Source organism: Amblyomma americanum, chromosome 3, assembly GCF_052857255.1.
Source record: "Amblyomma americanum isolate KBUSLIRL-KWMA chromosome 3, ASM5285725v1, whole genome shotgun sequence".
NCBI classification, from domain to species: Eukaryota; Metazoa; Arthropoda; class Arachnida; order Ixodida; family Ixodidae; genus Amblyomma; species Amblyomma americanum.
Genome location: NC_135499.1, coordinates 171,182,772 through 171,233,632, shown reverse-complemented (window position 1 = coordinate 171,233,632; position 50,861 = coordinate 171,182,772). Strand labels below are relative to the sequence as shown.

At 46.2% G+C, this 50,861-nt stretch overlaps 2 protein-coding genes across 2 annotated transcripts; both read right to left on the bottom strand.

Moving 5' to 3' along the window:
• Window positions 1–9,713: 9,713 nt before the first annotated feature.
• On the bottom strand, window positions 9,714–11,639 carry LOC144124258 (uncharacterized). Its single transcript, XM_077656899.1, has one exon. The coding sequence runs from the start codon at window positions 11,637–11,639 to the stop codon at window positions 9,714–9,716; it is 1,926 nt and encodes a 641-aa protein (XP_077513025.1).
• A 4,632-nt stretch (window positions 11,640–16,271) lies between these two features.
• On the bottom strand, window positions 16,272–45,763 carry LOC144123471 (ornithine decarboxylase-like). Its single transcript, XM_077656292.1, has 11 exons — window positions 45,713–45,763; window positions 35,354–35,516; window positions 33,139–33,228; window positions 29,452–29,548; window positions 28,529–28,605; window positions 26,938–27,104; window positions 25,806–25,940; window positions 24,279–24,444; window positions 19,490–19,643; window positions 18,049–18,152; window positions 16,272–17,326 (listed from the first exon to the last, which is right to left on the bottom strand). Exons 2-11 carry the CDS (start codon window positions 35,483–35,485, stop codon window positions 16,976–16,978), a joined length of 1,473 nt encoding a protein of 490 aa, XP_077512418.1. The 5' UTR covers window positions 35,486–35,516; window positions 45,713–45,763; the 3' UTR covers window positions 16,272–16,975.
• Between the last annotated feature and the right edge of the window lie 5,098 nt (window positions 45,764–50,861).

Below are 50,861 nucleotides of genomic sequence, written 5' to 3'. Positions count from 1 at the left end.
CACTGGTGGTGCTCGTCTAACCATAAACACGCCAATCGCTGCCACGCCGCTGTGCTAACGAAAGCCGTGTTGTGTTTTAATTGAGTTCAAATAGGAAGTGGGTACGTTTACAGGGTGTTCCACCAAAGATTTTACGCAATTTTTAAAAATAGGTTCTTTGAGTTAGAAGAGCACTTTTTTCGACATAGCTTCGTCAGCGGTGTAATACATCAGAATACAAATAAGAGGTGCTAACTACCAGGCTGGTTCACTAATATTCAATAGTTAACTTGAAAACTATTATTGTTAGGCTCCTTAATTATTGAGAGGCGTATAGCACAACGTAAGTGGTATCGATATCCGTTCTTAAAATTTCTAAAATGCGGTTACCATCGGCGCTGTCGCCCAACAAATTTTTTCTGCATCACGCCAAAATAGATGCGCTCTCGAGAAACTTGCAGGCAAAGCAACCTCTCCAGTGCACGTAACTCGTCGATAAAGCCAAAATTTGTTGGGCCGTTGCGCCGAGGGCGACAGCGTGTTTGAAATTCTAAGAACGGATGTGAATATTACTTGCGGCAGGCTACACGCCTCTCGATAATTAAGGAGCCTAACAGTAATAGTTAAAAAGTTAACTGTTCAATGTTAGTAAACCAGGCTGCTAGTTAGCACCTCTTAGCTGTATTCTGATGCACTTACGACCGGTTCTTCACAGCCCCTAGGCACCATATCCAGCATACACATTTCTGGTATACGGCGCTGTGAAAGTATGACTCTAAATTGACTGGGCTCCGTAAGCAAGAGCTTGAAGGGACAATAAGAATGTAGTTTTTGGACCAAGATAAGGATGAGCTTTCTGTAAAAAGACTAAAAATAATTGCCTGCAGACTGCACGCATATCTTCATCGATAAGGACGTTCAAAATATACCGTTCCTGAGCTTTTCTTTTTGCTCACAACGTGAAGTGTCGGAAGCCTAAGACTCTGTGCGGGCGCAAATTCTTTGCAGAGAGGCTACCCTGCGAAAATAGGCGGACAGGTCTATTTTTAGTTTAGAGTCACCAGAGGAGATCCGTGCTTTGACTGGGGGTAGTGTTCGGAAAAATACGTGCTTATGGTTTAGTACACATACACTGGCATCGATGCGCAGAGGGGAAGGATTATTCAGACAGCTATTTTTTTTTTCCGATGGGAACATGCTACGCATCACGCTCTTTAAGGATTGAGTTTAGCCGCTGCAGTTTGTGATTGCCGGCGTAAATGAGCTGAGGAATTCCCGGCGACAACGAACAAAATTCACGCGGGCTTCATCTGAAACAACGTTTTCGCGCTCATTGTACTGAGCATTCCACGGTATTTATTTTTTATTTTTTGAGAAAGGTACCGAGTACACAACGTTCTGCAATTTCGTCTAGAGCGTGCTGAATTAAAGATTTGCATGCTACATTCTTTCTGTTTCGTATCTGACGCTGCTGGTGTGTCGTAAACATGCCGTGCCCTCTGACACTTAAGCAAAGCGGCACTTTTGAGGCAGGTGTGCACAAGTGCGCACTGCTCTCGACCAGTCTTCAGTGAGCGAGAGACAGGTGCGCACTGAAGCCATCTGAAGTCCAGAGCTGAATTTCAAAACGTCAGCGAGCTGAAGTGGATATCCGGCCAGCAGAGAATAGCCAAATTTCCAAGCGGGCGGCTGCTTTTTTACAGACGTTTTTTTTTCAGGTGCTGAGATGCTTGTAAAAGAAGCGTTCTAGGAGTTGCTTTATTCCAACTCTAGAGTGTTCACATTTTCAGTTATTTGAAAGGTAGCGCAGTGGACACCTCTTAACACGGTGGACACCTGGTAACGTTTTTTGTGCACATAGTTTCGAAAGCATATGACCAGAATAAAACATTGCTTCCTCATTGAACGATTAGAGTTCCCGCCTGGAAAGTGTTCCGTTGACATAGACACAATTCGCCATCGCATGCATTTAGCTGGACAAGAGTCCAACTCACATCTGCTCCAAGCAACAACCGTGACTCACCTCATTTCTAGGAATTCCGTACGACTGCAAGTTTAAGGAAGATACAGCATTCTTCATTATCTGTGATCCGCATTTTAGCCTGCTGGTATTGAGGGATTGGAGAAAAACTCGACTTAAAAGCATCTTGTGATCTTTAGTGTAGGCGCTGAAGGCAGTGATACTAGAAAGAGACGTAAAGAAAGCTGTTCACATGGAGTCAAACAGGAGGTGATGCCAAGAACCGCTGTGCACTCTGCTTTTCTTAACGCTCCCTGCTTGCATGCTGCCGTCTTGCTACGCAGGCACAATTACAAGCGCACATCGATGATTGCGAGTGCAACTGAAGGGCTATAGTGAGTGTTGCGGCGCTTCGTACAGTGATAGGGACCTTATGAATGCAGCGAGAGACATTGAACGAGTTGCATAGGACGCAAAGAGAAGCCGCTGAATACAGGGGCACTTGTGGCAACTTAAGGCGTGACCAGCGCCATTTACGGGCGAAGAGTAGGTGGCGCCAGCATGTGCTACACCGAACCTTGGGCCTTCGCCTCGGCTCGATGCCGCCGCTGCCACTCCACGAAGCGCCACTTTGACACAGCCGAATGTCGAAAGCACGGTCGTTCGCTGCGAAAGGCCAATAAAAGAGAAGTGGCTGATGGCGGCGGCTCCAAGGCTCGATGCATTTTCTGAAATGCGTTTCATGCTTACATCTCGGTGACTAGATGGACTGTAAATTTTTACTTCGGAATTGTCACGTGATTCTACGATTAAAAGGTGCGCGGGGGATTATTTGCCACTTTAAAAACATGCTAAGGGCCTGTTTTGAATTCTGCAGGTTTTTACCTATTTTCTTGAAAGCTATTTATTTCTTCGCCTCGAACAAGAAAAAGTCATCGCGCTTGGCTACAACGGCTTCAGGTAGCCGCAAATTTTCCTTCATTCCTACTTAATTCTTTTTGTAATGGAATGTGGCTGCCACTGTCTACAGCACGTTCGCAGATTGATTTAAAGCGCGGCACAGCGGTCCGCATTCAATGTGTGCGCTTTTTATACGCAAGTGGCGGACGTCGACCTTCGTGCACTGTGCCTTTAAAATGACCCGCCCCCCCCCCCCCCCCCCCACGCATTAAAAAAAATGACAGCCGTCTGTGTGACATTATCTCGTTCTTTTGCAGTTTGCAACGCACATAACCGTGCCGCCAGTATACACCACAATTGGCTAAATCAGCTTGATTGCCGTAGGAAAGCTTAACCTGAGTGTCGCGTTTTCTCGCCTTACTAAAGCTTACGCTTAATTTAGTTAACTTAACAAGGAAAAAGATATACTACATTCCGTGCTGTTCTGTTGTTGCTAGTGCGTACAACTGCATTTTTTTGTAAGGTACAGAATTTGCAGTTATCTGCCAGATGTGTCCTGCGCCATGTTTTTTTTCTATTTTATGGTCTTTCTGAATCGTTCCTGTGATTAGATGTAACTTGCACCGGCAGATTAATCGTTTTCGCTTTGTCAAAGTGCCCACAAGATTCATCAGGGTTACAGTCTTCAACTCTGCGAAAAAGATTATTAAGGCGAAAGCCTTTAATGGCTCCTACTCGCGGCCACGAGCCTGTCCGTTCGATCGAGTCCGTCGAATTTTCAGCAACTCGATAAGAAAAAAAAAAGTCTTTGTACACGATGGGATTCGAGCCACCATCGTTCCGTTCCGCAGACGAGCGTGCTAACGACTACGCTACTTCCGGACTTTTCAATCTTTATTGCCCATTTTGACAGTTTAAAACAGATCACAAACATATGTCCTGCGCTGCACTCTCAAACATCAAGAGCAGACATGTGTTTCGCTCGCGTAAGAAACTCAAAACTGTTTCAAGGAACACAACTTTCCCATCAACTCAATAACTTCATCTCCGAAACAGCTCCTTGTACACTTCACGCAGTTTAAATACGTTTTCTTTGAAGTAATCTCGGACAAACCGTGCATATTCAACGCATATGTACTTCTCCTTGTCTAGGACGCTGGAGAGTGTTTGCGGAAAGGCGTCGAATCAGGCGGATGCCTCCCAAACGCCCCTCAGTGTTTCCAGCATTTAAGATTCACAAACAATTGTGTACTTAATCAACATCTTAACCACACATCAGTGACACAAGCAGCAACATCGCGCTAAAGGCTTTCGCCTCACCGCACTTTAGGTCAACAAAGTGCCCCCTGAATTTTTCATTCTTCTGCTGCTATTTTCTACATCGTCATTTTTATAACAATGACGTCGGCATCTTGAGAAAATGACGGAAGCTGTTGGCTGTTTGTAACCCTCATCATAAACTACATTCTCTAGAGTAAGCATTCTAAATTGTAAAGCTTCCATCCAGGTTGCAAAAACCCTATATATATTTCCCAATCTTTGTTTTCGCGTCGTTACGTCTTCGATTAAAACAAAGACTTCGGTCAGCCTCTTCAGCAGTCTCAGAAGAATGGCGATCTTTCATGCATCGAAAAAAATGGCCAGGCTTAGCTTGGTTAAGCCAAGAATGCGTTGCATATCTCGATGGAGTTCCGTGCTGCTCCGTTGACTCGATAGGCTATTGACTCGATCGCCATTGAAACTGCCCGTGTAGCAGCGCTCGATCGCCTTTGAGTCGATAGACTATCGGTTCGAGGGCCCTCGAAATGCCCGCGTGACAGGGGTATAAGACTGTCCCGGCGAAGGAGCGCAGCTCTTTTATACATATGCCGTGACGTCAATCATAGCGCAGCGCCCCTAGCGGGAGGAGCGGGAGTCAGGTGGTGGCTGCCCGGCCGCGCGCGACCGCGCCAGTTGGGGCCCAGCTTTTCCTCCGTGACGTCACGCGCCGGCGCAGCGCCCCTAGCGGGAGGAGCGGGAGTCAGGTGGTGGCTGCGGCCGCGCGCGACCGCGCGAGTTGGGGCCCAGCTTTTCCTCCGTGACGTCACGCGCCGGCGCAGCGCCCCTAGCGGGAGGAGCGGGAGTCAGGTGGTGGCTGCGGCCGCGCGCAACCGCGCGAGTTGGGGCCCAGCTTTTCCTCCGGCTGTCGTGACGTCACGTCACGTGGTTGCGCTAAAGGTCAATGGTGGCTGCCCGGCCGCGCCCAAGGGCTGAACTGAGTGATTGCAATATGCAACGCATAAAAGCGTTCACTCACAAGATTCATAAAGAACCCTTTTGACAGTAGTGGCCAAATTGCCTACAAAATTCACATGAGCCAGAATTCTAGACTATAATGCTCTTCTTTATAATCGATCTTCTCACCTTTGTCTCTCACGTCAGTTTGTCGCTTAGTCAACCCAAGATTTCTGCATGTCCTTTTAACGGTTTCCAAGAAGTCGGTCCCGCGTTGGGACGGTGCCCTCCCGCCAACAAGTGAAGATTTGCAAATAACGCTCTTAGCGAAGTAAACGGATTACGGGACGCTCTGTGAGAAAAGCAGGGCCATCAAAAAGCAATAATCGCTAGTGCAACTCGAAGCATCACACGTTAACAGCCATGTCGGCCTGGCATGCTTGTTTCGCCTGTTCCGAAACAACCAGCAGCGCCAATGAAAGTCCCGATTAGGAAAATTCCTGTCGCTTCAGTGGAGCTTATATAGCTCAATGGCTTTGTGGTAGCAGCAGACAGGAGTATGTGCAGTTGCAATATTGCTGGCATGCTCGCTACCGTCTTCGACACTCAATATGGAGAAATTCCAGCTCAGTCCTCCTAGGCAGCCCGCTCAGGATTTCACGCGACGTTTAGTACTGCTGCGGCGCTGCTAATAGGTCGATCATTTTAATTTTTTTTTAAAGCAGACAACCGTGAATACTCTCCCATTGATATCGTCGGATGACTACTGGTATGACCTGCAGATAAAGGAAAATCTCGACCGCAGCAGCTAACGTGCACATAAGTGTTTGTTTAAACTTGCTAACACCGTTGCTGTCACAGAATGACGGAAACCTAACCTTGAAACTTCTGAAACAGGTGAAGCGGTTCAGTCCGGCTAAAAGCTACTAACTATACAGGAAGTCTGTAGATATGTATATGTAGTAAGTAAACTGAACGGCCCGCCTCAGTACTTTTTCGGTTTCAGCAATGTTGTTTGTTGAATATGGATCTCGCACAATGGTTGCACATTGAGGTCTAGAACATAAAACCAGGTTGTAAGCAGAAGTTTAATGTCGCCTGGAGTCTTGTCATACAAGAATTAAAAAAAAGTACTCAAATAGTATCCGACAAGTGCTCGAGAAGTGTTTAAAACCTCAAGCTATTTGAAATTTCAATGTGAAGATCCGACCGGGTGAGCGAACCCGGTATAATCATGCCGCGTCAACAACCGAGAACTGCAAAATTTCAACCGCCTCTAAACTTGATCAAAGAAAGCTCATTACACATTGGGCTTTTGCATTTCTTCGACAATAAGGACCCCTGTATTCGTGCACGAACACCAACAGGGGGACAAAACAAAAGACGAAATACTGTGACGTGCTCCCTATTGTGACAGACTTCCGAGCACAATGCGGTTTTCTTACGGAACAGTTTCTGTTTCTACTGCTGGCAGCTCAGCGTCAAGGCATGGTTAACGTCGCATCGGGCATCACACCTGCGAAGTTTGAGAGCTCTATCATGAGTTAATCACGAAATCTGAGAAAAAAAGCTGCTCAGGCGTCATCCTTAAGGTGACCTTGAACGACTCTAACCAATGGCGAAAAATATACGGCGGTGCGATTAGTGCTTTTTCCAAACCGAGTCGAATACGAATAGGGCAGCTCAAAAGCCAAATCGAATACGAATCGAACAGTGATAAAACCAAATGCAATACGTGTCGACCATTTGTACTCGAATCCGACTGCGGTGGCCGCTTTTCGATGCAGGCGAAACGCAAGAGGCGCCCGTGTGCTGTACGATGCCAGTGGACGTTAAAGATCCCCAGGTGGTCGAAATTATTCTGGAGACCTCCGCTATGGCACCTCTTTCTTCCTGTCTTCTTTCACTCCCTCCTTTATCCCGTCCCTTACGGCGCGGTTCGGGTGTCCACCGAGGTATGTGAGACAGTTACTGCGCCATTTCCTTTCCTCAAAAACCAACTTTTTTTCACAGCTGTTGTGCTGCGGTACAGTGCTCATGGAGTTAAAGCTGTAGCTGTTAAACAACGCAAGTCTCTTCCCTAAGGGGTCCCAGTACGAAGTCATTATATTAAATCTATGACCATTACGAAAAATTACCTTTTGTTATTGGTGACGAAACGGAATACACTTGAGCCGCCCCTCAGGACATGAGACGGGTGACAGCTACGCATGAGTCATGGTCTCCGAGACCGGGCATCAAGACAAGGTTTGCAGAACTTGCCCGAGACCTGCTGCATCCTCTCGTCTTAGAGGCCATACATGCGCATTATGAACGCCGCTGCACGAATAGACTGCGTGGCGACGCCGAACTTTTCATCCTGCGCATACTGATCGTGGCATGCAGGAGATATTAAGCTGCGTCGATGTGTGTCCGGTTTTTGGAAAGTCGTCAAAGTAAAATACGACGGGTCTTATCGAACCTGGTGCCAGTTGTTCGAAAAATTGAGAACATGTTCGATTCATTTCGAGTAAATTTGAACATACACTATTTGATTCGTTCGAATAATCGAATACAACGATATTCGATTCGCTTTCCAAATTTTCCAATAATCGCACGTCCGTAGAAAAATGCCTTCTTGATTCAGGGTGCGTTACGAGCGATGCGGTCTTGAAATAAGTATTTAAGACAGCATGTAATGCACAGCATTTTGTTTCGTCGATTTCCTCCAATCTTACTCCATCCTCCGCTTTCTTTCCACCATAGACCAGCCCGACGTCATTGCTATTGGCACCGCGGCCCATACGCATATACTGCTTTCTGAGCAGCAGGGCAAGTGGCGCGGATAAATGATGAATGCGGACGCTACCCTCTCCTCCCATCTCCTCTTTTCTCCTTAGCCTCCCAAAGCCGCCTGTAGTATTTGGTCTTGAAGACGCTTTGGAGGAGCCTTAAGAAACGGCTGAACACTTCTGCACACTGTTCCTGGGCGCTGCGCGCCGCATAGAGTAGCGTAACCTCGCTGAAGAGCCCACGCGGGGAAGCTTGGTAGAGCTCAGGCTTACAGAGCTCTTGACGCACACTGACGTTTTATGCAGTGAGGATTTCTCTCTCATCTAAGCTTCATTAGCGTTCCGGAACTTACGTGCAGCACGCGAGCAGTGCTGCACGCGCACCACAGCAATGGCAGCACACACAACACATCTCTGACGCTGAGGCAATGTTGTTGCTGATCTTATAACCCTACAGCTCGTCAGGCGCCGTGTGACCGGCCGTAGATCGGACCTAAGGCAGGTCACTACCTGCCTGAGGGAATGCTGTCGCAATGGCCGGGAATCCGACGTGTGATCTGCTGCTCAGTAGCAGAAAGCCATAGTTAGTGAGCCACCATGGAGGGTACCGTAAATGTAGTTATAGCAAACAAGCGGCATGTAACGAAGTGTTGTACACCACCCCATTGATTAATGCGGGAGTTAACAGCCGAGCGTATGTGCCTGTATGTGCACCTTTCCTTCATATCTTTACAGCTGCTTTATTTCTGACCTGCCAAGGTGTTAGTGAGTTTTGCAAGCAGGGTCAGTGTGCAGAAACGTCTTAGTTTTCTTCTTAAGGGCAAGTGTATTTGCTTGCAATAATGTTAAAAGAAGGAAGTAAAGGCAAGGAAGTTGAAGCTAGTGTGTGATAGGGAGGGCAAGCTGGAGGAAGCAGCAATATACGCCACAATTAATATTTGTCTGGCGCTATCATTAAAGTGTGACGTTGAGTTTCTTACTCCTCCAAGATGGTGGTGGGGTAAACAAACTCTGCAGCCGGCGGTTTTAAAAGTTAGTGGTGTGACGAGTCGCGGTGGTCAAGACGCGAATTCATTTAACTGCAAAGAGGCTGGTCGAAGGAATGATAACGGCGGAAATAAACCAATGCTCAAGCAGGAATTCTCCAAGCTATCTTTCTGTTACGTTGAGTTTAGAATACGTCGATCATTTCGCAAACTTATAGCAGCCATACGACCGCCGGTCTTGGATACATAACCACTCAGGGTCGTTATACGAAAGAAAATCTAAAGGCGGCACTGCTGCTATTCCTCTACGTATTCCTGAGGGGGCAAGCTTATAAATAGCACTTGCCGTGATTATTAGTCTGACCAGAGGTAGCCAAGTAAGACCACTGGTAACCAGGCGGTAATGTTGGATGGTAACCAGGTGTTAACCTGTCGCGGTAACCAACTTGTAACCCGGGATGATAGCCGGTGGTAACTAGGTGGTGACCAGATAGCAACTTCGAGTGGTAAATTGAGAAACACACGATGCTAGCGCGCTGATTCGCATTTGGCCTCACTACGCTGATCGGCGACCATTTTTTCCGTCCACGAAACAATTTCTTGAAGCAAATAAGATGTTGCAAGATATCACGAACACGAAAAATTTCGAGTGGGTTATACCAGTAAAGAGCATAATGAGAGCTACGAAGCCGGTATTGCGAAGAGGTTAAGGGAAAGCTCCTTTCCCAACGATAAGAAAAAAAAATGTGCGCCTCAGGTATATTACAAAGTTTCAATTTTTGTAGACTTCAACAGCATTGATGTCATCTGGGGCATTGGTCATCCTGCGAGAACACTACAACACAGAAATACATGAGTTATATCAAACATTTTCACAAAAAGGAAAAGCCTAATATCGCCCAATCATGACGCCACACGTGGCTTAGACGATATGTCGGACGTGGAAAAGTTGCTTAGCAAGTCCGGCTTGCACATGCACACTTTCTGCCAAGAGCTTTTGGGCAAACACTTGGTTCCATCGCTGTACCAGTCTAACCTTTGGAAGTAGTCCACGTGTTTCTCACCAAAAGACGTATTTTGCAGCGTCCCGTACACTTCGAAGTGAGCCGTCGGCACCGTAGTAATCAGCACACGAATCAAATGTTTCCCCACTACGCTGCCACCGAGAGCGGACGCTTCGTCAACGCTATTCAGCGTCCAGATGACGCATTTGTTTTGGAAGTGGAGCTGCGCAAGAGCGTTGATGTAAGACAGGGCGTAATGGGAGAATGACAGCACCAATTCAAGGTCGTCTAATCTGCGGCTAAAGCCGCCGATGCAAGCGCAGAACTCGGGAGCTATGAAGGCGTCTGAGCACGTCCTTTCCGGTGGTATTCTGGAGAAGATATTCAATCCCTTGTTCGTCGGCCTCAAGTTCAGCGCGGGCAATTCGGACAAACTGAGCAGAGTCGCGTGAAGGTCGTAAGGTGTGACCAGGCGGTGCTGGTTGACCTCCAACTGCGCAGCCGCTTCCGGGTATTGCGATAGAAAGCGCTTAGGCAGCATGAGGAAACAGAACGGCGTCTTGTCCTCGTGTCGGCCTATCTCGGTCAGCCGGAAGGGGCCGATGCGCGTCCCGTGATCGCTGAGGAAGAGTACAGCGGTGTTTTCGAGGATGCCTTCGCTGGAAAGATGCCGAAGAAACGCTTCGATTGGTTCATCCATGATTTTGATTCCTTTCATGTGGTTGTGGGCCAAGTCGGAAAACCAGACGTACGAGAACATCGGCATATCGCGGTTCATTTCCAAAACGTCACGAAGGTATTCGATGAGAACTTTCGTCTTCAAACGAGAGCCCACGCAGAATCTATCACTGCTCCATTCCTGCTCCATAAGCCGCAGCACAGGCACCGGATAGTAGTCGGTTGGCTGATCCTTGAAACCCGTTAGGTTAGGGTACGTGAAGAGACTGTAATACGGCATTTCCTCCAGGAATAATGTCGTGTAGCCTTGGCTCTTGAACACCTTCCACAGCAGAGGAAAAGAGTCGAAGTGGTAGCGCTTGAACAAGCTTTCGGCGTCTGGACCGGAAATTCCAGACAGCAAAGGAATCTGGTTGGGAAACGAGCTGTCACCGACTTTGTTGAATCCGAGGAGCTCGAAAGCGTCGAGTTCCTCGGTAATGTACTTGCGCGTTTTCTTCATGTGGCGGTTGAAGTTGATCCGCGATGTTGAATCTATGCCGAGTACGAGAATGCTCATGCGACCGGCTTGCGACGAGGGTGTGTGCTGCAAGTCGTTAGATTCGGGTTCTACGAACTTCCGCTGAGGGATGAGAAAGTGCTCAGTAAAGAGGAGCGTCCCGTTAGCTTCACACGACATCTGCACGTATTCTGCGTCCAGTGGCTCACCAAAGGGCAGCGCATGCGCAGTACCAAGGGTGGGCTTGACATCCGGTACCTCCGCCTCCTCGTCCCTGAACACCTCGCGGTAGTGGCACTCGATGTCCTCTTCCGTGACGTTATAGCTGAGAAGGAGACGTTTGGAGTCCAATGTGAACACGTCCAGATCCTGTACGATGACCGTGAGGTTTCGCCTGGAACAGAGCTCTTCGTACGGGGCATCAGCGACGTTGGCCTTGCTCCTGACCGACCAGTGGTAAGGGTCGTACAGAGGAAACGAGCAGCCGGGTGTCTCTAGCAGGTGGCCATTTGAAAGCAGCGTCATAGTCCTCAACTTAGGTGCCAGAAATGATATCTCCACTCGAATGAAATTGTACGCAAAGACAACGTACAGGAGCAGTAGTGCTGCCTGAAGTCCCCGGCGCTTTAGCCGTGCTAGCCTAGTCATGTTGGTCACTTCCTCTTCTTTGATTAGTTCATTTATGGCTGGCATCATAGATACTCTGGGTAAAATTTCACATGTCTTTTATTGTGGCTTTGAGATGCAAAGAAGTCAAAGATTACAATAACCTTCAAATAAGTTGCAATTAGCTTTACATCATTTTTGAACATCCTGCGAAATGTGCTTCAGGGTACTGCACAGTCGACAAGTACTTCACATTCCTTGCATTAGAAGAGACAGCTGAAGTTTGCATTTAATCAAAACGCATGATTATTTAGCACAATTCGCTATTTCGGAGAAGAAATTAACTTTAAATTATTAGCGTGCACCCCCTTACATGCTTAACGATCGAGGCTGCGAGAAAGGAAGACGACGAAGTGTTGAAATGGTGGAGAAAATTTCAGGAACGTAGTTTTTCATTTTTTGAGTATATTATCTTAAATAATACTGATTATTACACGCTTAATAATGTGCAGTGCATTGATTTCTATAATATGTACAACTGAATCGAAACGCGACAATTGCCGCAAATCTAACTGCATTTTGTGTGTTCTTGGGGAACTAGAAGCTGGCGCGTGCAAGTTCACCGCGATCGTTTTCCAAGCTAATTAAACAATTTTTCGACCATGTTAGAGAATTGTGTGCAGTTCCTGCAGAAATTCCGCTTTGCCGTATATGTTATATAACCTGTTCAGTTTTTTATCACTATAGGTACGTTGTCTGCGTATTTTTTCAGCACCCAAAAATTTGGAGGCAATCAATGCATCCATGGCTCGCTGTTGCGACTAAAATTTCGATGTAATTACCCGCAATACATGATCGGTGACAGCTGCTGCTGCGTAGTACACTGGAACGAAGGACAGCGTCATTGACATTTTTCCCTGGCCGCTGCATATGTACAGAAATGTAAAGGTTTTTGAACGACAATCATTCATTAAAATATTTGTCCTCTACTTGCTAATTTCATGGCCTTTACATTTTTCACATCAGCGACATGCACTGCTTTGCTGGCTCCGGACCGATATAGTTCTAGACTTTGTGCGATATTTTCTTTACTTAATAAATACGCAAAAACATGGAAGCATTGACGTCAGTTATGTCTGCCACGAGTGAACGATAAGAGGATAGTTGGTATGACATGATTACAAGACATAAAACTGAGCAGGAGACAAGACGCATAAGAGAAGCAAACAGGACGAGCTCGTCCTGTTTCCTTCTCTCCTGTTTCTTGTCCCCTGCTCAGGTATACGTTTTATAAACATGTCTGCCAGGATTTTTAAGACATACGAATACATTATTTTATTTTAAGAAATACATATTTCACTTGTCTAGACATTCGTAGCGTTATCTAATGCACAACGGCATTGTCAATGGCAATAACAATGCAGTGATTGTCGCGTTTGATACTTCTACAAATTCTATGAGGAGGCCGCGCTGCAACATGAGCTCCCCCCCCCCCTTGAACAAAATTTTTGGCTACGACACGGGTAAGCTTCAATGTTTTGAGCTGTATATTTCTGCTAGATATTATACCATTGCTTATATTTCATTTCCGCTCAAGGGAACTTGAAGCACCGTTCGAAAACACCCTTAGTTGCGCACTTGCCCTCCTGTGCTGTTTTTGTTTTTCGCTGTTTGCTGAAGCGCAAGTGACCACTCCCTAATAGCAGTCACTTCAGACACGTCCTTCAGTAACTGCACTGCTTCCGCGAAGAACATGAAAAATCAATGCTCGATTTATTTTGCATACTTAGCAGTCTTCTACGAAATCTTAACTTCTTTGCTGCTGAAAATAAAGCGTTTGCTCGAACATACATTCAGTCCGATAATAGATATTTCCCGCACCAGTGTGTCGCCACGTCACAGCAAACGCGAAATAAAGCACAAGCGAGTTGACTGAGCTGGGAAATCAGATGGTATTACGTACTCATCGCCGTTCGACAATCCACCAAACTATACACCAAGAAATGACAGACTTTGCACACGCTTCTTATGGGGACGAAAAGTTCATGGCAGGTGCATTCACCGATTGGATGTGCTGAGCACAAACAGTTACAAAAATACGGAGAGCATAACATTTTAACAGGCCCATTTTAAACAACCGCCTCCATGGTATGCTTGTTTTCCCTCTCTGGGTTATAGCTTAAAATTAGAGGCGATGATATAGAGTGCTGAATTTTACAACGGGAAATTTGGTTGCACCGTCGACGAAGCAAGACACATATATGAAAAAGGGCTCGAAATCTTCGAATCAGTTATGTTGGTGTGATGTGAGCGAAGCACATTCTGGATCTCGATCACCTTCCCTTGCGGTATTGTCAGTGCTTAAACCGTAAAACGTACGATAAAAAACTGGAGGGGAAACTTGAGCTTGACCTTAAGGGCATGACGCGGTAGAATTAATGGGTTAGGGCCCATATATGCGGAATTACTCATTCTCAAAATTGTATTAATCGATCTCTGGAACTCTTCATACCACTCCTGGCACAGTGGTGCAGCGGTTGATATGCGACGCGCCACTGCCCGGTGATGGGGGGTGCTGCCATCGGGGTGGCTCGTTAAACCCATGTTGCTCATCCCGAGCAACTTCTCGCGACCAGTCATTAATTTAACTGCCACCTACCGACCGGAGCAGATGGCCGTTCAATTCGTGGTGCGAGTTTAGTCTTGGCGCACGCACTGGTTTCATGATCTCTCAGGTTTCAGCCGAACATCGGGATAAGTTCTTGAACTCCTGACGTAAAAAGCCAAGTCAAACAGTGTAGTCACAACTAATACGTGCGCTCGATATGTAGCATTGTTGAAGGCAAAGAAAATCTGAGAAAGTCTGATAGTTTCTGTGAGCTTGCGATCGAATTGAACTTGGTAGGATTTGTTTGAAGCCAGCCCCAAAACAAGTTTGCAGTGGCTCTGCGGGAGTCAGAGTTGGGCTGTTCATAACATTGAGGCCATCAGAATGACACAGAAGGCACTCATGCAGTGTCACAGTACTCTTGCCGTCCTCAATCGTCTATCTACAAAATATGCGGAGCTGATGACTAAAATCTTGTAAAATAGATTATAGGCAGCACGGGTTCCGTAAAGGGCTATCGACTACAACGCAGCTAGTCGAAACTGTTCATGACATCGCAGCAGTTCTAGATAGGCAAGGCCAAGTTGACATGATTTTTTTTAGATTTCGAAAAGGCATTTGACCGCGTGTGTCACCAAAAGTTGCTTCTAAAATTAAAACCGATATTAAAAAATGACTCACTGCTACAATGGATAGAGGCATATCTTTCATCAAGGAAACAAAGCGTGTTCATTGGTGGAATGTGTTCAAGGCCGGCACTTGTTCGTTCCGGCATCCCACAGGGATCTGTTCTCGGCCCGTTATTTTTTCTTATCTTTATTAACGACATAGTAACGAATATACCGGTGAAAATCAGGTTGTTTGCAGACGACTGCATCCTTTATAATGAAATTAACAGCCCAAGAGACCAGGCCGTACTAAATTCTTCACTTACTGCTATCGAAACATGGTGCTTGACATGGCAAATGAAGATAAATACAAAGAAAACAGTAGCAATGACAGTCACCAGAAAACGGCAACCATTACCCTTTAAATACTGCATCAATGGACAGCTTCTCTCTTCTGTACTAAGTTACAAATACTTAGGTGTAATTCTAACATCCGACCTCAGATGGAATGAACACGTAACCTACATCACAAAAAAGTCCATGCAGAAACTGGGATATCTGAGGAGATGTTTGCGACAGTCATCACAAGAAATAAAACTTCTAGCGTATAAAACCTACATTAGACCAATCCTTGAATATTGCTGTATTGTATGGGATCCATGGACCCAGCAAAATATCAATAAGTTGGAGAGCATCCAAAGAAAATCGGTAAGATTTATATTCAGTTCCTATAGCTGGCACACTTCACCAAGCATACTTGTTAAACAGGCTGGCTTAGACCCACTACGAATCAGACGCTATCGGGAAAGGTTGAAGATCATGTATTTACTGTACCATGACAAACTAAGAGTAGAAAAGAATAAGTACATTGAACCAGTCACTAGACGTCCAACGCGATCGCATCACTCAAAAAAATTAAAGGAATATTCTAGTAAAACCGATGGTTTCAAAAATTCATATTTCCCACGAACGGTCCGAGATTGGAACTTGCTGTCTCCAAACACAGTGGAAAGTCGATCGGCCGAGTAATTCTGCAGCGCGCTAAAGAAAAACATAGGTATGTAAATCTTTTATTGGAAACAGATGAAGTATAACCTGTTTTATTTATTTGTTGTGATTTTCCCTACCACAGCGATGGTCTACAATCAGCATTCATGTGCCTACATTCTTTTTACTTTTTTATGCGAAAACTGCGCTAAAAATGTTTTGCAGTGTTTTTTATGCTGCGTTAAGTTTGGTTCTATCTTATTTCCCACTCCTGCCTAAGGCCTCAAATAAGGCTGGCAGTATCTTAGAAATAATAAATAAATAAATAAATAAATAAATAAATAAATAAATAAATAAATAAATAAATATGTTGTTGGCAGAATTCGGCACCTCGAAAAGCGGCAGGAACCGCCTGTAAGATATGGTGCCTCTTACCGAGGGAATACAGTTACGATTCATGTTCAAGTTCGTTTATTATCAATCAAGAATACAAGGCTTTGCAGTATGAAAGAGGTCCCATAGGTGAAAACTGCAGTGGGGCCTCTTATAAGATATGAGTTCAATAGAACACATAAGGATTTCGGAAAGTAATTAGCAACTTATACAGCGAAATAACATTAAAAACACACACACAATTTTATATTTGCAGCGAATCCAACTCTCTGTTTACCGTAGTTAGTGCGTACTTCTGGCAATAGGAAGTTATTTTGCAGAGAAAAAGGCATGTTTGTAGGAATACTGAGGCTAGGTTTTCGTATAATATAATAAAAATTTGTATTAGAGACGAACTGGAACGCCGCAATGACGAAGTTAAATTTGATTATCAAATTAATCAGAAGAAAATACAGTCCACTGAAAAGCGTTGCGACGTGATAATCATAAGGGCTACTAGTAATGACTCGAACAACTCGATTTTGCATCTGTTCAAGAGGACATAAATGAGACTGATAAGTTAAGTCCGGTGGAAATAATGCAGTAATTTCGGGGACTATTGATAAACGCACAATAAAGAGTGACTAATCGTTGTTGTGGTGTGGTTACGTGCTTTCAAGAGAATCCGTGAGCCATATGAAGTTGCTTTTTGTTTGTTTCAAATGAACAGTGAACTTGAGAAATGTATCAAGCTCTACACATAACATGAAGGTACATGACAGTCTATAAGAACTGGAGCTATGTTATCCCGATTCCGGTTTTGTTGGCAAGTGTAACAGCTCTTGTTTTCGTGTGAGTAAATCTTCCTTCAGTGCCTCTTCAGGCTGTGTGTATCCGCTTCGCAGTAGCGACCGCTGCACCATCTGTCGGATAAGACCGACGCTTGAATGAGGGCAAATGTAGTGGACGGCGGGAAAACCAGTCCCATTGAATCCGCACGCAAAGCTGAGGGTGTAGGCGCCCATGTTGTCCATTAGGAGCCACTCGTCGACGTCCACGTCGAAAAAGAGCTTCTCGGGATCGATGAGGTCTAGCGGATTGCATGTTCCACCCCATAACGTAGTCAGCACATTCCGCGGTCTCTCTAACGGTTCCTGCAGTAATCGGAATAAACAAAGGCTCACAAAAATTGTATTGCTCTTACTGAGATGAGTGTCCAGTAAATTTTGTCTCTTGGAACGTAAATCTTTGATTAGGCGACAAAATTGAAAAAGCAACATTACATTCAAATGTAACTGAAGTGGTAGGGGTGACTGCGCACATCAAAAAGTGATATGCTCATAGAAAAAGAAGGCATTTAAATGTTTCAAATGAATGTAACCACTTTTGATTTCAGGTCTCAAAAAAATATTTACATTCAGTAAGGCGGACGGGTAGAAACATGAGGTGCATTATACCAGTACCCCAAGAACACAGCGAAGATAGAAAAAAGGAACCTCAAAACACACAACAATATGCACAAAGAAAAGACGAACCCTTGGAAAGTGCTGCGGATAACCTACGGAACAATTCTAATAATGAAAGGTAAAGTTAAGTAATTTAGCTTTCTAGACATGCCCCTTTCCTTAAAGGGCAAGTCTTGGAACGTCTTGAAACGCTTAAGCATAAAAATATACTTTCCTGGTCCATACTATACTTCTTAATTCTTCATGAATCCGCTATGGGTTAGTGGTCGAAGCAAGCGAACAGGTCATTTAAGGGCGCGTACTCGATATGTATCGATATGTATCGATATGTATTCGATATGTACGTCATCGCGAAGAGTAACTTCCGCGGTACTCTTTCAGGAAAACAAGCGCACAGCTCGTGCGTTCACCTGTAAAGGCACTATCCTCACGTCGGAGTACTGGTACAGATGACGGGAGACGCAGTTGTCTCTGCTCTCGTTGACAAATACGTCCTGGTGGGGCTGGAGAACACCTGTAACACACAAAACGAAGCATTGATAGACCTTAGGAATGCGGTACTCCGATGCAGTCCTATTTGAAGTTCTTGCTAAGGTAAAGGCCAGCGGATATCGATAGGTGACCAGAACATCACGGGAAGGTTATCGTGTGTGTTTTGCGAATTTAACGTGGATATAGCAAGCGAGTTGATGTGCCCGAGTAATTGTATTTATTGATGAACGAACAAAAGGAAGTTTAAACAATTGCGTGTTTTGCCTCAAACGCATCTCTTCTGACTCACTGTGCATCGTCATGCTTCCCAAATGCGGACTGGAAGGCGCTGATTGGCGCACCATGCCCGAAGCAAAATTTCGGATGGTTGAACAGTACTGTCACATTCAATATGACCTGTAACGCGCCGGCGGAGACGGTGCTGTCGTTTTCTCTTTATATCAGTCGAAGGCGGCGTGATATGGGATATCTAAGAATCTGAGGGCACAGCAGAGAGCTCAGCTTTCCAGACCGGAAGCTACATGCGTAGCTTCTGATGCATAACATTAAGCATAATAATGCGCATGACTTGCGACTCAGGCTGTTGAGTAAAAAAGCTCCAGCTGTGCTGAGTGTGTTGCGAGTCACGCTTAACGCGGCTGAACTCTCGCGCGCCATTTTTGTTTGCCCGCTTCAAATGAAAGCTCGCCGCGTTCCGATGGAGGCGAAACGCTAAGGTGCCCGAGTATTGTGCAATGTCAGTGCATGCTAAAGATCCCCAGATGGTCGAAATTATTCCGGAGCCCTCCACTATGGCACCTTTTCTCTCTTCCTTCTCTAATTCTCTCCTTTATCCTTTCCCTTACGGCGCGGTTCCGGTGTCCGCCGAAATGTGAGACAGATACTGCGCCATTTCCTTTCCCCAAAAAAACCAACCAACCAATTCAGTGCAGCTTTTATACTCGCAGGAAGTAACCAGTGTACTTCAGTAGAACTTGGTGGTGAGCTAGTTGGTCATTCCTTATTTAAATATTGAATGTAGCGCTATTGGGCAGACCACCGAGAGAGGGCGACACAAATATTCTTCTTTGTTGTTTCATCCTTTCTCGGTGGTCTGCCTGATAGCGCTGCATCCAATATTTAAATTACCAATGGGCTTGTTGTCAGTATGTGTGACAGTTTTCAAAAGAAGAGATATAATGGCCATCATATGCAGTCGTCGCCAACACAATTCGTACGGTTGATCCGTGCCTGTGTTTGATCTCATATATCTGACAAGTCTTGATTAAAGTATCATGCTTAACAATTCTGCGCTGCATTGGAATGAATGAAGAAGCTTGAGAAAGAAAGTGAAGAGCATCAAATACGCCAAGCACGCACCGTCAATGACAAGGTCTCTGCGCCTCTTGCAGACGACCCTGACTGCGAGGTAATAGGCAGAAGTGACGAAATATTGGCCCGGCTCGGCTATGATCTGCACTCCTTTCGAAGCCGGGAAGTACTCATCGATGGCTCGCCGTATGGATATGCAGACCTGCGGTAATTACATGGTTCTCAGTCACTCTGCTTGATGCCTATTGAAGAAGTTTTTTTTTTACTCTGCTAATGTCGGCAATAATCTTTGATACCATGCCTTGTCCATTCGTTCTATTGATGCAATTCCTATGTTTGCATATTTCCTCTTGTCCAGAAATGAAAACGAAGGCATAACGAACGCTAAGGAGCCCGTGTTCTGTGCGATGTCAGTGCAAGTTAAGATTCCCAGGTGGTCGAAATTATAGCGGAGCCTTTCACTACGGCACCTCTTTCTTCCTTTCTTCTTTCACTCCCTCCTTTATCTCTTACCTTACGGCGCGGTTCAGGTGTACGCCGATATGTGAGACAGATTTCCTTTCCCCCCCAAAACGAACTTTCAATTCTCAATTTTTTCATAACCCGAAGGGGACCATAGAAACTTGCCGTATTCTCAGCGCTCGTCTTACGTTGTATCAATGACACAGAACGGTTACAACTAGCATACATGTAAATGTGTTGACGCCAAGCGCACGTGTGCTTCTTAGGAGCGGTGAAATTTCGGTGCTTACAAGCCGATGCTCCTTTGTTCCCCCCTCCTTTCTTTTTATCGGTAAGTTGTGTGCGCAGCATCAATTTCATCAGGCAATGCTTGCATAAACCTCGGACAAGAGCAAAAATGAAAGTGGAATTGGAATCTCAGTTGGGACCTGTTTACGCTGGCTTATCTCTCCATCCTTCACTTCCTGATAAAAGCAAATAAGAAAAAAATTACAGACGAGCAATGTGATTCATGCGGCAGAGTATGCGTTAGCATTAGTTGTCTCCTTGGACGAAGCAGCCGCTGCAACTGAATTCCTCAGACCCTGCGACGCGGGTGGCATGATACAGTTGGTCAATCACCGAGTGACTCGCCGCATACCAGCTCCGCTCTCCCGATCCAGCCCACCAATCACAGTGGGGCACTACGTAACCCCTCTTCACCATTCTCCATCCACCACCAATCACCTTGCACCGTCTCTTCGTCTTCCCGGTCTCACTTTCCCTCTCCACCTTCTCCTCTGAAAATAATGGGGAAGGGGATTTTCCTTTCTCCCCTTTTGTGCTCCCCAACCGTCACCTCACTCTCTCCCTTCTTCTCACTTCTCCAACTTTCCCTCTCTTCCAGATTTTCGATTTCCCTCTCTCCATTTTGCCATCTGCAAACCGAATGGAATGGAAAAACTTTATTGCTCTATTTACAGAGTTATTCAGCGGCTAACAGAGACCTTCAATTTTAAGGAAGGATCTTCCGTTCCACGTGGTCGGCGACCCTATTCCAAGGCACCGCTGAGCTTGGCTACTCTTTGGGCATTGTCACCAGTCTTCCCTGGAAGGCTGACTCGCCGCTGGAGAGCAAGCTCTCCCACTGCTCCGCACTCGGATTCTATAATCTGTGAAGTGGGAAGTTGTTCCTGCACTCCCATGTAATGTGATATAGCGTGTGGGTTGCCCCGCACCACGGACATTCGTCCCTGTATTACTTGGGATATATTTTGTGCATAGTGTGCGAATTCGAAGCTTCAGATCGAAAGACACAGATTTTTCCGACATTGGGTTACTAATGCTAACAAATTAAATTCCCCTTCTGCAGCGTGGTAGACCCATCATTGCCCGAGCTTGCGCAACTCATCGTTCCCTTGTAATCCCCCTCAGTTGATGAGATATACTCTTGCCAGCTACAATCGCCCAGAACCCTCTTTGGCTTCTTGTCGAAACCTGTGCAAGCAAGTGGGGACATCTGTGTGACGATTGTGTCGTGGACGTCGTCCTTGAAAGGGTTCCGAGGTCAAGACGGCCCGATACGCGTGCATGGGTGTGTCGAAGCATCTTGTTTTGTCCGTGCGTGACAATATCCATGCTGCAGTACTGACCTCACACCCAGCAATGCTGGAGAAAAACATCTTGAGCGGTAAACCTTTTGGGACCGCAATTTTTTCATGTAATGTAAGATTTTACTATAACAATCAATATATCCACAGATCACCCGACGACAGTCTTGTATTTTTTTTTCTATTCACATTTTTGCTATCGTCAAAAGCGCTCCACATTGATTTTTTATGGCAGTCTTAACTGTTCTATGCATGCGGTCGATGGAAACACTGTAAAAGAAAGAGTTTGCTACATATCAGAATAATGGACCATCACCTTCAGTAATACCGCAACAGTGTATTACAATTTTCCAATAATAAATATATTCGCCCGAGAAAGCTGGACATGTTTGTACACTGAGAACAAACTGAGGTTAACTAGTATCTTTAAAGTACCCGCGTTTTAATCACTTATGAACACCAGCACTGAAAACGAAATGTTGTTTTAAGCTATAAAATACCACAAAAATAAATTACTGCTATCGCCACTATCGGCTCTTTTCGCAAAAAAGCTGTGATGCCTTCAGGACTTTTTGTTTTTCACTCAGATCTCTGTGGCTAACCTTCACGGCCATTCCTTTCCGAGTGGCGATCACGAAGCCCTTCAAGATTCTTATCTCCCGAGTTTGAATCGATTGGTAGAAAAATTTTAAAATCCAACGTTCTCAGCAATAAATGCGTGTTCTGCTGCTGAAAAAACACGAACAAAGCCATGAAGAGCTGAATAAGCTATATTTACAAGAAACCGTTCAATTCCAAACGCATTAGACTTTGCGCTCGATCCTCCCCGATTTCATCCCGGTAAATTATGGCTTTTGGCCCTCGGGACCTTTTGCGAGAAGTCCTTTGTCCTCTGCCTCAGAACCGACACATTTAATCGGGCTCCCGAAGTATATAAGAGCAGTTATTCGTCTAATAGAGCAGATGCCGAACTGCTCTTATCCAAAAAAAACAGAACTAATTTTTTTCCGCGAAAATGCTGCATTCAGCTTTGCCAGATGCTGAGACGTGTTGTTCTAATAAAAAAAATTGCTCTATGCCATGGGTTCAGCCACAGTTAAATACTAAGTCTTCGTCAAATATGAAAAGAAAGTGCTTTGAATATCGTGAGTAGATAAATGTGCATTCTGGAACGTTTATTGCGGGTCTTTTTTTGTTGTCTCGGAATAATAAATTTAGTGTCCAGTTTGTGAAACAACATAAAAGTTGACACGACTCACAAGGAGCACAAACGAATTTTCGTCAGAGGTCGAAGTACGCAGCGTGTGGTAGCCACCTTGCTGCCACTCTCAGAGGGCTACTTCAGCGCTACCTCGCGGTGTGCTCATACAGCTTTGGTGTCAACAGGGCGTCACTTCTTTACTGCGCCATGTTTTCTCACCTGATGCGCTTAAACTGACACGCTGTTAGCAGCGGCTAAGTCAACCAATTTTTATTGTTTTTCCGAAGGTGCAATTACCAAAACACGTGTAATTACCACATTTTGTGTTTTTACTTGGATGGATGGAAGCAAACTTGAAACACCTTTTTATAGGCGGTAAATTGGACATTTTTACAAGTTTTGAGTTCTTGCCACAAAATCATTTTCTATTCGAGTTCATGCATTTCTACTAAACAGTGCATGTCCCACACAGCTGATGAAGCGTTTTATATTCCTGGAAGTGGCAAGAGAATATGTCTACTTAGGGAAGCTAGTGAGCGCAGATTCGAATCACGAGAGTGAAATAACCGGAAGTATAAGAATGGGGTGGGAGCGCATGTGGCAGGTTCTCTAAGATCATTAATGCAGTTCACCAATATCACTAAAAAACGATACAACACCTGTATCTTACCGGTACTGAGCCTCATGGGCAGAAACGGGTTCAACTTAAACTGAGTACAACGCAGTGTGGTATGGACAAGAAAAAACACATGTAACGTTAACAGACAGGAAGCGGGCACAGTGGGTCAGAGTACGAACGCGGACTGATGGCATCCTAGTTGAAAACAAGAAGTGGGCTTGGGCTCGGCACGTAATGCGAAGGCAAGGTAGTCTTTAAGGGTAACGGACTGGGTTCCAAGAGAAGGCAAGCGTAGAAGGAGGCGGAGGATAGTTAGGTAGGCGGAGGAGATTAGGAAATTCACGGGAAAAGGAAGGCCGCAGCGAGCACGGGACAGGGTTAATTGGCGTGACACGGGGGAGGCCTCTTGCAGCAGCGTAGCCAGGTTGCTGCAGCTGATAATGATGAATCAACTAAAATAAAGCTTTCTGCTGGCAGTTCGTGGCTGGCTGATACTAAAGTATAATGCTTCTACATTGCTCAGGAAAATGCTAGAGCTCAGCAGTAAATGAGCTAATTTTTTATAATTTTTCGATGACACCTAGGCTGGAAAATGCAATAAGTTGTCACATCAGCGTCATTTTTTTTCGTAATTTGTTTCGACTTTAGAATGAAGAGCCATAAATTTTTTGGATGAATTTGGGGAGGGTCGGGCTAGCAGTCTGGCACGTGTGGCGTGAAAGACTAAGAACAAAAATTAGATCAAGCTCTTCTGAGTGACCTTTAAAATGAATCCGTCACTGGACACCCTCTGAGGATCTAGAAGCGTTTTTGCAAGGCAGACACGACGATTATATCCTATGGATACACAATGAACAATACAGCAACAAGCATGATCTATTTCCGGACTTAGCACGACTGGTCTTATCTCTTTTGTCATGTGATGAATTTCCGTTTTGAACAACGGCAATAATCAAGACAGTCAACCTCTTTGTATTTGTCGATGTTGCGAAGACCTCCAGGAAATCCGCCTCCAAGGTCGAGGACTGTCATTGGGTTGCCAAGCTCAGCTGCTATTTCAAAGACTGCCTTGGCCTGTTGCATTGTGCGAGTAAAGATCTCTGGGCTTTGGTAGAGCACTCCGACGTGAAAACTGCGTGGAAAAACATATTTAAAACATGATGCTTAAGCGCTGCCCGGAGGCATTTGAAAGAGTGGCATTCAAGCTACACAATGAGTTAAAAAGGTCGCAATAGCAAATTTTCGTTTTCGCTTCTGCAGCCGGGTTACGTGTCGGTGACGGCGATATTTACGACTATTTTAAAGGTTCTTATAGCGACCACTTTTTAGTACGCGGAATACGACGCATGAGGAGAAATCTGAACTGCGCATGCCTTGAACGCCATGAACTTTGAGCCAGACGTATTTCGGAGAACTTTTTTTTTATTTTTCCTTCCTGTTAGCTCTACCTTCCCTCAAAAAAAAAAAATAACGCATAGTGGGCTTTCCTTTCGCTGGACAGGAACACCGTTTGCAAGACATCAGCTACGGTCTTTTGAAACTAAAAAAAAATTCCAAAGTCTTGGAGACTTAGAATTTAAAGAAAAAAAATGATTGCACGAAAAACAAGACAGGCGTAAAGTTTTTCAACTCTCAAGTTTACCGGCCAAGTTTTCAACAAATCTCTCATTTTTCTTTCTTGTGTCAACACAAAACGGCTATCCGCTGTGCTGCTGTATTACTGCTTTGTGTTTTCGAAATATGGAGGTAATAATAATAATTGGTTTTTTGGGGAAAGGAAATGGCGCAGTATCTGTCTCATATATCTTTGGACACCTGAACCGCGCTGTAAGGGAAGGGATAAAGGAGGGAGTGAAAGAAAAAATGAAGAATAGGTGCCGTAGTGGAGGGCTCCGGCATAATTTCGACCACCTGGGGATCTTTAACGTGCACTGACATCGCACAGCACACGGGCGCCTTAGCGTTTTTCCTCCATAAAAACGCAGCCGCCGCGGTCGGGTTCGAACCCGGAAACTCCGGATCAGTAGTCGAGCGCCCTAACCACTGAGCCACCGCGGCGGGGCTATGGAGGTAAGCAATGCACCTTTTTGAAGCTAAATTAATTTATTAGAAAAATGTGTGCCTAACAATGACTCCGACTCTCTCGCCATCTCAGTAATTCCTACAACGATGAAGACCTGTCAGAAATATTGCCCACTGCCAGCTGCACGTTTGTATGCATAGTAACTAATACATATTGGCTGGTTTGTTGGTTCATCATACTGAGGACTACAGCGCAGTACACGGACAAGTACAGATGAGGTCACACAGCGATCGCGCTAAGCTTTAAGATTTTCCATAAATTTCAATTCTCCTCTCCGTTTAATTCATCACCTACATGCACACATAAACAGAAATATATGCTCTCTTGTTCGGTGTTAGCACATTTTACAGATTTAGCGCTCCTGATCCCGGATAAAAAGATTATCGTGATTATGAACATGCTATACTTACGCCACACCCACAACGTTGCAGTGGAGAGCTCGTGCCCTTTCCAATATGTGCCTTGCCTGATCCACGGTGCAGCCGAATTTATCATTGAAAGAAATTCGGCAGCCTAAGTCGTCGCCTTTAATTCGAAGCAATAACCTAGAAAGTAAAATCATTCTACATTGGAGGCGATTGCTTGAAAGTGCCTCGTTCACTTTTATGCGTTCCTCTTTTAGGTTGTAGAAAGCAATTAGTGCCATTTAAATTCGCCGTTCAGTCAATTCCTTTTTGTTTTCGTTTACGATTGATTTCACATAGCGATACTGTGAGGTCGTCCGAGGTCGCCATTGTCGGCGTTGTCAGCGAAAAATAGCCGGAGAAGCAGCCTCGGGAGGTCACATTGGTCACTTGACGTTGTGGCATCATCATAACCTCACCATCGAATTGCGAGAAAAGTTGTAACCGTGGCAGGTGGCAGTTAAATAAATTATTGGTCGCAAGAGGTTGCTCGGAAAGCGCAACCTGGGTCGCACAAGCCCAACCGGTGGCAGCACCTGCCGTCGCAGGGCAGTGGCGCATCGCTTAACCGCTGCACCACTGTGCCAGAAGTGGTGCGAGGACTCTTAGGGATCTATGAATATAAAGTCGAGAATGACCAATTCCGCGCATAGGTGAATTTACCCATTAACGCTATCAGGTCATACCCTTAACACGGGGCTTAAAGCCCCCCCCCCCCCCCCCCCCCTTTCATTTGTCTATATCTTATCGCGGACTTCAATACACACGAGCCATTGTGTTATTTATCATGTAGGGGAATGTTTAGTGAAACACAGAACCAGAAGTTAATCCACATGTTTAAATTTCTTTTCTTTCTGCTGCAATGCGCGATCTAGCTGCCTTAATTCTGAAGCCGGACAGAGTTCTGATGTAAATGTTGCACTTTCGTGGAGTCATGCATGTGAAGTTGCCTAGTAGTTCTTAATGCACGCACTTGAGAGAAGGAAGAGTCCTAAATTCGAATAGGATGGTAGGATGGAGTGCAGTTCGAGCCTTACTAGGTAATTGGTGAGTATAGTGCACTTATGAAAAGGAAATAAGTACGGACAACAACGGGCTACTGAGGAAGAGGAGTGGAATAGTGAAATCGCGCCCTTACTTTGCATGTTTGTCGGTGACCTTGAGAAGCTCTTCGGCGCAGTCGAATGTCATCAGCCTGACGCCGTTTTCTTGAGCGAACTTCATGTGAGACGTGCTTTTCACGGGGTGGGCATATATTATGCGGTCAGGATGGACGCCCATATCAAGAATCGTCTTCATTTCTATCTGCCAATTAAATTGCAGAGAAAATAAAACAAAATTATATAATCTATTACGTCGACGAGAGTAGGTGTAAGCATTAAATGCGCTGCAGGAAAAACGTAGCATTCTAGGACGCTAGCCAATACGCACTGGGGTATTGGCCAGATCCCTTGGCCGCTGGAGGGGCCGCCGGCTTTTCCGTTTCTGTTCTTCGACCCGGACAACAAGCACGGTCTCCCTGGCTGCTTTCAAGATTTGAAGAGCTGCAGCCACCAGCCGCTTTTCTTTAAGCCGAACAATATGCTATTGACTTTATGATGTCAGTGTTCAAGACTTCAGATCGAAGATCACGATAGCAACCAAGTAAAGCAGCAGCACGAGAAATAACGAGTTTTTAACAAAGAGCGAACCAGGCTGCGGTGATAGTTCAGTGCATTTAAGAATCGGGAAAAGAAGCTGCTTTGTTTACACCTCTGTTGGTTCGAATCCCTCTCTTGCCTGAAGTTTGCTTCTGCTGGATGCCATTAGGACGGCAAGGTCGGAAGGTGTCGGATAAGGTTTGCTTGATGTTCGGCCTCAGGTTAGCCGTAGTTTCTGGATGATGTCCGCCCTGAAATCACTGCTCGCTCCCTGATACCTCTATCGCCACATTCCCATACATCCCTCCCGGAGGCCCTGCTACGGATCTGTTGTGATTCCCATGATCCTATCGTACAATCCTATCGTACAATCCCATCGTATATCCCGTGTCGGCCAGCGTGTCGACACATTACCGCAGATTAAATTTTTATTGTCCAGCCTTATCAATGGAGAGGCACAGAAGGGGTTCATATTCATTGCGCTGGTGACAGAGTATTCAGTTGCGACGCACATACCACTGGGTTTTGGAGTAGAGACAAAAACAATTTTATTATTTCATTTCCTTGCTTTGATAATTATGTGAACGGCTCAAAGAAAAAAAACGGAGGGATACAGCTTAAGAAACACTCGATCTCCATTTACAAGCAACAACACTGCCATACATATGTTAGTGATTTCGATGCAAGAACACTTCTCATCCTGCGAGGCTACGTTAACAAAAAAATTTCATGTTACCACTACAGAAAAAAGAGTCCTTTGCATTATGCATTTCACAGCTCAGAGGGGTACGCGTAGGTGTGCCGTTCATTCAGACATTCTCTATTTCATAAATATCATGGCAGCTTTCTGCATTCGCAGCAGAATAGATAATCCCATCCATTCTCAACTTTGCAATGTGCTATACAGACTCAGAGTGCTCATTTATTTCACTCTATGAAATTTACCAAATTTTACAGGCACGGCATGAGAAAGGCCACCATTCGCATGATATTGCAGCAGGCAGCGAACCGGCTAGCAAGCTACAGGCAGGGGTGGACCTTAAACTGATCTCAGCGCCATGGAAATCATATTCAAATAAAGTCTCTCACCGTGTTTGAGCAATCGAAATTTACTCCTAGAGAGGCCAGCTCATTTAGGAGCACGGGGTCTCCGTTGCACTTGATGGCTTCAAGGAAAAAAGAAAAATGGAAGAAAAAATAATGACCAAATGCAAGGTTTCAATTTCGAGAAGGATACTAGCTGTGCGAAATGGTCGCATGACTGGTGTTGTTAGTGCTTAATGTTCGCGGGCCCTGTAGTTATTCCATATTTAAAAGAAACTTTACATCGTAAGGCAGCCTATCCGCTGTGTTCTGTGCCACAACTCTTCAGAGGCACTACTGTAGCAATTGATAAGTGATTAAGGGCCGCAAATTATGCAGCGATTAATTCCGTTTTCAGTTATTCTGACCTATGCCACTGGCCGCTGCTCCCGGCGACGCAGGGCGTGGGAGTTGACAGCACGTTGCTCGTGGCACGAATGCGCCCATGATCCCACTTACTTGCATAACACACAGCATGTCCATGCCACCAGTGCCGACGCGGGAAACTGACGGATTGCGAAGACACGTTCCATACGAGTGGCGAGTTTTATCGGCGCCCATTCCGTGTCGAGAAAAAAACTGGGCAGGAGCGGTGGTACGAATTGGTGCAGCGCGGTTCCTGTGACTCGGCCGGGCTGAATGCAGCGGCAGCAGGGCTACTAGCGTTGGTGCCGCGAACAGACTGGCTGTGACAGTGATTGGTCATTCGAGTTCCCGCCTCCTTGTTTTTGTTACATCTGACGTGACGGCCGAATAGAAGGAAAGCAAAATTAATCGCTTTATGATACGGCACCTGGTGATGAAGATTTGCTCGAGCGCTGTTTGTAGCTTGGGAACTTTCGAAAAACAAAAGCCAAGGCTTTTTCGATTGCTGATTTTTAATTTTTTTTCACTGTGGGAGTGGTTGAAAACATTAGCAGGAACTGTACCGTAGTAGGGCGTCACTTGGGGCAGACACTGCCGCCAGAGCTTCGCCTTCCGGACGATGTCTCGCAGGTCGCAGACAAAAAATGCGTCGTCTGTATTCTGCGGAAAAGTTTTTTTAAACATTTTATTTCCACAAGTACGAACAGAAACTAACCTCACTAACGTTATAGTCATTATTAAAACTACATAAACTGAAAGGTGCGTACAGTAGACTCGATTTCGAGAGTTGTTTGCAGCACTGTGGGAAGTGAATTTTTACTTGTCCAGTCAGGGCTCCAGGAACACAACGATTAGTCCCTGAAATATCGGAACATACTTGAATTAGTTTTAAAATTATTGCAGTTATTAAAAAGGTAGTTCAGGCTGGCGATTTTTAAGCGCAGCGGTGGTTTTATTAACCGGTTAAATTAGCAGAAAAAGTCTGCATGAACACAGTACTGCGGAGGCACAGGGGTGCGCCCATATTCGTAAACATGGCTTCCGCCAAATCGGCCGAGTTTGCTGCGTGCAGCAGCTGGACACTAGTGCTCTTTCCTTCCTTCTGATGGAGCCACAAGTCGCGGATGGCGGCAGAGGAGGAACACATTTATGCGCGCGCCGTCCGGATAGGTTCATATCACCGTAGTAGCTTCCACAGCGCTGCAAACAACTTGTTAGATTTAATATAGCGTGCGCGTCCTGCTGCTCAGATCAAGTTCATGGGCTGAGTACTGGTCGAACTGGTCGCGTTTCGATAGAGGCGAAACGCAAACAAGTCGAATAAATGGCAGCGGAAAGTAAACGAAGACATCGAAGAAACACACAGACGAGGACGATGCTAGCACGGCGTCCTACGCTTCTTAGACATACGCCTTGAGTTCTCGCCGGGGCACCTATGTTGGACATACCAGCCTCGAGCAAAGAAGCAGTTTCTTCCTTTCAGCTCTAACCACTCTAAGACGGTGAAAAGAGGAATTGTGAGGGCAGCATTGCAATCTGCTCTAAAGAAGTCGTGTCCACACCAGATGAGCCAGGGCCTTCAGAGGCAAGTTGCTAGGCTTCAGGAAGCCGGATATCCTTTGGCTTTGCTCTGCAGCATAGCAGAAGACCTCGTGCTGCCGAAGAAGCTTGGCAGGGAAAAAGAAAGTGCCCCTGAAGCATCGACTCAAAGAAAGAAGTTTTCCGTTATTCCCTACGTTCATGGGCTGACCCACAATCTCAAAAAGATCGGAAAGAAGCACAGCATCAAGATCATTCCCACGGCGCCAAACAAGGCGAAAAGCATGTGCGCGCGAGTGAATGGGCAGAAAAACAAATCCGATTGCCAAATCGGACACAGAACGAGGTATTCTCAGTGCTTTCAGGGCATCGTTTATCGTATCCCTCTATTCTGCGGGAAGCATTACATAGGCCAAACCGGGAGATGCGTCAACGACAGAGCAAGAGAGCACGCAACAGCCATAGCAGGCAAGTCTGGCACCAACCTTGCGATACACTGCAGAGATTGTGAAACTTGCAAAAGACAAACAAGCCCTGCTGACCTTCACCACATGCAGGTAGTGAAAAAGAGCAAAGACAAGCTGACAAGAGAAATCCTGGAAGCCTGGGCCATCCGTGAATCCGGAGAGCAATGCGTCAGCACGCCATCGGTTGGCCTATCGAAAAAAGAAGTGAAATATCTGTGCCGGGATGCAAGCAGGAATTGATAAGATATCATTCGAAGCACTGGCTGGTCTCTAAGTATAAATTTGCGGCCTTTCCAATAAACGTTCAGTTGTCAGTGCAGCATCGTCCTCGTCTGTGTGTTTCTTCGATGTCTTCGTTTACTTTCCGCTGCCATTTATTCGATCATGCACCAACTAGCTCAACAATCCACCTTATTAGCAAACAAGTCCTTGTGCTCTGGAATGTCAATGCACGCTTAAGAATCCCAGGAGTGTCGCAGATTAATCCGGCGCCCTCTAGTACGGCGTCTCTTGTAGCCCACGTGCTGATGCGGGACCTTAACACAAACCATACCGCAAACCATATCACACAAGTGTACCCTAAGATTGCGGTTCTACCTAGCCATTTTCACCGGTTGTTGTGAAGCGGACAGTAGAATGTGTTGAAACTAGTTGCATGATAATGTATGATGGCTCTTCGGTCCTCTAACCGACATTATTTTTTTAAATGGTACCAGAGTGCTTATTTAGCACCCGTGCTGCCATCTGTCGGCAAACGAAAAAATTCTTTGGACGAGCCCTATTTGCCTTAAACGGGACACAGAGAGCCAGAAAACATACAACAAGCTAGACTTGTCAGGAGCCAGAAATTGCCGGCCGCTTATGACTAGCCTGGTTCGTGCAAATACGCCAGGGAGAAAAAAATTAATAAATTAGATTGAAAGCTAAAAATTCTGGGAACCCTGGATTTTTATTAAAAGACCGGGGCGCGAAAAAAAAAATCTACAAGCATTGCAAGGCCTTCGTTCACTTTGTTAGCTGTCGACGCGGGAACGTTCACAAGCTAATATCTCGACATATGTTTAAAAGCGGATCGCAATCAAACTTATACCAAACTGTTCCACCACGGCGTTCTTATTAATAATCTTGCTTGTAGCTAATTGGAGACAAGTTCATTGCCAATTTTTGTACTACATGCTGAGCGCGAACTTTACTAGATGACTACTCTTCTCGGGTAAGCATTGTCGGCAGTGTTCTCGCTAAGCCCACACGACCATTGACTCTGAAGAATGGACAAAGCACAATACAGTGAACCCATTTTCTTTCGTTTTCTTACTTGTTTCTTTTATTTCTTGTGCTGTGTGTCATTTTCAATTAAGACCAAGTTTGCCAATACTTGCGCTTTGTGTTTCGTTTTTATTTGTGTAATAGCATCTAAAATGCTGTTTTGATGCTGACTCCTCACTTTCTCTTCGTGATTATATTTATATCAAGAACTCATGAATACATCGGAGCAGGAAGGGAGCGTCTAAAAGTATGAACACTCACTGGCAATCTAATGCGATGTAGGGGAATATTAAGAAAAGTCGTAAAATAATGCTAGTTTTTTTTATTTAACTTAGCGACGCTGCAACCAGCGCCGGAACACGTATATCACGTAACTTTACGACATCACATACAACAGCATATTTGATGGCATAGACAAGAAAACACACACCACACAGAGCGCTCTGTGTGTTGTCTTCTGTGTGCCGTCAAATGCGCTGTAGTTATAGAAGGCAAAAACCAACTCGCCCAACATATTATATTGCAGTTTGCAACAATTAGCAAGCAAATAAAGGTTATTATTTGAGATCGGCAGCAAGATTGGGTTACCATGCGAAAGTGCATTGCCTTGTTGCGTTGTTAAATTACTTTCCTTGAGTGTTTCCGGTAGGTAGGCGCATATGCAACCATTTGGCTACATACGCGTATGCGCCTATCTTATTCGAGCATTTACACATTAAACTGACGATTTTGCTGTAAGGAACTATTTATATCTCTTTTTTTGCAGTTGCATAATTAGTAGTCCTCAAATCTCTCAGTTAGAGGCGCTTTCAAACGCGCCGGGACGCCAAATTTCATTCCAAACAAATTTGACTCACGACACTTTGGGTAGCTGTGGTTGGCGCACGATAGTCTTAGCTGCTTATATCCCGCAAAACCGAAGACAACACAAGAAAAGACATCATTCTAGACAGGGCGTAATTGTAACACCTCGCGTACCTGTTTCTTAATTATTTCTCGAGCGGCCTCTTGAGGATTAAATTCGCTGAAGATGAATGTTTTGCTCGCCCCACTTCCCTGTCCTGGAGCCTGCAAAACGCACATAGAATAAGATCAGAATGCAAAATTAAACGCAACATACTGTGCAGGAGCGGATTTACAACATACAGCGGTAGCGAAAGTTTTCGGGATGCGTGTGTCCGAGAAAAAAAAATTATTTAGCGCTGCCTCAGAACCAAGTCGCCTGGTTTGATACCATGCAAGGGGTCGACCATGCACATGCCCTGCATTTCAGGCGATCCGCTTGAGTGACTGCACAGGAAGGATTTCTTTTTCTTTCGTGCCTATATTTTCCGAACTTCTGCTGTTGACTGTACATATTTGACACAGACTTTGTAGCAAGGTGGCCAACTAGCGTGGCTGACTTGAGCAACCACCTTAGCAGACCAGCTAGTTTTAGTCAGGCACATAAAATAAGCCTTGCTTCTACACCATAACAGCAAGAACTATTGTGCCGCAGTATTTACTACAGAGGAAATGCCCTTGACATGGGGTCATTATTCTTGTTTGCCTGTGCAGAAATGGCACGTACCCATGACAAGGGCCTGTACATTGTTTGTGCAATATATCATGCGGCTTTGTGAAAGATGGCCGAAGAATCAGGGAACGTTTGAAATCACGCTGAAAAAGAGTGGAGAGTGAACTGAGCGTCATCAATCTGATATTGGCATTTAAAGAAGACTAAAACCACTGAAGTGGTACATAGAACGCCAATTCAAACAATGACAAACCTGAATGCAAGAACGCCGCCACCCTCTACGAGCCTTTCGCTCAGCTCCTTCTCCTGCTCTTTTGTTTGGGGCTATATTGATTTCCTTCGTCCAATGTTTACGCGAATCTCCCAAGGACGAGTAGATTTGTCATAAGGGAGTTATTGCTCAATAGCATCCGCCCCAGCACAGCCCTACGGCTACACAGAAATGCTATATAGCTTTACAGAAGCTTCGTAATTCAAGAAAAATCCGCCCTCATTCCCGGTTCGAACCAGGGACCATCACCTCAACGGGGCAGTCGATCTACCAACAGTGCTAACCGGCATGTCCAGCATATAGTAGGGCGAGAGCGGATTGATGGTCCAGTTTTTAAGAGAATCCTCCAAGGTTGAGTAGATTTGTAATAGAGGAGTAAATACTCGTTTGAATCAACTGAAGTGCAGCCATACGGCTACAAAGCAAAAGCTCTACAGCGCTTCCACAGAAACTTGTGGATTCGCTCTCCCTCTACCATATGTAGCCGCCCCGTATAACCAAGTCAGTAGAGCGACTGGCCCGGTAAGGTGCTGGTCCCGGATTTGAATCCTGGACAAGGACTAATTTTTCTTCGACTACGACGTTTGTGTAAGCTGTATATATTTTGCTTTGTAGCGGGGTGGCTGGGCTTTAGTGAATGCTAATCAGTAATTACTCCTTCGTTATAGATTTCCTTATCCCACGCCTCAGTCGTCGCGACCAAGAAGAGAGCACCGTATCCAAAGACTCGTGTTTATTTGCTGAAAGTGCGTTACTCTCACTACTGCAGTATAGCTTTATTGGCAGTCGTTTTTAAGACCGCAGGGTTACCTTTTCAGCCATGCAGTACGGTACTTATCGCCCTCTTGCAACTCTAAACACCTGAAGGGAAGTGAGAATCTTCGTCCTCGCCTTTTAAAAGCGTGTGACCTTTAAGACTACCGTGGGTTTTCCAATTTATCTCTCAAGTGCAAACCACGTGACGGGAAGGCTTTTGACGAAGCGTGCATACCTACATTTAGCTTAGCGATGACTAGATGTCGACAACCTAGACCTTGATATGTCGCAGAGAATTTGCAGCAATAGCATGCGTACATGTTTGTCACTACCAAACTTATATACAAGCCCAGATCTGTATTCAAAAATACCTCATACAGCGACCATTGAACTACCGTAGAGATGCTAAGGGGCTAAGTCAATTTTTTTTTCAATACACTTCTGAACCAGATATGGGGCACTCGTTTGCCACAACGGATGGCATATTTTGCATTTGCTTCGGAAGATGCCAGCGTAAGGAGCAGAGCGAAACCCCAGACGACAACACTGAGTGATTAAGTATGCACAAACATTCGTAGGCACGGAGGGACGTTGTACTATCTTTGGAGAAATCTCCTCTATGCAATAAGACAGCAACCTACGCCTCTTACCGCGCTGAAAGTAGAGGCCCATCTTCCACTGCCATGTGCCGCCTTGGCATCGTCCTTCTTCAAAAGCCTCCAAACGCCTGAAGCCCTTCCTTTGCGAAAACGTACCTTGTCTAGCAGTAGACACGGTGCCATGCTCTTGGCCGCTGCCTTCAAGTACGGTCGCCTGTATCCGGTACAAAAATCGAGCGCTCATGTACACATGAAATGAAGGCATTTAAACCTTTAAGTCTTTTACCATTTAAGGACTAGAATGTTAAAGCAACCAGTATTAAATTATAATTATAATTAAGCGAGAACGGGGCATTTGTGTGGAGTAGGGGTTGGTGCCAGTGATGAGCTGTGATGGCCAGTGATGGTCAAAGTTTTTGACTGCAAGTTTCCCGTCCGTGGCGCATCCGAATTCCAGAACACACCAGGACGCGAGATCGTCCTGTTCGACCCGCCCCGTGGAGGGCCTTCCTCATGCAGCAGGATAATTCCCCACCCCGTCCTTATCGCTCGCTCTGACCCTCTACAGGCGCCTGGCCGCGGGTACTGCTACACAAGCAGCTGCATGGCGGCCGTTCATAAAACATCACGTTTGGTTTCGAACACCATGGCACCCTCTTGGATGCTCATTAAAGGGGTACTGAGGACAGTTAGAAGTTGACTCTAATTGATAGGGTGCCGCGTTTTGTTCACAGACTGACGACTCAAATTGAAAATGGAGCTTTTATAAGCTGTAAAAGAAAAGAAACTCGCACGATGCTTGCCACTGCGTAACGCGAGGGTCAGCGTCCGCTGTTCAGGTATCACTCTCCATTCTCCTTCCACGTTAACCACTCTCCGAGTTCTCCCCGTCGCAATCATTCTCCGGTTGAGCGTTCCTCCGATTTCGCCATTACCATATTCCGCAGTAACCACATTTCGGTTGCAAGTTCCGCACTTGCCATTGTCCCGTTCAATGGTAACAATCCGCCGGTTGGTTCCCTTGGCAACCCTTCTCTGGTTGCGCATTCTTACGCTCACGTCGTACCCTATTCCTTAAACGGTTACCACCCGGATGCTGGTTGCCTCTGCAACCGCCCTCCGGTTGAGCATTCCTCCCACTAGCTATATCCTTTTCCTTCTACGATGACTACACTCCGGATGGGTTTTGGCGGTAACCAGCCTTCGGTTACGCCTTCTTTCGTTCTCATCATGCCCTCCTTCTTTTGTGGTAACCACACTGCAGATGGTTCCGGTGGAAACCATCCACTGCTTACGCCGACTACTGCTACCTTTACTACTACTACAGCAACGCGGGACTCAGGAACGAGCGCTTATGAGCCGCCACTATTAAACGTTTTACAGGTGACGCTACAGAGACCGATTTGATAAGAAAAATGCTCGCAAAATAAGGAAAAAAAAATGATGGCCGCTTGGCGTAGTTGCGCTAGCAGTTCGGTTTTCACTTTGGTTCTGGTGCTCAGATGCAGTGTTCATGGACTGCAGTTTTTCGAATAGCGATAATAGGCTAATTTTCATATATGCGGAATTGGTCATTCTTTATACTCGTATATCTCTGAGGGTATACCTACTAATCCTGGCGCAGTGCTGCAGCGGTCAAGCGATGCGCCACTGCCCTTCTATGGCAGGTGCTTCCATCGCTCGAACTTGGCCTGGGTTGATGTTCCCAAGCAGGCTTTCACGATTAATTGAGGCAGTGCCTGACACGGTGGGCAGGTTGCCCACCACCCGGTGGGAATACGAGCTGCCTGCCACAAAACAAGCTTGACAGACCGACGGACAGGCAACGGCTAAATGCGGGGCATGGCCACTATAAGTGCTAGCGCACTAATAGCTAGGATGTCGAAGCTGCTGATTGTGGGGGTTGAGGGATTGCCGAAGGAGTGAGGGTGAGGGAGTGCCACGGGGTTTAAGAAAATGAGGAAGAGGGAGGGCCAAGGATCCAAAGGTGAGTGAGGAAAGGCAAAAATGAGGGCATTTGCCCAATGCTGGTGATGACACAAATTGAGAAAAATCGCATACCTGAGGAACTATTTCGAAAGAAAATTGGCATGTTTAGCACCGCGGTTTCGTTAAAGCAAGGTTTCAATGTAAGAATGCACTTAATGGCTTCATTGTCACTTCTGTCAGCAGACGTTTGTGTGTCCGTTCGCCCATCCGCACCATGAGAAAACACCAGGAGTTGGACACCAGGAAATCGCCACCTCCAAACGGCCACATTCCTCTGAATGGCCACATCGCAGGTGGCGACATCAACAACATTGTTACTAAACACGGGTTATAATTTCGTACGGAGCGAATCAAAAGAAGGAATGCAAGGATTTTGAAAGAGACACCGTACGAGAAGTAAATTTATCCGCATATGGATGCGCAATAGCCTATCGAGATGACCAAAGAAACACTCCTTGAAAAAGTTGTAGCTTTTTATGCTTCTAGAACCCGCTGTTGTTTTTTTATGATGCGTTCCCTCTTGCGTTCGAGCACATGTTCGTGTCCTCCCTTGCACATGCATGCTTTTGTCTGCTGTCACACGTGCTTGTATTGCCCGCATTTCTCTCTGAGTGTGATGAATTTTGTGTGTCTGGTTGGGTCGTTACGTTGTGAGGTTTCAATTTGGGGAAAAATATGTTTCCCCCTTTTACCCGCGACTGACACTGTTCAAAACCGCCCGGACCCCACCCCGTGATCCCGTACGCTACCGAGCGCACACCGACCACGGCGGGCCTTGCTCACAAAGGAACGACACTCTGGCTGACGCAAAGGAGGCATTTATTGCTACAACAACAATAACGCCAGGTGACAGCAAGACACGCTGAGGAATCGGGGTCGTGCGACTCACCAGCAAGGTTACGAGCGAACGTTCGTCCACGATAGGGTAGGGGGAAACTCCGAAGCCGGACGGGAAGAACGTTCCACGAGGCCTCGCCCCGCTTGCGGAGAGCGGAGCGCTGCGCCTGAACGTCCATACGCGCCGCATTCCGCATCTGAAACGGATGTGCTCTCGCTCGCGCGCAGCAATCACGCCGTCCGTGGCGCTCATGTCGCTGCGACACCGGCGCCCTCCCTTGTTAGTTAAGGTAACAAACTAGGATAGTCACGGAGCGCGCCCTTTCTCGAAGCGAGGCTGCGGCAGCGTGCATCGCGGGAAAGCAAACAAAGGGGACTGCATGGCGCGTCCCCACAACCTGCATAAACTAAATGAAATGAAAAGAACTCTTGCACCGAGACAGCGATAAATGGCGATGATTCTATGCAGACATGTCGTACACGCTGCCATCCCTGGGTGCTTACACATGATGTAACGAAGCAAGTGCATAAAGGTTTCTTTAGTGAAAATCTTTCTGTGTTGCTCCCTGTGTATGCATTGCATCGAAATATCGAACAGCACGCATGCATTCATGCAGTAGGGTAACCTAGGTGTAGCACAGATTTCACCGCTAATGTAACTATGATTAAATGCTTTTCTGGAAAAGCAGCGCTGAACAGACGAGGACAGAGACGAGGCGACAAGGACGGGCGCTGAACTGACAACAAATTTTATTGAAGGGATTCACACTTATAAACGTAGTGTAGCTACCGTTCGCGCATGCTCAGAAAAGTCAGCTCTTTTGGTGAAAGGGAGAGGGCTGCGTCAGCACAGCCTCTATCGCCCTTTCACCAAAAGAGCTGACTTTTCTGAGCATGCGCGAACGGTAGCTACACTACGTTTATAAGTGTGAATCCCTTCAATAAAATTTGTTGTCAGTTCAGCGCCCGTCCTTGTCGCCTCGTCTCTGTCCTCGTCTGTTCAGCGCTGCTTTTCCAGAAAACCATGTACCAACAAGCCCAACTCGCCGCATGATTAAATGCCTCGGCTGTCGTATGCCGCATAAGAAAAGTGCCGTGATCGCCAAGCTGACCGATCTGAACATAACCTAGGCTTACTTGGGCATGAATGGCAACGTAGACCGATTGTGGGAGCTCTCGACGTTTTTGCATACATTTCCACGTGATCCAGCTCGGTCCTGGGCCATAAGAGCATTATGGAGCGGTGATCCTGTGTTCTTGGGAGTGTGCCATTTGTGGCAACGTGATGGAAAATGGCTTGCGATGGGCCTTCGCGCTGGGGCTTCAGTACAAATATATTGCGGCTTCTCCTTTACTCTGGACAAAACGAACAGTGCACAGGTGTTTCTTATATGGAAGAGTGTAACTTTGGCTAACACTCACCTGAAGTTAGCCACGCTACTACAAAGAGAAATTGAAAAGGTTTCTCGAATCTCCATAACTTAAGGAACGGTCGACATAAACCAGGTCGACAGTTCCGTCGGAGCAATCACTCTACAAATTGGGCTTGTCAGGTGGGCTATAGTAGCGCCCGGACAGGCCCGAATACGCCAAAAACTTCAAATTGAAACCATTTTAGCCCGATCGTGATGCAAAGTAAAGCGGCTGTCAAGGACTGAAAAAAAAAACAAAAAACGTCCGAGAACAACCATTCGGCTACAAGGCAAAGCAAAATACCTTTGATAAATTGCCTCAGTTGAATAAAAATTTCAATTCATCCGGGACTCAACATCCTAACGAGCACCTCACCGGAGTAGTGGCTCTTCAAATCGAGCTGACATGGTAGACGGCTATTGTAAGAAGTTTTTTCTTGCGGTGGCTTTGCACGTCCCGCTTTCCTGTCCTTTAGCAACCAGCGTCGTCGGTCGGCCTCGAAGAAGTGAACACAGCGTAACTCAATTGGGATATTTTAAACTTCTAATTTTAAGAAAACTGGACAAAACTGGTGGATTTGGCACAAACTTGGTGATTATCATGTTCGATAAATAGGGTGACGTAGGGTGGTACAGGCAGCCAGCCCCGGAGAAGCAACCTAAGAGGGAAACCTAGGTCACGTGACCTTGTGGGATCATTACGGCCTACCCACTGGATTGTGAGTAAACTAACCACACAGAGAAATGGCAATTAAATGTAAGGTTGATTGCGAGAGGTTGCTCGGGAGGAGCAACTTGAGTCGCGCAAGACCCGCCGGTGGCAGCACCTGACATCGCAGGGCAGTGGAGCATCCCTTAACCGCTACGCCATTGCGCAAGGAATGGGGCGAGGACTCGCAGGGAACAATTAATGTAAAGCTGAGAATGACCAATCCTGCATATAGGGCCATTAACTCATTAACGCCATCTCGTCATATCCTTAATGCGGAGCTTAAGTATCTCGTTGTCCTGTCCTTTCGCGCTAAATCAGATGAATGAGATGTCATACTGCCAACTAGCCCAAAAGTTTGCTCTTTTGAAGACACATTTAAAAATTCATGGTTTTGCTTCTATGCCCATGGTAAGCCCCTTTCTGATCTGACATGATGTCACAGGCGACAGTTATCCATGACACGAAATGTCCGAATATTGAATTTAAAAAAAAGTTACAAAACATGGCCTATGTATTGTCTGGTTCACCTATATCCCATGTTCCTGTTCTGATTTCGCGCCTGGCTGGCAATGACAAACATGCCCTACAATTATTTATTAATTAAAACGTATTTACACCTAATGGCATAAAAGAAGACGGACTCGTGGGAAAACGAACATAGGGATGGGCATGCCAGTAAAGGACGAAAGAAAGTGAATCGAATGTGAAAACTGGGAAGTTGGAAGTGCGTGGTTTCCAGCAACGTGAAGCAAACTAGAATATTAAAAAAGGAGACATGTAACAGCAATGCGTCGTCCAAATGAACGCATGCCATATCACATTGCGGAAACAATAGTGTTGTGTTGTGTTTTATGGCACATAGGCAACTAAGGCCATCATGCGCCAAGCACGCGCGCGAAAACAATAGAACAGAACCTTGCCCGAAGCTGCCAACGAAGAATGCTAATGGAAAAGCATGGTGAAAGTGGTGGTGACGCACAACTTTGGTTGCCATGAGCTGATTGTGCGCACATGCTCGCGATGCCTCTTGATGGCAGCTTGTGTCACCTTATTTCCTCTAATTACCAGTCGGCTTGAGGATTCTCGACGCACATTTCAAACTTTTCGATGAATTCCTGCATTATGACGGAGTATTTTTGTCTACGACGAAAAGACACAGCATATTTCTTGATGTTTATGTGTTTGTCCGTGGGAGCAGTAATGTAGATCACGAGCCATAGTCTTCGGAGAAACATTTATGTCTTTTTTTTTCCAACAAGGACCGCTTGAATGTACCGGTACAGTCACAGTGAATATAAAGAGGAAGGTTTCGCGCCGGCTTTACAAGACCGATAAAGTTAACGCGATGGTTCACATCGTGTCCAACAAAGCTAACTGTCAACATCGGAGGAACATAGTTGTGTGCATTTTTTAAGCTACCTGAAGATGTGAAGTTTCGTATAGCGCCGTAATTCGGGAAAGTTAATCCCAGAGCGATAGCGGTGCCCTTCATTTAGATTCTGACTGCATAGGTGTGGAATTTGTGGTTACTTCGGCATCTCTAGTTAGGCGTGAACCATACTGAATGCTCTCCCGTGCTTTGTGACAGCGCACGTAAAGGTTTCCAGCGCGGGGCTGCATTCCTTAGTTCTAACTACAGCGTAAACTAAAGAGCGGACATGATTTTAAGAATGCACAATACCGAAACTCACCAGGTATGCATGTACGCCAGTTCGGTCGCAGTAGACACAGCAAGACAAAGCTTTTTCGAGCAGGCAATATAGTTTCTGGAAGCGAATTTGCAAATAATAACCAGCGAACTTGCAATTGCTACTGTGCAAAGTTCACTTTAAAAAGAAAAACTGACAAACATTTTCGCTATGCTGCGCAAACCGAGAACCTAGTTGCTGTATATAATGCCAGGAAATATGGACAAGAGCTTCTAGTTAGTGCGGCTGCCACCACGCGCTTTATGGCGCTGAGCACCAAAAATCACCGCGGGAATTTTGAATGTTTCGTACACCTCATTGATTTTCTATGGTCATCAAAAATCTTCGGCGCGAGCGCAGGTAGAATTTCACAACTCAGGGCCTGCGGCGCACAGGAAGCCTATGTCAGCAGTACAAATCTTTTCGCGCACCATTCCACTGGAGGCTTTAGTTTATTCCAGTTTCTTTGCGCGGTGTTATCTATTGGCTGGAGAGCGCCAATTGACTGGAGTGCTCCAGTTAGTGATGTCCAGAATAGCTGGACATGATCCCCTCGCCGTTTGCCGCAGCACGCAACCAAGGCAGTGCCGTCTTGAATTGGGCAGCGGCGCCTCTATCATGCGGTGTCGTAGCAGGGAACCCTTTCCTCTGCGCTGCACCTCTTTATTCCCTCTCAACCTTGCAGCACCGGCCCCAGCTGTGCCACGTCTGCTATTTTCTCCTCCTACCCCGTCTCCTACCCCTGCTTCTGCTCCCTCCACCTTTCCCGCTTCCCCCTTCAAGCACTTATCGCATGCGGACGTCTACTCTAGCGCCATGGACCAGGATGCTCCTCAAATTAAAAGCTATGTGTGTCGAAAGAGCACAGCCGAAACAAGCTCCTAATGGCCCGCATCGAACTGCGTTAAAATAAAAAAAAAATCTTCCCGGCTCTTGCTGATTTACCGGAGCGAATAAATGACAACGAAAGCAAGCCTACTCTAAGGCCCACTTTGGTCACGTGAGAACACATACACACAAACACACACAAAAAACACTAGATTCTCGAGAGTGCTGACAATCTGCCACAGGTGTACAGGATGGACCGCAGTTAGCGGCGGAAACACTTCAGCGCGTGGTTCTGCGGCTCGCGTAGCGCCATCTTCGGTCGCATCGGGCAGCTGGGGTACTGTCACACTACGTGATCACGCTGTTTGTGCGAGGATCCAGTAGCTTGTGTTGCGCAAGCTGTAATACCAAGCGCTGAGTCCCCCCTGTACCTCACGACTCAGGCCCAAGTAGAGGACATTCATCATCATCATCATCATCAGCCTGACTACGCCCGCTGCAGGGCATGGGAGAGACATGGAGGCAGGGAAAGACATGAGGTTTTTACACCAGGAAATGTCGGCTGTACAAATATTATTGTGAAAAAAAGCGAGAAGGTGGCCGTTTAAGCTGTATAGCTGGAAATTTAGCGCACGAGGTTAGCATACATAACAGAGTCCTTCGAAACATTTACTGGTAATGAATTTTCACCGCGAAGCTGTGGGAGAGCCTTTATTCGCTGCCGCTGGTTACCGCACCGCGGCGCTATAGGTTTCGTCTAAGGGCATCGAGCAGATCGCCGGACAGGTGGCCGGCGTTGTCAGTAGATGGTTATGTGACGGTCTGGCCCAGAGTTCCTGGCTTCAACTAACGGCTCACAGTGTCTTCAACTTTTGGCTCACACTGTCATAAAGGATGCTGAGCACCTGCTAAGTACCTCGCTGCCATTCCGGCTGCAGAGGGAAGCAGGTGAAGGTGTCCTCTTTGGCTAGTGACACTGAATGTTGCGAAAAAAATTGGCAGTGGCCTAGCTCGGCTATGCCACGATGTACGTAGTGAGAGGTACGTTTCCCTCGCTGAGCTTGTTGCGGTCACTGTATGTTTAGCAATGAGAGACATTGGGCTCCATCTCGGTGGCTATGCGCCGTCTATTACGCACGGCAGTCTGGGATCTCCGTTTGGCAAGGCGTTCCTCTCGCTCTGTTCGGGCGTCTCCGCTGCTCTCTTCGCCTTCTGACGCTCATTCTCTCTTTGTTGAGTAGCCAAGTGTCAGGTGACAACCTCAGGATCGGAAGAGTTAATCTTCTCTTGTGTATACCGCTGTTTAGCAGCGACTGGACTCTCCTTCTCTGCATCCATGTCAGACGTTGTGACACAGCCGCCGATTACATCTCCGCCTTTTATACGCAATGCTGCGCATGCGAGGCGCGTTTCGGGTGATAGAGCGGGCGCACGGCCACGACGACGGCGAAGCGCACGCCGAACCTGCTGCTCCTCTCCGGTTGCCATGGTAACGGCGCATGCGCACAACGGGCCTCTTTCGGCCACCACGAAATGCTCGACTGGTAGCCCAGTGTAGCTCTCGCTACAAAATCTAAGCGGGCGATTCCACGGTAGGCAAACAGCGGTTTTATGATCGACTCTCCACACGTCCGTGCCGATGAAAAAACTTCGACATGAGTGACATCATTCGCGTCGATGAATGGGTTGTTCTAGGTGCCGTTCTGACGTCGCAGCACGGAATATTGAAGTTGAAGCCGGACACCGTTGGGAGTTATATGATGACCCCCGGGCGTATTTCTCGAACTCAAAATTGAGACCTCGGCCGACGATGCAATAAGAGTGCGAAAAGTCGCTGGGAGCCATCAGCTGACCATATGGTGGTGGACCCAATGCCAGTATTGTGGACAAGCCTCCCTTACACAGCTGCTGTTAATAATGATGCTGTGAATGAAGGACTTCGCAACAATTAATGACGAGTGCCCACCTGCTTTTCATAAAACAGGCCGATTGTTGTTGCACATACCACCCTGACGAGCAGCGCACAATACTACGTCTAACGCTAGTAGAAATTCAGTCCACAAAACTGGCAATAAAACGACAGCGGTGTATCAATGTTGGGCTATTCATATAAACTCGGCGGGAAGCATTTTATTGTCTCCTGAGGGCAGAGATTCTGTGAGGATGTAAAAATTAAAAACCAGGAACTAGAATGCCAGGCCCAGAAACGTAATGAAGGTTTACCAGGGAGTGAGCTTTTAGAGAGAGTGGGTGTGATGCAATACACCGATCGTCACATCATGAATAAAAAGAAAGGAGAAAAGTTGAGCTCAATTTCTTTTTGTAACTTGAATGTGTTCAAGTAAAAACACCTGTGAAATGCCGCATGTACCAGTTCCCCTCGCCGAAAAAAGGCGCCACTTATATACCAAGCACCCTTGATATCTCTGACAAGTAATGGTGTTGCTAAGGTAGTTGGTTAATGCCAGACCTACTCTACTAGATAAACTGCAGACTCCGACAGCCAAAAAAAAACATTGCGAGTCCTGTACTTCCCTATACTACTACTTCAAAGTTTTGATTAAAGCCAGGGCCGACAAGGGTTCTTGAATAACGCAAAAGTGCATAGAAAGCGATCACTTTTATATCTTTAGTCCTGTGTCTTCTGTGTCCCTCTCAGACGCTGGCCTTGCTCAGAGGGCTTAAAAATTAATATAAGCAGCAGGAATTGTCTTCAACTTATCTCTTCTTGAGGGAATAGTGCTGCTAATGCGTGATACCTTTCTCAATTGTGCATATTAGTGGCGTAACCTTGACGAAATGGACTCCGCACACATTTTAATTAGAAACAGTTTGTCTTTTGACATTGTTCACGAGATTTTTTTAGATCACACCAGTGGCCGAAGTCAAGCAGAGCTTTTTGTTATAGTAGAAGTATATAGTAAACGAATAGACGTAGGCTCACCGCGTCGACTTCTGTCCACCGTGTTGCTCTGCTATATGCCAAGTTTGCAACAACGCGTTCCGCCTAGTTGGCGTGAAAAAATAAAGCCTAGAAAAAAGTGTAATCATCTTCTTTTGATAGAAAAAAAATTATTTCATTAACTGGATTAGGGAGCAACAGACGCACGTCGTTTTTTCTTTGCTATTATCAGCAAGTTACGAACGGCGCGTGACGCCTTTCCTGGAATAACACTTCGCCCATTTAATTTTTCTCAGATAGAACAGTTCATTTATCTCTGTCAGAACTTGATTAGCAGACAGGTGTGTAACGCGTTTGAACACTGAAAAAAAAAAGGAAAATAGGCTGAAACGCGCCGCATTCCTCCTGACCCACCATGCAGCAGAGGTTGAAGAGTTGACCCCTCAGAAAAAGTAACAAGGAGTGTAACTATACGCGGCACTGTCGGATCCACCTCGTTGGTCGGTGCAAGTCGTCTACTCTAGTGCACGTTTCGACGCAAGCGGTCGCAGCACGTTAGCGAGGGCATCTGAGGGCCGACCGAAGCAATGAGACAGCTGAGGCAGGGTTGGACGGCTACGTGCTTCTCTCCACGTTTCTGGCTGTCCATAACTGCGGGTGTGACGGCAAAGCGGTGGCGCGTTCCGAGCGAACGTTCCACTGCCCCTGGCGCGTTATTATAGCAACTAACTAATTAATGCATCGCCAGCTGTTATGACAGACCAGAAAGGTTAAAACTGCGCAAAAATTGAGGACATAGGCAATGAGAAACACACAAAACATCGCGGGCGCAGTGCGCGTTCCTCGTTGCCTATGTCCACGTCCTTTGCGCAGTTTTAACCTTTCTGGAACTATGAACCAACTAGCCCGTAAGAATGTACTATTTCATGGCAGATCATTTAGCTGTTAAGAAGAGCCAACGAAATAATTAGTGAAATCCCTTTCTTATGAAGGTAATGACAAATTGTCATGTAGCAAATAATTCCTAACGGGACAACTTTTATACTGCAGCTTTTAGGCGCCCTTTCGTGGATTTCGCGTCGCAGTTGTCGGCGTAACACGCAACCTGACGACCGCGGCAGGTGGTAGCAGAGTGAAACGCCGCCTGCCACGGCGAGAGCGGATGAACGGGCAACAGGAAGGCGGCTGCCGCAAGAAGATTGCGGTAGGGTGTCTAGTGGGGTTCCTCGATGGGCCAGCGCCGCTTTCAGGGTGAAGACACCGCTCTCGGCGGGGGCATGTTGGGTCCCACTCTCCCGTCCAGCTGCACTGAGCGCAATGCGGCGGCGCGCAGTTTCGAAGAGAAAACTGCGGCTGCCGCATGCAATTAGGAAAATTTGGTATTTATATTAAGACAGAGTGGTATCAGAGACTTTTTAAACAGTGAATCAAAGTTAGTTGCGCAAAAATATATCTTTCGCAGCTAATCTGCCGATAAAGTCGGCGCCTTGTCAACAGTCGATGCGCTCATGCCTGCTGGTTCTCTTCTGTCCCGTTCCTTTTGCGCTGTGTCCCTTCATAATAGCAGTCTTACAACATGCGTAGCATATTCCGGTGCAGTCTCTTGACCTGGAAGCTCTACATTTAGATTACTCTTCCAGCAATCAGGATTACTTATTTCGAGCTGCAGTTGCATATTAGCCAAAGACAGGCATTAAACAATTCTCGTTGGCAATGAAAAGAATGCGGGCAGGCGCCTTTTACGGCTTCTAATTTCAATAATTATGAGGACGCAAAGTTAGGTTGTGAATTATACCTCCGTCCCAACCAGAAATTGCTCTGAAAGCAAGCGTTTCGCATGCCTTAGTACGCATACTTTGGAGCTAACTGTTGGTCCAGCCGTCTGGTTCGACCTGCGATTGCCATTTTTTTTTTCGGCGCGTGCTGTCACGAGCAAGCTGATGTGGCCAGTGCCCTTTAATAGTGTGGGCAGAACACCGGGGAACACAACAGTACTTCATAGCTTGATCTCTGACTGCTGCATCGCATATACAACACGAGCTCACTTCAAGCAAAGGGGCGTGGCTCGATGGTGGAAATTGCCTGTTTTCCTCTCGGTTTCGCATGTTTCGTGTGTTCTCCGCCGCCTTTCTTCTCCCGATTAAAACCGCCTCGGTACATATCGCACCTTCTGCACCACGCTGTCAGAAGTCGCATATTTGTCCATCGGACTGGAATCACTTGCGCCGATGACGTAGGCCGGGAAAGCTGAGAGGCGAGTGTTAAAACCTGCCAGACCACATCAAAATTTGCCGAGCGCCTTCTTCGCAACGTGAAGAAAAAGACGTTTCCGAATAAGGCAGCCGTATTATTTAGGCGCTCTTGCAGGTAAGCGAGAATGTTAAGCTCTCGTCGCAGTGTTTTGTTCAGTTTATTATGTGTTTTATCTTAATGCCACGAAGGCATTATAACACCTCCTATCTCTCTACACCTTTGCACCAGCTCACTGCGATAATCCTGGCGCCAAGCCTATCTTCTGTGCGTCAATAAGTAAAGGAGTCATGGCTGCGTGATGCCAACGAAAGGCAGCTTTTTCTCCAATAATGGTGTATTTTCCTTCCTTTTCGTATCGCCGTTTAAAAAAAACAAATGAGAAAAAAAAGGCTCTTTTCATTGCCCTCACGCAGCCACACCTGTAAAATTCGTCACGCGCGTTTCTGGGCAGCCATGTCCTGAAGTTACTTTTTTTTTTCCTCTTTCGATGACAGCAGCAGGGATGAGAGCTTGTTGGTCGTGTTCACTAGCCCGCATCTTCCTGCGCGCTTTACCTCAAACGTGCCTTTCCAGCTAGCCTATACCTCTTCTTCAATGCGAGATCTATTGCCGTGCCTGACGACTATCGAGTGATGCAGCAAGCCAGCGTCTCTTGGCAACTGGAGCAGACGGTTCCGCGGAAGCGAGTAAGGCGGCCGGTGTTGCTCCGGCTCATCTTTGTTAGTTTAGCCTGGCTGGGACAATGCTATACAAAATAAGCACTTATCAGAGGCTAGTTCCGTGAGGTCTTTTTGTGAATCAGTCACTTATAATGATTTTCCTTCATGTTTTGAAATGAAAAAAAAAATTGTTTAGTTAGATTTGTCCTCGAATAAAACGACTTAGTCACTACGAGTTATAAAGAAGTCTTCAGATCGCATCATGAGTCTACTTCTAGTCAACATCATCTAAAGGAAAACACAACCATCTGAATTTTCATGTTGCGGTATAGACCACTAAGGGAAGCAGTTCAGAAAATATGGTCATTCGGTTTCAGACGTGTCCTCAGCTTTTCACTCCAGAGCAGTGAGGCGACGGACCACTTGGAAGAACAATTTAAAATTACTATGTTGAATTTTTCACATACGGTGCAGTAATGGGACAAAGACACTTCAGAAAATGTTAGAAAAGTGAGTGATTGTGCTTGTATACAGTGCTTGTATACACGAGAAACTTGGGGCCCTGTGGACAGTTCGTACGTTCGAAACAACAAAAACAGCATAATTTTATGAAAATCAGTGATCCTAATATAGTCTATATTATTACTATCAATGAAGACCAAATAACCGCTGTCGTTTTTCAGTGCAGCCGGTGACTGGGAAACAGCAGTCCGTCATAACTATTCGATTGTCGTGTAGTCGGAGCGAGTGCAACATGCATAAAATACACTCAGAAGTGCCAAAACACTACTGCCACGAGTGAAACAACTATGTACTGTCCATTTACAGTTCGTTCGCATTATTACAGTCGCCACGCAGCCGCACAGAAACCGTGCCACACGCATAGCGCGCAGTGCAGGACCTGCGCGTGGGACCCAACATGCCACAGCGATGGGGAAACGGCGGCGCGGGGTGTTACAAAGGGTGTCCTCACCCTGAAAGCGGAGGCGAGCGAGCATTCAGGCACCCTAGTGGCTAGCAGCCTAACACGACACCTGCCAGTGGTGGCAGGTGGCGTGGAAATAGTTGCGCTCAAACTGCGCATTACCAGCTACTGTAATCATCAGTAATTTTTTGTAGCGATAGCTACATTACGCTAGCATTTTGAGCCTTCAGCGTGGCGCCTCCACGTGGTGACGTGGTGGTCACGTGGTGCGTGGTTGGTCACGTGGTGCGGAGTAGCTGCCGGTGGCGTGGCGCGCCGGCGAAACCGATTGGGGCCGGGGGAGTGGAGAGGAGGAGAGAGTGAATCCACGTCCACGGACGAAGATGAAGAAGGAATGCCCCGCGAAACGTAGCGGCGAACTTTTCAATTCGACTGAGCGAGCTCCACTCGGGCAGCTGTAGCTATCGCATCACTCCAGGTTTAACCAGAGATAAACCACAGCCATTTTTTTAAATTCACTGCGCCTATTTTCTTCTCCCTCTAGCTAAACCACCTTCATGTTCTTCTGCGTCAATCGACTGATCACCTCTCGCTTCTCTTCACTTTTTGACATCTGAGCATACCCTGGCCATTTTTGAATCCCAGAGCATATCGAATCTTTGTGTTGGCCCGGTTTAGTGGAGAACGGAGCCTTACGTTTGATAATATGTTCAATCGGTGCCCAGTCTTTAATCATTGCCCAGTAAATTAAATTTGTGGCGTCAAATTTTTGTTGGTAGTATTTCACCCTCAAGCATCGAGCCTACGCCTTGACAAGTAAAACGCTTCCCTTGGAATTGTAAAAAAAAAAAAAACCTTATCTTCAATGCCTTGGGAATGGTCGCACAAAGATTTCTTTCTTATGGTCTTCTCTCTGCTCATGTAAAGCTATGTATACTTCAGTAAGCCTGACGTGTCGTACTTTCAATAGTAGGCAAAATGCCTCACTTGTCGTATACAAATATACCTTCTATAACCTACGTACTGAGAGCGTGCCCGTTAAAACATGGCTGGATAAAAAGGGCATTTTTGCATCTTCGGTAGATTGCTGCCACTCTGGTGCTCCAGATACAAATGAGCATTGTTTCATGAGTTGTAAAGGCGCAGTACTGTTCTGGGATGTTCTACAGCGGACACTGAAAGAGTGAATTAGACTGCTCGCTCATATTCTACGACACCTCGCAAATCTGGAATGTGTTGATGAAACCTTACTCATGCTCTCTTTTGTTGGACTGCACAGCCTATGGAAAACTTGCGTCATGGACCGACACTGTGAATCGGCTGTGTCTACGAAATACCATTTCGGCCGAACGAT

What these genes read in the sequence shown, in the direction of transcription:
- LOC144124258 (XM_077656899.1), bottom strand. Translation starts at nt 11,639, where the DNA reads ATGACTAGGCTAGCACGGCTAAAGCGCCGGGGACTTCAGGCAGCACTA.
- LOC144123471 (XM_077656292.1), bottom strand. Translation starts at nt 35,485, where the DNA reads ATGGCACCGTGTCTACTGCTAGACAAGGTACGTTTTCGCAAAGGAAGG. An exon ending in CCAAGTGACGCCCTACTACG is followed by an intron (nt 28,606 to 29,451) that starts GTACAGTTCCTG and finishes TTTTCCTTGAAG; the next exon opens with CCATCAAGTGCAACGGAGAC. An exon ending in GTCACCGACAAACATGCAAA is followed by an intron (nt 25,941 to 26,937) that starts GTAAGGGCGCGA and finishes TTTACTTTCTAG; the next exon opens with GTTATTGCTTCGAATTAAAG.